We start from the raw sequence: 72089 nt of genomic DNA, 5'->3' as shown, positions 1-72089 counted from the left end.
GTGTCTGTCCTCCCCTTCTCCATTTCCCTAAATAAGATTTGTAATAAACTGGTGGGACCAACATTTGAACTGTTGTTTCTTAATCTCACTCTGGGTATATAGATAATAAAAGAACTGCCTCTCCCTCCTATAAATTGGAGTGAGACAAGGGTCAGTATTGGGACTGGCCCTGTTTCATGTCTTTACTGATGATTGGACTATTGGAATTGAATGCATCATCAGTAAGTTTGCAGATGACACCAAGTTGGAGGAACTGTTCATCTGTCTTAGTGTAGGAAGGCTCTATAGAGGGAGCTGAATAGGTTGATTTGATCGGTTGAGGCTAATTGCATGAGTTTCAACAAGACCAAGTGCCAGGTCGTACACTTTGATCACAGCAACCCCATACAACACTATAGGCTTGAGGTAGATTGGCTGTAAAGCTGCATAGAGGAAAAGAATCTGGGGATATTTGTCAACATCCAGTTTAACATGAGACAGTAGTTGCCCAGGTGGACAAGAAGGCCAAAGCATCCTGACTTGTATTAGAAAGAGTGCAGTCAGCAGGACAAGGGAGGTGATTATCCCCCTGTACTCAGCACTGGTGAGGCTGCACCTCAAGTATTGTTTTCAGTTTTGAGCACCTCACTACAAGAAAGACACTGGTGCTCTGGAGTGTTTTCAGAGAAGGGCAAAAATGCTGCTGAAGTCTGAAGCACAAGTCTTATGAGAAACAGCTGAGGGAACTGGGATTGTTTAACATTGGGAAGAGCAAGCTAGGAGGAAACCTTCCTGTCCTCTATAACTCCCTGAAAAATGGTTGTGGCAATGTGGGTGTCAGCTTCTTCTCCTAGGAAACAGTGATAGGAAGAGAGGTAAGGCTTCGTGTAGTGCCAAGGGAGATTCAGGTGAGATATTCGAAATAATATCTTCTCAGAAAGACTGGTCAGACATTGGAATATGCTGCCCAGAGAAGTGGTGGTATTTAAGAAACGAGTATATATGGCTCTAAGGGTGCCACATCTGATGGCAGATCTGATTTAGTGGACATGGTGGGAATATGTTGGCAGTTGCATTAAGTGATCTTAGAGGTTTATTCCAACCTTAATGATTCTCTTATTCTATGATATTTACTGTACTGTTGGTTGTATTTGCTAAGGGTATAGGCCAGTCACCCAAACCCAGGAAACTGAGTCTGTTTAAAAAGCTTTTACATGCCCTACCTCACTTGCAGCTGGTGTTCCAGGAGAGTATTTTTGGACTTGTCATGCCTGTCATTCCCTCGTGAGCACTCTGCACTCTCTAGGGAATCACATTTTATTTCATAAACAACTATAAAGGTAGCTGACATACATCACATATGAACACCTATACGTGAAGGCTGAATCTTATCTCTGGTAATAGTCTCCAAATATGCACACTGAAAACACTGAAACTAATTGATGTTCTATGCCTGTAGTAGATAATGCAAGAAGCATGCTAGTGCTCAAATTGTAGAAAACCAAATTCAGATTTAGACACTAAGAAAAAATTTCTTGAAAAACTGGTAGTTAACAACTGGAATAGATTGCCTGAGGAGTTTAAGGAGCCTGCTTCCTTGGAGTCCTTTAAGAACAGGTGAGACAAACACTTGGCAGGAATGACGGATGTAAAGCCAATCTAGTCTTATGGTAGATTTAGACTAGATGATTTCTTAAATGGGCATGGACAAGATGGAATAGATACTGATTCAAATGGAATGAATGTTTCACAATAATTTTTCTCCTTTCCTGCTCAGTTATAATTCCCTGTTGCTCTACAATCAGCCTAAAATCCTCTACATTTAACCTTTGGATATATGTTCTATATTATATTTCTCTCCCTCAAATTCATTATTTAGAGGAACATTCTATGTCATATACCTCTCAAATGTAGCTATCTAAAAGTTATTTGTCTATAATAATAATGCAGTCATTAATAATCTATTAGCTCTCCTACTTTTTTAGGTGTATCTCATAACCATTCTTTAAATATGCTTTGAAAAAGCACAGTCCTTAAAAAATTACTACAGGTTGTGCAGTACTCCAAGATGGAGCTTGCCTTTTTTGGAAAATCTGTATGCAAAAGTTCTCTAAACAAATGATGCTTAAGAAATGCCATATAAGGGAGACCTAGGCATTTATTTTCTGATTGGAAACAATATCTAAATTTGTTTCAGAATTGTGAATTCAAATGGTTTAAAATTCATAATTTCATTTAGAATATCTCCATATAATTGTGAATAAGCTGACAGATACAAGCTTTGTTTTAGTCTCCCTTCTGTAACCATCAGCAGCGAGCATTGCCTGCTGTGCAGCATTGGCTGATTGTTGGTAGGCCATAATATCAGAACTGAAAGTTGCTCAGAAAATGAGAATTTAAATATCCTATCTAGATGTCTGGAAGGCAGTGTAAAATTTAAGCAAACTCTGAGTAATGCTGAGAAGCTTATGAAAGAAAGACACTTCTCTTTTCTGATGTTTTCTGGTGTTTTCTAATGCTGACGTTTTCTGATGTGAAAAAAAAATCCTTTTTCTTTTTTCTTTTTTAATGAGCCCCAAGTATTTATTACAGAGCATTAGTACCATATTTTATGATTCACTATAATCATAAAATGTATATTCGGTCACAGTTGTCCGTAGTTTTCCTTCAGTGGATTTTTCCATGCTTCCATTTTAAGATTAGAACAGAGGAAACAATGGGATAATTTGAAATAATTTATACATAGAGGATGTTAGATACTATCAGTAATTTATCTCCACCATTTCACGAGAGAGAAAGGCTCATAGTCTTCACCTACATCAACCTAAATTCATTTACAACAAAAAAAGAGCACTGTATAAATGTTCTAGGATGAAAGAATTACTTTCAGGGGAGAAGATAACATAAAAGAACATTTCAATAGCCTGGACAAGGATGTCCTTTCATTTATGATCCATAGATTGTCAAGTATCATCCACAGGGATGGAAGAAGCTGTCTGATGTTAGTTTAAGACCACTTTCAATTATCTTTGAAAACTCAAATTAGTGGACAGTGAAGTGAACTGAAAACTGCCTGAACTACCGGGTTTAGAGGGTAGTGACCAGTGGCTTTACGTCCAACTAGAGGCCAGGCATTAACAGAATCACCCAAGGGTCAATACTGGGGCCAATATTGTTTAACATCTTCATTAATGACTTAGGTGATGGAAATGAATGTATACTCCATATGTTTGCAGATGACACCAAAGTGAAAGACTGGCTGATACACCAGATGGCTGTACTGTTTTTCTGAGGAACATTAACAGGACTCGAATGAAGTTCAGGAAAGGTAAATACAAAAATCTTGCATGTGAGGAAAAGTAACTCTATGTACCAGGACAACTTATGGGCTGACTGGCTGGAAAAAAAAGATTCTCAGTAATAGACCTGGGGTTTCTGATAGACAACAGCACCTTTCTAAACATTTTTAAAAAACCTTCTCATTTAAGCATGGTCAAACCTTCAAACAAGTATCCCAGAGATGTTCTGGAGTTTCTACCCTTGGATATATTTTAAAACTAATTAGAAAAGGCTCTAGCAACCTGCTGTAGATGGCCTTTCTTTGAGCAGAGGATTGGAGAGGATGGCCTCCAGAGATCCTTTCCAACTCAAGTCGTTTTCTGTGAAATCGTATGAAAATCTGATCAAGTAATTTAAGTTAGCATTGTAGTAGAGTGAAAGAGAACTGTAACCACCACCTTGACAACTAATAATTTTGGACAATACATGAATAGTCATACAATGGAGAGGCTCTTTTCATTTTTATTCTTTCTTTTCCCATCTTATTCAAAGAATATGAAACAGAAATTTGAAGTACTCCTTTAAAAATAGGTAACTGTAAAGCAGGGAAAAGACTAAGCAGTAATGGTTTTTGTTAACAGGAAAGGACAAAATACTCCAGACTAACATTCCCTGGTAATAAACACAAAGATTATTTTTTCTGTTCAGACAAAATTTTTGAATACATTGCTTAGTGTTGAATTTCTGATCTTTAAACAGTTCAGGACAAAGTGTCCAAATTCACTTCTGCAACGTTATCCTTTTCAGAGATGCTAGAGAATTGCCATGGTAACAGGAATAATCATAAATACAACATTAGCTCACAGATGTTTATAAGGGAACTGATACACAGTGGGTAATAGCGATTTCATCAAAAACAGAATTCATCATTGCTTGCACAAGGAAGTTGTGTAAGACTCTCACTGTCATTGATCACATAGGCTGACCCTTTCTTAGTGATAGACTCATCCCAGATTTGTATTCTGTTGCTTCATATAATTAACTAGATGTGGGCAAACTTCATTCAATTATTTTCTTGAGAACTGTGAGCAGGAACACTACATGTGACTGCACACAGTATATTGTGACTCCATAAATAACATAGGGGTACAAGAATGTGTTTTCCTTCTGTGATAAGTAAGAAGAAAATCACATGTCTGGAACACTACATTGGGGGACTGAATAACAAAACTATAATGATCAATCAGACGAGTCTGACATGTGACTTTCCTACACAGAAAGGATAAAAGACTCATTTACTTCATAATTTCAGCATGAATCGGTCTGAGAAACAATGCAATTATCATTGCTTTTGAAATTAGACCATTTGTGCTGAACCTATTTTATCAAAATATTAATTCAGGAAATTTTGTGTGGCTTACTGTGAATGAACTAAGTGACTGTATTGATAAAAGTGTGATGCTGATCATTGCTCTACAAAGAAGGAAACAACAAAGCTAGGTATCATAGGCCAAATTCAAAATAGTTGATGATTAATTAATCTAACTATAAATATACTAATATAAACTTCAAAGAAGCTGGCAGGCTTTCTGTGTCTTGCATACAAAGATAAAGAGAAGATACTAATATCAATGAAAGTGCTAAAAGACAATTTAAAATATTCTATGGTATATAAAAAGTTATTCTGGAACATCTAATGGACCCTTCTTTCAGGCTCTGTGAATCTCCGGTATTTCTACTTGTTTTTCACCTGAGCACTGACAATATGATTAATTTTTCCCTTCATTTTAATGATGTCAGAAACTGCAGATGTCTTACATGTTGGAGAAGACTACTGATCATCCTTTCTAGGTCAGATTAAGACTGCTATGTGGTTGTCATATATTTATATTTTTTTCATGTGGACACCACAATTTACATCAAGCTTCAGAAGCCTGGAGTGTTTTGAGGGAAAAAAAAATACATTACTTCAGCATATTTTTTGCAGTGCAGTTGGTCTTTAATAACTAGTTAGTTAGATAAAACATCGTTGAAGGAATGTTTTCAGGAAAAGTGAAGTCAAAGTTAGGAAGCTCCCTAATCTTTAAATAAGATATTCAGAAATATTTTAGTTGTCTATTGTACAGAAAATAATATAATAGTAATTATTATATGCAGTAGTAGTAATTGTTATATGCAAACATATAGTAATTTAGTACCCATTTTTAAAGCTGAGTGACAAAGGGGGGTGAATATTCATTTACAAATCAGTAGAACTATATATACTTACAAACAAAAACCAACAGTATGTAAAGATAAAACTCAAAGTGAGTGTCATTACTGTCTTAACTCTGTCTCTGAGAGATACAAGGCAATTCAGTGAATGCTACCTTCTGTAAACATAAAATTCATCTATTTGCTTAAGCAACTCTTTTTTCTTAATGAAGTTTTTTTCTCTTATCCTTCAGTGATCAAAATTATAGACAAATAAAACAAGATTTATGCTATGAGATTACCAGTGGTAAATAGTATTCTGTATTTTTCTACACGAGATTTTTCTTTTTTCAAGGAGAATAGTATGCAATTGGTCACTATGTAAGCATGCCCCACAGGACTGAAGCCTTAGTTTGCTAATCATTTTTGTTCCTTTGTATCTTCTTGCTAGCATTTACAGCTAAACAAGCGTGTACGTTTAAGAAGTAGCACTTCTTTCTTTTTTAAAGCCACTTACGCTTCACACTTTAAAAATTGTAAATAGCTTTATTTCCTGTTAATGGAGTAATTTATATAGTATCTACTATCTACATTGACAGCACTTTTTATCCACTAGCAAATGTGCAGCATTTACCGAATCAATTACTTGAGTTATGAAGAGGAGCACAAAGCCTCATTGCCACTCCATTCTTCTCAATAACAAAGGAGAAAACACATTAAAAACTAGCATTGATGGGTTGTTGTGAGATTCAGTCAATGAGCACTCCCAGAGTTGAAATTAAAAGGCAGTTAGGAGAAAATTGTTTTCTCTGGTCATCAGTCACAATGTGAAAGGCCTTTTTCACAATGATTAATTAAAAGCTGAAAAAAGACTGAGCTTTAATAAAGTGTCTGGATGGGTTTTTGGTAGCATCATGAGTTAATGGACAGTAGCTTGCCTTGACTAAGTGTTATTGCTCTACTCCATAATTTCATCTTGAAAATGGGCAAGGGAGTGAATCTTCCTCTTAGTAATTGAGTATTGATTTGAAAATAAATGGCACTGAAACTCCCACTGAACTGTCAGGATATATTCTGGACAGCACTGACAAGAAATGGCTTTTCGTAGGTGTGAAAGTTATGGATCAGCTTGATACTTAAATACATAGAGCTCCACTGCAATCTCTCTTCTGATTTATCAGGTTTAAGCTGGTCAATATATGACACTGTAGAGGAAATAACATTCATGTGCCAGAAGCAAGAATAGAGAAACATTACGGTTTCATTTTTGAAATGTTTCCTTCAATTCTTGAAGCTATTTAAAACAAAAACTGAAACAAACAACAACAAAAAAAAAAGCAGCACAACTTTTGTTGATGCCTCAAATACCTATTCCCATTTATAGACACCAAGTTTGGAACTATTTTAAATGGACTTACAGTGAAATTAATTTATTTACTATGGCCATTTTATCTTACAGTAACTTGCTGGCATGCAGCAGCAGTAGTATGAACTGTGTGATCTGAGAGATCATAACATTGGCAGTCATCACCTTTCAAATTTTAAGTGCTTTATCTGTTCTCTGCATTAAAAATAATATAACCTACACTATAGAAAGTCTTAAAACTTTCACTAGTGGTATTAAATCAACATTGAATGTAATGCTAAACTGCTACAATGAAAAGTTATAGAGAGAAAGCAAGATTCAGTGAGACCTTTTTAACCTTGTAAAAAAAATGCATAGTTTTAAAGTCACTGAAGTACCAAACTGCCAATGAAATTAATAGGTGTTAAGCACTTCAGGCACGAATCACAGGGATTCTACGCCCCTTCCTGTAAGCTTAAAACTATAGATGGCAGCACCTTTGTATTAGGCATGAGGTCACCAAAATGTATTAAAGATTTAGGCCTTAAGTTCCTCCAAAAAACAAGGAAAAGAAGAGGCACCTATACTGCATGGGGAACAAGATAGATTAAGTGCAGAACTATAATTTTTAGAGCTTTCAGCTGAGTGGACTGTTTTCTTTCTTTAAAAAACAAAACAGAACAGAACAAACAAAAAAAAAAAAGGTATTTTATTGATTTTGTTGAAAACTTGCTGATACTTGTCATTATGTGAATAATTTATATGAAACATTGTACAACTGAAATGCATGTTAGCTACAGACAAGGTGGATAGCATGGGTAGCAGTGTTCAAATTCCCAAGTCCTTCAAGACCTCTTGACCCAACTTAGTTCTACAAAAACAAGATTCAACATTCATTTATGCACACCAGAATGTTCAAATTGACAGCTGGATAAAAGAGTTAGGAAGCCAGGGGAGAATATATCTCCAAAGGACATTGTTTATTAATCTCTCATTAAACACAAACACTTACAGTTTATGGAATAAATCAAAACAGTCTAACAATATGGAACAAATTAAGTGTTCATGCCTGTTTTTTTTAATTGTTGATTGGGATTTGGTCTTATTTTTACTGATCTTAATTATATCAAGCTAATATATTTGGAAGATACTTGGCTAGAGCTGACACAAAAAAAGGCAATAAATTCTGTGTTGATCTCTTTTGTCTATGACTGTTCCTATCCATCAAGCAATGAACCTACACTTCACCTGTCATCACTTTATTGTTAATTTAGAATCAGTCCCTCATACATCACTTTAGAAATTTCTGGCTTTGTACTGATGAGAAAAAAATGAAGTTTATTATTTATACTCTTTATAAATTCTAGCCTGAGAATATGTTGTACATTTACCCCCACCAAACTCATAACCAAGCTGCCCAGGTGACAAAGTTAAATGATATGGAGTGCAATTCCTCCAATGAAGATGGCTTGAAGTTTCTTATGCAAGCCACTGAATTAATAGAAGAATTGTTACATTGATTTTACAATAAAATAAATTAACAATACTACTTACTTACAAATGTGTTCGGTAAATTATAAATTCTGTGATTATCTATTATCTTTTGAGAATATAAATTAGTTTGTCAAAGTTATGAGGATATTTTGTTTTGAAATATGTTGAGAAATTTTCCAGTGCATTTAACCAAATGTAGTGCTCCAAAGCAACAAAAGAAAAATGCAAATTTTAATTAGAATCATGATGGCTTTTAACTATATTTTGCTTATCCATTGTATCTTGCAAAGAACTACAAAGTCAGAAAGAGAAAAGCAGAAATCATCGATTTAATTATATAGAGATGAAGTAAGTATTTCAGGTCTTGTTTGAAAAGTCTGGCTATACATCAGATTCAACCAAATCACTGATATTTGTTAGTCACGTAAAGTGTACTGGTGCTTCTCTCTTGTGTGAATTTGTCTTAAATGTACCTTCACTAGTCACACAATTTCTTTTATTCCTATTTCACTTATTGCAAAGCATGACAGAGCAAAATTCAAGCCCAGATTTTAGGAAATATTTCTTAGATAAAAGCAATGGTTGTTAGCTGCTTCTTCTGAAAGAAGGCTGATGTAATTTGGTGTCAATATCATAGATAAGGCTTGTTGTCAGCAATTTGACCAATGACACATGAAATGCACAGCAAAATCTTCCAAGGATTCAGCTGCTAGTTTGTCAGTAAGCTGTAAGAGGCATGAATTCAAACACAGGATTCCTGAGAAGAAAATTTGGAAAATGAGAATTTTGAAAACTCAGATGAACCCTATTAGCAGGCACTCCAACTTTATCATTATTATTATTATTACTATTATTATCATTATCATTAGATTCTTCATTGGATTTAGAACAGATACAGTTGAAGACTGAAGTTGGATGAACGCAGACCTCTCCTCTCCTCTTTTTTCCTTTTTTTTCAGGAGTGAGAGGACTGTTCTCTGACTTCAGTGCAGCAGACCATGAAGGATAGTGGTGCGGAAAACAGTAATAGGAGTCTGAAGGTTGGTAGAGAAGGAGAAAAATTGGAACATGTAGTGGGAAAAGGTCAAAAAGGAATTCTTAGTTGTAAGAAAGGCATGTGTGGAAAGCTTACAACTACATTCAGCATCTCTGGACATACACATTAGGAGACAGATCAGTGAGTAAATCCTGATGACCCATAGAAGAGATACAAGTTAGAGGGAATGATTGTTGTCAGTTTCTAAAGTATACTGTAAAGACATATCCAAAAGAGTTCATGCATAGTGACCAACCAAAGAAGAAGTCAGAAGATGCAGTGAAAACTAGCTATCTAGAGTTATGTGTCTTCTGTGTAACCGCATGGAATTCAACCATGACAATAGGACACATATCCCAGTGACTGAATGCTGGATAGACATCCAGGACATATATGTGTCCAGGGTTGTGAAAGCCTTTGAGTGTGCAATTAAGTGCATTTAGTTTTCATTTTCCAGCAAGGTTCCACACTGAGACATTTTTGCTACTTTCCAGCATTGTTAGTTTCTACTGTAGCAGAAAATCCTACATGTCAAAGAAGTCACAAGCTAGATACCACTACAGGATCAGCTGTTGAAAAAACAGCCAAAGGAGCAGCAGGAATCACACTCAGCACAAAAAACAGATGGTAGTGATTTTTTTCAGGGCTTCAAATTCTATACTATTATGCACCAGAATCTAGAACAGGAATGAACTCTTCTCTCAGGAATATAAGAAAACATTCTTTTTTTTTTCAAGACTCACAGCCCTGAGATCTTGCACATTCATATCTCACCTGTTCATGAATTCAAATCAATACCTCTGACTTATCAGAAATGTATCTTACACATAGAGCTACTGTTTTGTCATTTGTATGGAAGGAAGGGAAAGAAGACAGGACACTTTAAAGTTGCTAAACTACTGTACTGTTATTGAAAAAAAGAATTCAGAATACATTTGGAAAGAGAGTACACAAGAAAGATTGATCCTTTTACAGATCAAGGTACTGTTTTCCATCAGTGTTGAAATTATGTGCTTGTGTGAAGAATAGAGAAATATATTTTCCAGTATGTTCATATCAGAATGCAGAATGTCAAAAAGAGAAAAAATCTCCTTTATTTTTGACACTGCTTTTATGTTGTTCTGCTTTTGTTTAAAAGGCTAAAAAACATTCTTCTATTTCTTTTAGAGACAGTTTCCTTGGAATTGCAGAAATAGAAAATATATACTTGTTTGGAAACATGGTTCCATGACTATAGCTACAGACTGAATCCTAGCTTGTGTGAGTGGATCTGTACTACTCATGTAAATTCTGCAATCTTAAACTGATTTCTGAAAGCTTAGATATTTTTGGTGACAATAAAATGATCAAATAGTGACAATAGTGATCAAAATGCAAATGGATGAACAGTAGAGCAACCTTCAAAATCCCATGTCTAGAGATGATGAATTTTTGCCAGAATATCTGCCCAAATTTTTATTTATCATGTGGGTGGCCAGATGCTTCAAAAGAAAACCTGCTGGTGGTATGAGTGTCTGGAATATCAAACCCTCCAGTGAGAAATACTTCTAATCCACAATGTTATGTATTCATTTAAGTTTTCTTCATAAAAATTCCACTTCCACAAGACAGACTTAACCAAATACCAGTAAAAAATTTTGAGTTCATATATCTTAAGTTTTCTAGAAGTATAAGACAGCAAAGAAGTTCAGCGCGCTTTAGTTCAGCACTAACTGAAAAATGATTGGAGTGCTACTTTTCTAGGAGTCACTGCATAACATTATACTGTTTCACCTACCAGTTTGGAGAAGCAAACTACTTTCTGATGTAGTATGCAGCCTACAGCCATCCCTTCTAGGCATCTGAATATCTCAGGAAGTAAGAGGACTTGCGCAGATAAATTAAAAAATAATAATAAAAGTCTGCAAATTGTTTTTGGTACTAATCAGCTTCTTAATGAATGGCTGTCATACATAATTTTGCTTTAGCTCACAGTCAATGACAAAAGTTATTAGTATGTAAACAAACAAACAAACAAACAATAACAACAAAAACAAGAAATAAAATGCTCTGTTAAATATTCACCAGGAATATCAGTTAAAAAAAAATAAATTCACAGAGAAATGTCTTTATTTTTTCTTAATCCATTTCCACACTTAGAAAGCTCATATTCAAGCAAATTGAATTATTATATTCTTAGACTAAGTCTGATAATACAATTAAAAAAGAAAAAATCCTCTGGTATGTGAACCAATGCCTTTTGTAAATCTTCTCTCCTTTGCTTAAAACTATTTGTTTCAATATATATATTTTCATGTAAAGACAAATTGCTTTTACTATTGTTTTATGACTGCTTTTATGGAGCTTCTTTTTCTGAAAGACTGAATATTGACAGTAAAACTTTCAGGCTTTGTGACAGAAACATCCTGACTATATGCAATACACATTTTGTCAGTCATAAAAGCCTCTGAATAAAACTTCAGCTAAATTTTTAAGCAGCATAGTTCTTGAAACCAGAGGTGAATTAATGCATGTATTTTGTGAAGCAGAAAAGAGTATCACTGCTTCATCAATACCACTCATACTAGTTATCATTTTGAAATTTTTTATGTTAGCAAAAGACTAGAAACCCAAAGGTCAAGTTGCTTCCAAAGAGATGTCTAAGCAAAATGCAAGGATATCTGAACTGTTACTTCCTTAAAATTCTTCTTGATAATGTCACAAAAGGACAAAACAGTGTAATCTTATACACCATAGGAGAGACTGGACACCAGGGGAGGCCACAGGCAAGAAAGACCACCGTGTATTATGGTCATCCCCAAACCTCAAACTGGGTGTGCCTGTTCCTCAGCCATGGCCTGATAAGATTTTTCCTTCCTTCTGTATTCACAAACATGAAGGGGTCACACAAGTACTGTATCTCAGGCAGCTGTGCAATTGGCTGTCAGGACCAGCCACCTCTTCCTGTTTATATCAGAATGAGGTCAGGGCAGGAAGCCCTCTCAATCCCTACACTAAACACAGAGAGCCCATTGTTCCAGCACTGGTTCTGGTCCTGATCCTGAAGCAAGCATAACTGGGCCAATTGTATGGTTGTGGACTATGCTCTTACAAAGGAATTAAAACCTCTGAAGTGTAAAGCCTATGTAGTAGAAGAATCATTGTCCTGCTCCCATCCCACTGTTAAGTAATATAGCATTAGAGTGTAAGGGCAATAGGATCCCTGTCACTGGAATAGGAAAAATTCAGTCCAGACAAGGTAAATTAATACCTTTTGTTATAGAAGAGATTTTTTGAAACTCCTTTTAGAAGATGTTCTCCATATAATGGTTTCAGGAGATACAAATTTTCCAAGTTCAAAATATCACTTACTGATGAAAAACCAAATATAAGCCAGCGAAGTGTGCCTGCAGCCTAGAAAACCGATCATAGAGTGAGCTGTATAAAAGGAATTGTGGCCACTGAGTCAAGGGATGTGATTCTCCTCCTCTATTCTGCTCTCATGATACCCCTCTGGAGCAATATATACATCTGTGGGAACACCAGTATAAGGATATGGAGATTTTGGAGTGTGTCCAAAGGGGCACCAAAAAGATGATCAGAGGGCTGGATCATCTCTTCTATGAAGAAGAGCTTTCCATATAATGACAAAATCACTAAATCAACTGGTCTATTTTCCATTTCCTTTCCATTTCCTTTTATTACTATGAAGAAATCTAGTTATCCTGTTTCCCTGATGCTCTTTCCTATACTGTTGTTTTCAGAGGTAAGCAGAACTGTCATAACCATTGTCTGTTCCCAAGGATACCTAAAGGAAATTTTTGATACCTGCAGGACTCTGGTCGCATTGTTTTGACCTCTGGCTTCCTGATAAGACAAATGCATTGCATTTTCAGGCCTTGAGGAAATTTGGATTTTTTTCTCTATATAAAATGGCATTTTTCACATACAAACACAACATTTATTTCTATCAATTATACAGCTTCTTTTTGGCCTTAATTTTTACAAGGTGAGGTAGGATATTTAAAATATTAAATATTTCAAAGTGACAATTGTGATGGTGTGTCAGCGGGATTTTAGTCTACTACCTTATTATTATTCTCACCTCCTAGCCAAACTCTAAGTGGACAACATACTTCTTATTATGGACCATGAATATTAAGTCTTGAACTACAACCAACATTTTTTTTTTAACTGCAAAAAGGGAGACTTGACTTACAATCTCTGATAGTGATCCATGGGCCAGACTTCTACAGTAAGATTGATATAATTGAATTTTGCTGGAAAGTAGTAAGTTGAGGACAGTGCAAATATGAGGTAATTAAGTTAAATTGAGGTACCCCACCCTTTCCAAATTAAAAGGAAAAAAAAATACTAGATTTTCTGTATAAGGAAGAAAGGTAACAAAGCTGATTTCAAGAGTCTTTGCTTGGAAAATTGCATCAGCTGAGGTATTGTCCATGCCAGTTTTTCTCTCTGTCCTGTTGGATCAAGTTTCAGTGTAAATAACTAAACAGAATTAAGGCATAGTGGACAGGGGACATAGTGGGCAAAGCCTCACTTCCAGGTCTGATGACTAAATTGAAGGAATAAATAATCTTTCCCTCATGCATTTTATCCCCTGCAAGCCATTATTAATTTCAGTTTCCTCCTGTGTATGAAAATAAAACGTACCAAGTATATTTCAGTTAATGACACTGAATGATCAGTTTTGATAATATAAATAAGGTAGTAAGGAGTTTAGAGCTGGGTTAATTTTACTGCCTCTGATACTGCGCAAATCTGAACATAATAGCACCCTTGGTCGTGACAGGTGATGAAGGTGTATTTGATCTGTAAACATATTTATAATGGGAATATTAATTCTTGTGATGATATTTTTTTATAGTTTTATATTTCTATAAACTACTGTAACTTTTCACATTCCTGTGCAAAAAAATGTTACAGATTTTATGGTCTTGGAAGGTAACTATTCCTGAAAAGATTGAGCTAGTTTAAATGATGTACTGAGTGCTTAGAAGGTACTACTGGCTGTGTTTCCCTAATTCCTTTGCCAGGTGTAAAGCATGCTCTCAAGGGACATATTAGATGAGTATTTATCTGATCATTCATTCCTCTACATAGATAACACGTCTTGAAAGAAATGACCAGGCCTCTTTTACTTTCATATCCATTAAGCAGTTTCTAATACAGAATTCTGCTCATTGGCAGATGCCCTTATGTTAATTCTTTAAATTGAGCAGGAATGTTCACCTCCTGAATCCATCCCTTACAAAATAAATTTAGTGAGAAGTTACTTAACAAGTGCTCACAATCCAATTTTGCCTGTAATACTGAAGAAGGAAAAACAAATAAAAAACAAGTAAACAAACAAACTAACTAAAAGATGAGTAATATTCTTTTAAAATTTTCATTTTTGGGATAAGTGTTCATATAATTTGATACATGTAAGAAAATATATGCATATATGTTTTGTCCTGAAATCAAAGACTTTGATTTGTGTAGCTGTTCTCCCAGAAGATTAGCCTGGGCTCATGGTCCTTTCTACAGATTGATTCGTCTCTTTATGAGATGTTACCATATTTAGGAATACATAAGAACTTATGGGAATAGAAAGTACTGTGTCAACTAATTATATGTGGCATTTCTCAGCAGTAAAAAAGCAAATATGACAATGAAGAAAATATTTTCTTAAGTAGAACATAGTACACACACAAATTATTCCTCTATGTAAGATAAGGAAATGACTGTGTAAAAATAGAACAATAAGCAGTCTTTAATGTTTGACACTGGTAGGACAATAATATAGATTTCCTATACAAAAGCGATGACAGTAACACTTAAAGCAAACTTGGTTCAAATAGTTACTGTTATTCTGTTTGTGTGTATATATTATACATGTTGATTGAAATCAAGTACCAGTGGGAAAACAAAGTGCGTTATTGACTGATGAAGTTCAGTTTTCCAATCAACTGGGTCATAGTTTTGTGTTACCCAAATTCTGTCTTTTCCAGATAAAAAGATTGCTTGCTATACTTTTGGGGATTCTTCCTTAATATTTTTTTCACCCTGTTTTTGTTGATAACAATATTTCCTCTTATTATAATTGGTATTCTTAACAATGCAAAGAATTTTGCAAGAAACAAAATTCAAAATCATTAGTAGAACATGCTAAAAATTCTGAAACTTTCTGCAATTTCAATTTCAGCTTCTACTTGTTTATATATATATATATATATATTTTTTTTTTTTTTTTCTTAAAGTTTCATTAGAAGAAATCCTTATATATTGGCCTCTACTTTAGAAAGGCCTTTGAAGTATATACATCTGAAAAATTATAGCGCAGCAAACCAGATTCAAACAATAGCTAATATCACCTTAATTGAGGAGATGCAAGCTAATCATCCAGCTGTATGCATCCAGCTCTAACACAGATCTGTCTGAAATGGCTTCTGCACTATATCTGATTGACAAAATTCTCTACTGAGTCCTATCCGTTTGCGGGGATCTGGACTCTATGCATTGTGATATCAGAAATATCAGACTTAAAATTATCAGTAGGAGTAAACATGGAGTATTTTTCAGGGTTTAGAGACTGCATTCGTACACTTACAAAATCATGACTTTTGATACAGTCAGACACATTGGAAAGAATATTTGCAGAATTATAATGGATATCTTTGATTAGTATTGTTCTCTGCAAATAATCTAGATTTGTAGAACTACTAAGAATCCACTATTTTGAAAGCACACTCTTAAGATGCATAACTTGTTTAAGGCAAAACAACATAAGATACCAGTGTTTCCTTTAAAACATATGAAGATTACTAGAGTGCAAAGGCGTAGTCTAATGTATATTTTAAAAGAGAGATTAATTTATTATTTTCATGACTTCTTCCTTATATTTTTTCCCTTTGATAGCTTAGATAGTGCAGTGAAGTACCACATATTAAAGTTGTTTTATAGCACTTGGCATATTGGAAGTGTCTATAATGGGTCTTAGAAGGATTTAAAATATGCTTGCTTAAATTAAGATTGCATCAGGATATGCGAGTTAGTATGTATTAGAAGTATTTACTTCAAAGTAAATAAAGTTGAAATTACAATGAATAAAACACAAATATTTACATTTTTACCTAGCCTATGGACCAAGTTCTAAATAGTCCATAAAGTAGATGGCTATTGTGTATAGCATACAGTTATATTTCTTAAGACTTTTTTTCCTTGTATCTGATAGACTCTGAAAAGAATACATAAATTGTAACGTTTAATGCAGATAAAATGAACAAATCAATGCATATAGTAGTCTCAATACATTTAGAATAATATTTTAGTTTTACTCTGCTTAGTACATCCGAAGTATATTAACTTATAAGGTTTTGCCATAGTCTTTGATTAAAAAATTAAAAATTGCCAGAAACTCATTACTTCTATAAAAATATAGCTGTTAATAATTTTGTGGAACCATCTCTAAAATATTTTGACAGATGAAAAATTTGTGCTTTGTGTATGTTCTACATTGTGTTGCAGCTCATTAAGTTATCTAAGGTTGCTTCTGTTCCTTATTAAAAAAATTGAATGATTTTAACCAGTGAAAAATAAATGACCAAGAGATCCATTTTCTCAGAAGTTGTTGAAAAATAATTAATCTGTTATGCTGATCTATTTTATGATTTCGAAACTAACATGCATTTCCTCAAATGCCGTGCTTCAAGCCGAAGAATGAAAAGAGGGCCTCAGAATCATAATTACTCAATTTTAGTGGTTTTATTTTCAAAAGTATAACTGGATGCTTTTGAGTTTTGGTCAGTAAGGATCTTTTCACTCGTTGAATTATTGGTCTGTGTAGCTTATCTGTCAGGATTTTTTGTTTTTGCTTTGGTTTTATTATCCTTTGCTTCTAGTTTGCTAGGTTTGTGCTGGTTGTTCACATATTCTATTTTGGTTTTGCTCATTTTTACAATGTTTATAAGATTTGCTGTCTCCATATGGAAAGAATTTGTTTACATGACATTTACAGCTTAGCTCTATGAGCACATCTAAAAGCGTCCTAAGATAAATTTCTGCAATCCTGATGCATTTTCAGTTAGCTACTGAAATGTTATAGGAATTTAATCACCAACTTCTACAAAGTGAGGCTATTATCCTGTATCTTTTGTCCATTAGCACTATTTCAAATAAGAATGTTAAATATCCTTCTTTTTTTAAGGAGACAATCTTCTATTAAAATGTTATTCCAGGACAACTCAAAACCATTAAAATCATCATTTCTTGATACCCACTTATAGAATCATGCTTTCTCAATAATTAATTTCCAAGAGCATTCCATAGAAGTAGTTGCAGAAGAGGAAGTAATTTACATTTTCATGATTTGCACGAGTATCTTTGGTTTGTATTTTCAGCTTCTGTAGCATACTTCAGTTCCTCAATTCAAATACAGCAATTAGAAATTACAAGTGCAGTCTGAAGAAAAAGTGCCAAAAAATAAGGGGGATCAACCTTCTTGAGTTTTCCTAATATTTGCATTTTTCCTAATTCTAGATAGGCTTCCAAACTCCGTATATGTTGGTCACATCAGCTCTAGCACCTTGTCAAAATCTGACTATGATTGTCATCTGGATTTAATATAATTGACAACAAGATCAAATACAGTCTATTATTCTTCCTCCTGCTTCATCCAGTGACAGTTAATGAGGAATTATGAAAATTATTATGCAAAAATGCAGAGATCACTATTATAGTAGTTTTTGATCACTTTTTTTTTTTTTTTTAGGCTCAGAAAGTTCTTATTCTAATCAGTTCTTATAAATAAAATATTTTTTTTTTTATTTTAAATAATAATGCTGTTATCTTTCCTTAAATAAAAAACTTACTGTTGTGAGAAAGAACTCATAACCTCCTTTTGGATGATATTAAACAGAAACAATTTGTTTTCTGTTTGCTGCGATTTATTGTAACTGATTCAGTTAAAAGCTCTAGCAATTCCAGATGAGATAAATGGCAAGAAAAGGAGTGAATAGGAAAGTGTCTTTTGTTTTTCATGTGACAATTCAACTCAGTTTAGTAGATTTATGAGAGAACGTTATCTGTGTTAACTATCCTTCATCTGCACCTGATTTCTGTGTATTAATAGGCTCTATTCCCATATTACTTTTTCTCACAGCTGTGGTACCAGGCAACTAAAATGGGAGATGTTTTTTGTTTGTTTGTTTGTTTGTTTCTCAAAGTTTCAGAGCACTTTCCATGCAGGAACAGTTGTGTGATGTTAAAAGAGAAAGAATAATAGCATAAAATCTTGGGATCGGGGACAGAAACAGCAGCTGAGTTACATGTAAGAACAGCAGAGAGGATGAGCCAGCTAAATATTCTCCAGTAAACAGAGTGTCTGTATTCAAATATCAAGAACTAAAGGTTTATCCAAGATAACACAGAACCTTAAATTACATTAAATTCTGTACTTGAGTAGTTGCTTTCATTTTGTGTTTTTTGTTCCAACATTTTACCCTGCTGTTATTAAAAAGACAATTTATCAATTAATTCTGAATTTGGGGTTCTTTATATACAATCATATATTCATATATATTTCTGCCTACTCACAAAATAGAATTAAAAATTTTACCTGAGCCACACAAAGCTTGTTTATATCACCCTGGCAATTTCTCAGCCATTTCACCTCTCAGGTGGTGGGAAATCTGCTTCACCATCTAGGCAATCAAACAATATAAATTCAAAGAGATGATTCCAAGGGCTTGAAGGACTTATTTGACAATACTGCAGAAGGCAATATCTCTTATCCCATTTTAGCACACCTGGAAAGGTTATAATCTCTGTAAAATTGAGTTGCATTACCTGGAAATTTTTACCTCATGAGTGGCCTTTCCTGGCTATGGCATTTACATTTGCAATTACAGAAAATTGTCTCATCTATTTGATTTATATTTGTTTCAGTTTGCTTTTTGTTTGTTTGTTTTGTTTGTTTGTTTGTTTTAATGAACTAACAACCAATTATTTTCTAGAACACTTATAGTTTTAAGCTTTTAAAAGAGAAAAGGGAATTAGGTATTGAATCTGAGGGTTAGTAAGGTCCAGCACTGAATCTAAGGCCTGAAAACATTCCATTAGGAAGACTTTTATTTATCATTTCTGTTAGAGGGATATGGGCACATGAATTCCTTATTTACCATTATTTACCCCACACATTCACCTCTTACAGTGGAGGATCAAGGCTTTCTTTTGTAAATCTCTTAAAATGATTTTCCTGATATTTTTTGCCAGTTCAGTTTTTAGTTTAATATTATCTCCAGTTTATCATCTGAGTTTATTTGAGGTACTCTTTTTAGATCTGTATCAAAACTGCCTAAAAATCAGCCCCCTAGCAAAACTTGCAATCAGGTTAGCTAAAACAGAGATTTGAATATGAAGACTCTGTTCTGAAGAAAAGATATTTCAAAGTGCTTCATAATGACTCTTCACCTTTCTCTTTCTTAAATGTTCAAATATATATTATTAAAAAGATCTTCTGAATGGTACTCTATTTTACCCTGCCTTACCTTAATCTGTAAGAGATAAGAATCTCTTCCTGATGAAGTATTTAATAAATATTGGCTTTGCAGAAAAATGCTTTAACTCTTTCTCTCAGAACAAATCTAAAAATCTTGCAAAAAATGATAACAATCTGGTCATCCTCCCAGACAATTTTTGAGCTCTTATAATCCTTAGCTTTGGAGTCTTTTCCTTGGCTTCCATTGTAAGACTGGGAATGATAAAAACCAAACATGATGGACAGGAACTGCATTAATCCTCACATAAGCTTTTATCAACCTTCTTAATCTCAAGCCTTTACAAACATTGAGAGATTTTTAAATGGCACTAGAATTGTACCAATTCGTGTTGAAGGGAATTAAGTTCTGTTTTATTTATTTGTTTGTTTGTTTGTGAATGAATTTGATTTTTATAGAGCATTACTTTTATCACTGTTTTAACATTTTAAATGGAAACATGCGCGCAGAGTAAAACTAGAAAATGCTTATTTAACTTGTCAAACCTACCCAAAGAGCTTTCAGACAAAGGTGGCCATGATTTAAACATCATTATACATGCTTACAGATTTTTTTTTTTTTTTTTTTTTTTGTAGAGAGGAGGACCAGAAAGATTTTGTATACTTCTGGTTTTTATTTCTTGGCAGTATTTACTGGAATGTAAACATTAAATTGTATCAGAGAGGGTGACATATTTATTCAGCCTAAGCAAAATGAAGACCACTGTGACACTTCCAATTTTTTTTCTGATGAAATGGGTAGTTCTGATGGAACTGATGGTGACCTAGAGACAGCAGTGCAACAGTTTTCTGAAAAAGGTTTCTCCATGCCTTTGCATTCAGTTTCAGCTGTTAATGTAGTGAATGGAGTTTTGAGAATTCGGGAAAGACTTGGCCCAATACGTGAACAATCTTTACCCAAACTTTATTTATCCCCTTCATTTGATTGTCTTCAAAGTGAATGCTGTGACACATTTCTGCTGTTGTGAAACAAGCAGGATGGAAGATTCTGGCCAAGAATTTCAAGGCAAGACAGTATCAGTACGGCACAATGGATTTTGCTATTCTTTTACTGTTTTTCTGATTCTCAAATGTAACTCATTTACACAGAATCACAGAATCGTAGGGGTTGGAGGATACCTCCAGAGATCATCGAGTCCAACCCCCCCTGCCAAAGCAGGTTCCCTACACCAGGTCTCACAAGTAGGTGTCCAGGCAGGTCTTGAATGTGTTGACATTCTGAACTTCCTTTCCAATGTTTTTCCTGACTTTAGCTAGAAGTTCCCATCTGTAGCTGAGAAACTCATCTTTATTAAATTTATAATTAAACTTGAACTGTGGAAAGTTTAAATTTCAACAAATTGACATTTTATGTTGAAAAAAGTCCTTCATAAAAGAACTAATTACAGTGTCTAACTACAAAATAGAGTTCATGATTTGACACACACTTGCAGCATATCATAGGGGTTTCTTTATTTAAAGAAAATAACATTTAGTGTTTGAATATTCATATGAAATTTAAGATAAGTCAAAACGAAATATCACGGTGATAAATACCAATCTAGAAAGAAATGGCAATAGGAATGAGTGACAGGAAGAGGTTAAATGCTAGGCTGACACTAATTCTCTACCATATCCTTCATGTGATATAAAAAGAAAATTCATCATCAAGATAGTATCATAACAAAAAGGATCAGGCAGGTAATAGTAAGGGTGAATCAAAAGCCATTGACAAGATTCAGATATCTTCTCACTTCAGCAAAAATTTCTTGTGAAATCCAAAAATATATCTCTAATTTTTAAGGTTTAAAGAGAGATTTTAGTCATTGAAAAAATCTCCTTGATCATTCACTGAGGACAGAATTCTTCACTGACCACACTTGGATTTTCAGGTAATCTAAATTGAGTTTCAAGGCAGTCATTGCATAAATTCTCAGTCCCAAAGGCTGACAAAGTGCCAGGAAAGTGCACTTGGTCTAATTCTGTTTTCATTTAACCTTGCAAAAAAGTACATTTTGTGATACTTATCCTATGTTTAGCAGTCATTCTCCTTGTGATGAGAATTCCTCGCGGCTGTCACATTGAAGAAAACATAAGAACAAATACAAACCATTTGAATCTCAGATACAATTATTCAGGCTTGTAATTAATTGCCAGTAATGAGACCTGCCTCACTTGGTGACTCATGGAAACTGTTCTTCACTTTATTTTATGCAGCTCTGTACAAACTAGCTGCTTGTCTTGCTTCTGCCTTTCCTTTTCAACCATGAGCAAAATTCTTCACATTTATACGTTTCTTCCCTTTGTGGAAGCAGAAAGAATGTAAGAATAGAAGGAAAGGGAGTATTTTGTAAAGATTAGTATGAAAAGTAGGCAGTTACTATGATGATGTAAGGCAACATCAGATTCATTATAAGGCCAAACAAATGCACTTATGGACAGATGGATGATATACATATGATAAAATAGATGTCAGAGGGTCTGCCTTCTTCCTTTGAAGAACCTGCCTTCTTAGCACAGCCTGTCCTCTCAGGAGAGATGCTTTACTCCTCAAGGGCTGGACACCTTTAAAAATTCATCAGTGCCTTTCTTCATCAAGTCTGTTAAAACAATGTCTTTCAGATTGGTATTCTCTGAATTGAAAAAAAAAAGAAAAAGAAAAAGAAAAAGAAAAGAAGTGAAAAATCTTTGAATAACATTATTCAATCTATCTTTATGAGATAAACTGCCCTTTATTGTTTTCGCCTCCCATCCATTTAATTTTTTATTTGAACCTGGTGAGTATGAGTGCTGTAAATAAACTTAAGTAATGATCTTTCCTGAATGTATGCAACTTTAGAAAATAATACTGCATACACTAAAGCTTTCTTTGGCTTTCCTATAGTATATATTGAAGGTGATCATACAAAAAGAAACTAAATGTATTTGGGAAGTCCAGTGATTATAATGCCGAAAATCTGATGCAGTTGGATTAAAGTACTTTAAGTATACATATTGCCTGAAATTCTGGTTTCTCTCTGTAGGGCTTAAGCTTCATGGCTGTGACGGTGACATTCCTGGAAGTTTTTAATTTCCCTTGGTATCAAATTTCATTTGCTAAATATATTCCATCCAGTGATGCCTTCCTTTTCCATCAGGATTCTGATGTCTTCTGACATTGGTAATAGAGGCAGAGTAAATTTTTGGGGTTGCCTTCTTGATTTATTGCTTCAATATCATCTCATATTTTTAATTTTCACAGTTCTCCTCTAGGAAAAGATTCTTGCATCCTGATCTGCATATTCTTATTTATGGACAAGAAAACTGCTTAAAATGAAATAATAATGTAATTATTGCTTATTCCTACCCTATAAAAATCTAGATTTTCATTTTGTCCTTACATGTATGGTTTTAATATGTCTATTTCTTAGCTCTAACTTCGCAAAAGCAGGAAAAGTAAAAGCTTTGTGTCTGTAGATGTATGGGCCTTTTTCAAAGTAAAAACCTGAGATTGCATTGTTCTTGTATGTTCTTCCTAAGCCAGTTCTCCACGTGTCAAGGACATTTCTGGAGACAATACAGAAAACGAAGAGGGCAAGAACTCCGAGACGAATGAAGAGGAAATAAAGAAAATTCTGGAGGATGGAAAACATCAAGGATAAAATAAGGACATAGAAAGACTGACTCGGACAAATCGCAGTTCAGAGTAGGACAGCAAAATCATCTAATCATCGCTACTTGTCTTTCTCTTTTCCCAAGCAACCTACAGGCCTTCAGAACTGACCCACTTGATGAAAAAAACAGCAACTATCATCAATCATGCTGTTACAAAGTCAAATTTGGTAAAGTAGAAGCCTTCCCAGCATCATATGGACACTGCATCAAAAGCTACAATACACATGTTCATGGACACAAGTAATTCATCATTTACAACAGCAATGGTACCTGTGATATAGGAAGGTAACTAAAACAAAGATCTGCAATATATTAATTGAATATACAACAATAGATTTGTGTACTTTTAAATGAGAAATATAACTATTCCCACTTGTATCTTTCTTGTTAGTTAGACTTTATCTAGTTTGTGGTTATAGTTGCTACAGTAAAAATAATATCCAAGTTGTCACCAGGTAGTGAAAAATCTAACATAATACCATATAAATTACAGTCACATATCATGATTTCCCTAAATATTTACAGAATGCCAGTGATACATTCGAGAAAAGTATTATCTGTGGCAATAAATTCTGGAAGAATACTTTAAATTACAAATTATATCACATTTTAATGCATTTTTCTGGAGTTTAAATCTTTTTAACGGGAGGGTTTTTAATAGTATAGCCTACCTATTTATTTTTCCTTTTTGTCTGATAGTTAAGAAAAAATTATACACAAATATTTCATGCCAGTTGTCCACTGATTTTGGGAAACCATACTCTATATAAGAGTTTTTGAACTGTAATCTAGAATATTTACTCACATGAAGACTGAAATTATTCAATGCATGCTCTTATGTAATCACAAAACAATCAGGTTCCTTTCTCAGGTTTTTAGTAGCTCTCTCCAATAGAAAGCTTCAGAAAAACTAGAGAAAATGAAGAATATGGATATGGAGCAAAGCCAAAAGTGATCTAAAAACCAGACATGCTGTTTAATTAAATATTTTAGGTCATAACTTCTGGCAGACAGCTGTGTGTGGCTTTGTAACCAGCTGATTACTGCTTTATTTGAGTGAACCGCACTGCAATGAAATAAGAAATTAAATGGAGTTTGAAAAAAAAATACACACAGAAAAAAAAGAAAAACGAGAAAGAAGGAAAAAGTAGTGTAGCAACATTTGTGTAGCAACCAGAAACACTGATAATTCACCTATTTGTTATTATAAATGGCTAAAAAAAGATATTTTTGTTTCGTGGTTTTTTTTTTTTTTTTTTTTTTAAATTTGTTATTTGTTTTCTATTAAGTGAAAAGCTACACAGAAACAAATGTTTCCACAGAGTTAAATTTTTTACTGAAATTATTCCTAGTCAGAAACACTGCTTTACTTAGTGGGAAATGTTCACATTTTTACTGAAATTATTTCCTAGACAACTGAAGAAGGGAAAAAAGATGAAAATAAAAATAGGAAAAAATATACACCCTTACTTATAACACAGACAGGAAAAGAAGAATTGAATGCACAAAATGTTCTTTCTCGTTCTCTTGAATATTTTCTGCCAAATTCCTTCTGAAAATGCGAAGTGAAATTGTTTTTCTTTCCTTTTTTTTTTTGTTAAAAACTGCAGTTGTAATCCCATTTACGTGATGAAGTGAACATTTTCTTTTTGTCATGCCTTTATGTCCATTCATTTTGTTAAAGTAGCTGGAGGAGTCTAAGGGCATACCTACAGACATATAAATAATACTATAAACCTGCTTTAACGGTAAAATATGTGCGTACTTTTAGCCTGAAGGATGTCGGAACTAAGAGTAGAAACAAGAATATAAGTAGTCACATGTACGTGCACTCATTTTTACTGGATGGCACTCCCTTTGCTGATATATATGATGCCCTGATGGCTTTAAGTCATGAAAATGACAAGCTTGAATAATCTTTGAGCTTCCATCTTTATCTGATGTCGCATGCTTCTAAGCCAATCTACTTACTTTGTAGCCAGAATCGTAAGGCCTAGATATACTTGAGAACAAATCACAGATTTCAGCACATAAATTAATTTTGACTTTAATGGCATTAAACATGAGGCTGAAATGGCAGAAAGACTATGTGATGCAGGGAGGGCAGTGAGAGGTAGGATTTTTCTCTTACTATTTTCATTTTAAGGAAACAAAATCACAGCACAGAACAATTACATGATTGCCTGATGAACGGAAAGCAAACTATTATGACTATGCATCATTTGTAAGACACGTATACGGAAAATGCACTAAAAACCTTATCCTACTTTCATGTAGCTCTCTTTGGTTGTACATATATTTCTAATGCTAGGATAGTTGTCCCTTTATTCCTTCTTGGAACCTTAATTTACTGACCATTTACAGTGCCTGTATGCTAATGTTCCTGGAGAGGGCTGTGTTCCTGGTTTAAGGAAGTTTTACTGCTGCACACTGTTCTTCTGATACAGAACAAGAGATTTTTCAAAAATGACTTTTCAATCTTGTATTCAAATAAAAATTTTAGATGTAAAAGTTTATATCTAAATGCTTAAATGTTACAGCTGCATTTTTTTTAAATTAAAAATAGTTAATTTTTATAAAAATGACTGAAATCCATCCTTTTGAGAAATTTGCTAGTAGAAGAAATAGCCAGAAGACCTATCCTCATCTCCAGTTTTGACATCAGTATGGCCTTGGCTTTCTGAACTCCCTTGTATCTTGACTTAGTACAGATTTATTTTTTTCACTGTTTTTATTCTAAAAGCTCTCTAACAAGAAAACCTGTGATATCCACTTCTTACCAAATGAAAATATCAGGATAAAGGAGGTGCTGAGAGAAGCTCTGAGCTGCATACATCCACCTGCTGAAAGGAAAGCTGATCTTCCCTTACATGTATCACTATAGAAACACACAGATGAAATTCAGTACTCCAAGCCTGTTAAATGAATATACTGTTAGGTACAATTACCCATCTAGATTTCTGTGAACCTGATCCTATATATTAAAATACCATCAGGACAGATAAAACTAAATGCTATGCAATGTTTTTGTGCAACAGAATACTTTGTTATTTGATAAAATACAGAATATATAGGAAAATGACTGTGGGAATGGAGTTCTCTCAGAAAAAAAAAAAAAAAAAAGAAAAAAGAAAAGAAAAAAAAAAAGAGAGAATGTAAAATGATATCTGAAAGAAAGTACAGATATTAAGAAACAGACAAAAATGTTGGTATGGTAAGGTCCATGCTATCTTCTTATTAGCTTGCCCACCTAATCTACAGGCTCACTGTTAGCCACTTTACCTTGCTGAAATAAGATTTCAGAGTTGGTTTGGTAATGTGTGCATGACACTGTGGGATTTAATCGGTGGGTTTCAGTACAGTAAATGCAGCAGTCTGTATTTGTGAAAGGGAATAATCAAAAAGGAATTTGGAAACTTAAGTAGTAAATAAAAAATATTGGGAGGGGAAGATGTCTTCACAATAGTGCTCCAGGAATTCTCCAATGAGAGAGGGAGACTGCTCTGTTTGAGATGGGCAACATCAGCAGTGGAGAGAAAAAGAAATATTGACAAAGACGCTAAGCTGTTACCAGTCATTGACTCAGGACAGCTGTAGTGACAAAGCCAGAGGAAAAAAAATTGTAACAGGTGCTCCCAGTCGGAGTAGTGAACCCAACATTACCAGTACAAGAGAGAGAATGTCTCTTTAATGGCATCTTTGGATTTGTTAGCATGAAATAGCAGAGGCAAACTTCGGTTCATCTCCTGGCAGTATTTTTACTTCATAACCCTGCCAGTAAAGTTTATCAAAGATTCTGCCTCCTGGCAGAATCTGATCAATGGAACATATTTTTTAAGTGACTGGTTAATACAGGAAGAAAAGTACCATTTGGTGTTTCTGTATCACATTACGTTTATGTTGTTGCACACACACTCACTAATTAATAAACAAAAAAATAAAAAATAAAAGATTGCTTTCTCCATAACTGCTATTCCACAGCATTAACAGTAGTTTTTATAGCAATTTTATTTAATAATCTGAAGATCTCTCCACTAATGTAGCTTGCCTTGTTCTTCCTGCCACCTATATGTCTTATGCATCAGTAACAGTACTCTGATTGCACAGTATTCTGAATATTAATTTAACAATTGTATCACTTAGAAAGCTATCAGCCTTGTCTCAAAGCACTCAGAGAAGTGTGCAGTTATGCCTTAGTGACGAAATGTCTCAGACATAATGAAAAGCAAAGAAATCATTCACAAAATGAAAAAACTGATTGAAAGGGAACAGGATTTTCTGTAAGGGATGAGCATTTAGCAACGAAATAACATTTTAAAAATTAAAATAACTCCCTCAAAGTTCAGGACAATGTCTTCAATACTGTAAAAAAGTAGAGGAGAAGGAAAAGAAGTACCTAACAGGAGGGAGTAAATGCTGCCACCCTGGAGAAATGACTGCCTGTTGCCTTACACTGTCTCCCATGAATCTGCAGATGACAGAGTGCAATTAACTGTCACTAGCACACTTTCAAGTTTGGCCAAGGCCTGTGCTGTAAAACTGCGAAGACCAGATAGATGATGAAGGACTACTCATTTAAATAGAATATTCAGGTTCTTTTAATTTAAGGATTGATCCCACAGGCCTCTATCCCTGGAGTAAATCTTTGCAAGTGTCTTACTGAATCTCTGTCACTAGCCCTTACCTTGGTGCCAAGAATTGATCTTATGAGTATTTCAAACAGAAGACAGTGGTTACTCACATAGTGTGATGAAAAGCCATGTAGATAGGGAAGGAGGATAGCTACATAAATATGAAGTATGAAAGGTTGAACAAAGGCAGCAAAACAAACTTGCTTGTTTGAGTGCTTAAACAAGAAAGGAAATAGTGGTGAATAAGAGTTTCAGGTAAGGAGGGAGAATATAGGACAGTAAAATTAATGAGTGGCTAGAAGGTTAGATTAAGTGAAATTAATTATTTTTCATCATCATGAAGTTTTCATCGATATCAATATGGTAATTGATGATTCTGATTCAAAACAAAATTTCAGACTTCTGAGGCTCACCTGCTACCAGTATTACAATACAGTATGTTCAGAAAGTATTTGTCAAAACTAAAACTGAAACATTAAAAGATACAGAGGTTTTCACAATTTTGGTTGTTTTTGTTACTGTTTTTAAGTGTATTACTATTATAAAGAAGCACAATGTCTGAATTTTTAAAAGTTCTAAGTTTTCACTCAGCATTACCCATTAATTTGTAGTGAAAATGTATACTGCTTCAAATACCCCTAATGGAGATCATTGCTTGTTAACTCTGTGTAGTAAGTTCCCCAAACTTGTGGTTTTAGCATAGTTAATATCTTTGCATTCAGAAAAATTCATTGAAGCTGGAGACAAAAATACTGAATATAAAAAAAAAAACATATGAAATTTACAGTCCCCCATGATTAGTTTGAAAAATATCATGTGGATGTCAAAGCAATTGAAGATTTTTACCAAGTAGCTTTACTGTAAAACCATTTGTTTTTAATTAATCTCATGACAATGGAAGATGAGAACAGAGAAGGAAGGAGCAGTGAGGGAACTGGTAATGCTGGAGGCTAGAAAATTACTTATGAAAAGCCAGGTTATGGGGAAGACTGAAGATCCACTTAATGTACAATTAAATATGCCTTTCAACAAATAAGGCAGATATAATGCCAGCAAAAAGAAGCAGGACTTGTTTAGTAGAAAATATGCAGAATGAAATAGAAACTTCTTTGATGTGAAGGAATGAGACAGATTTCTGAAATCGCGTTATCTCAGTCTAAAAAGAAAAGTCCTCCTCCCCAACACAATGAAATGTAAGAATTTTAAAGAGAGGATAACAACAGACTAGATTGAACTTAAAGTCTATCTATGGATATAACTGTGAAGGATTATAACATAAAGAGACTGTCCAGAGTGGCAGACAGTAATACATCTGAAAAGAACTGAAGCTTTTGGTTTTTGCTTTCTTATTAATTAAAGTTCATGTAATATATAAGATAAATAAAGCTGAAAGAATAAAAATGTAGCTATGATGCAGGGAGAGACATTGCTGTGAAATGATTGGAGGATGAGAGGGCAATGCAGACTATTTAAATGCTTCATTTTGTTTTAAACCCTTAATGAAATTGTATACATACATCTACACAAAAATGTATAAACTTATACATGTATATATTAATAATAAGTTCAATGCCAACTTTCCCAGCAGCACATGCTGAGTGATATGCATTTGCCAGGAAATACTCTTTTGAAATTCCTTGAAAGCATTCTAGTATAACTACCTTTTTCTGACCCTAATGTCACTATGAAATGAACTTCAGGGTATGCTTGGAGGTGTATTTATTTTTTGAGACATTTGAAAAGGATAAAAGTTCTAGACTGCTGCTTCTACTTCAAGCGTATGTGTACAATCTGTGATCTAAAACTGGATCTCCATTCCCTGAGATCAACAGAGAGCCTTCTGATTTATCTAAGCTCTTACAGAAGCTATTTTCTGGAAATATGTTCTCCAATGGATACAAAAGGTAGGCGCTTTGTTTGTTTTAGTGTCAAATCATCCAAATACTGTGTGAAAAGACAGAATAACTGACCACTGAAAAAATTTACTTAGCAGTGTTGTTAAAAATTTATACAACACACACACACAAACAAAAAAATTCCCAACAAAAAAAATTCTAAAGCCATTATAGAATAGTAACAGAGATTCATAATTTGAAACTTTTTAGAGATGAACAATTCAAAGACATCCTTCTTAAAAATTTTTTAAAATTATTCTACAATTTTTACAAAATTATTATTTTATCACTATATAGATCAAAATCAAGGCACAAATCTACACAAGCATCTGGGTGCCTGACTGATATTAACTTAGATGCTATTTAAATACCTTATTTTGGATTACTTGTCCAAATATCTTTGCAAGACTCAGCTAAAGAGCTTGCCAGAAAATGTGAGTTCGATCTTGTCACAAGTTCAAAAAATGTACTCTGCGCACTGTGGTCCATCTTTGCTATTTAAAGCTGAAACAAGACACTTCCTCTTGATGTATTTAGAATGCAGTAGAATTACTGGATCATTCAATTGTGGTTTTAGTTCCTGGATACACTATGATAATTATTTAAAGTGCCTTTTTTAACATGTTTAGGATTGCAGGATTTGGAGTCAAGTTGTAAACACTGACATAGTGAAGAGAGAACATATTAATGAACCAAGGCTATAGAAGGAGAATTGCACAGGAATTAAAGATGTACTGCAGGTACCAATGATGTAGCCATTAAAATGGAGTTAACAAACAAACAAACAAACAAACAAACATCTCTGTTACTATTTTGACGTTTTTGAAATATAACTTAAATGAATATATTTCACTTTTTGTCTCTCTCTATTCTGAGATATTTATGACTTTCCGTTAGGATATGTCATGCAATTTTACACTAACCCATCAATCAAAAGTATTTATTTAAGCAAAACGCCTATGCACTAAATTATACTTGGCTGAGAATACTTCAATTATCTTGTATATTCAATTATCTATGAATATTATCATGATCATAACAACCTTTGTGAATTTTGATCCAGATTTTAGGGATTCTATTGAAATTCTCAATTGTTTCTGATTTTCAGTATTTTAATTCCTTTTCACAATAAGAAAGCAGTGAAGACAAAGTTAGCATATTAAGTTAGAACTGTACCTATGCAATAGTTTAAAAAGGAAGAACTTCAGTGAAAGATTGAAACATAAACTTTGTTGACTAAGCTTTTCTCAAAGATTATATAATGTTAACTGGTAGCACTTTTTGGATTGCCAAATAAGCATGAGCTTATAATACCTAAGTTTATTACAGAAAAATAAGTATAGAAAACTGGCATGTCAGGTGAAAAGAAAAGAAAAAAAAATCAGAAAACTTATAATTAGTTTGCAGTTTTAGTCATCATACTTTTATGGAAAGACAAGACTCTTTAGGAGTTGCAACAGTAGCAGGAGTGTAATAACGACCGAATAAAATACAGTGGTGGTTATTTGGCGTTAATAGGATTCTACTTTTGTGAAACATGCTGGGAGATTTAGAATAGGCTACAAAGTGAGACAGAATGACACAAATTGGATTTAGCTACTGGTTTCATATGAATTTATGGGAACAATAAAGCAGGTAGAGTCACACTTGACAGTTTTAGGGGATTAAAACAAGGGAGTTCCAAGGCAGAAGCTATATAAAACATATACTTAGAGGAACAAAGTTCACAAAACAACAATAAAAATCTGTGCACTTTGAAAAAGAAACTGCAGATATTTAGTATCGCATTTTTCTTAAAGGCATGTACAGGCTTTTTTTTTTTTTTTTTTTTTTTTTTCCCTAAACAACATTTTATTTTCAGTGTAAACAGATTGTCCTCAAAACTCTGTCATTTCTCTGAAAACTGCTTGCTTTTTTATCATTCACTTTTGTTAATTGATATTTTGTAATAGTGATATATTATTACATCGTTATCAGTTTGTGTTTTCTACTGTAATAATGATGGTAAAATAATTGGGAATTTTGTCATGCAGTGTAAATTAAGGGATGAACAATGAACAATACAAAGAAAAAAAGTAACATATTTTTGTCATATATTTATCTGTAAAACAAATTAATATGTTTCACTACTTTTTGTCACAAGGTATCCAGAACAGTGTGGTAACTGGCAATGTAGAAAAAAAAAAAGTACAGAAATCCAAAATTTTATGCCAGACTATCTATTGTCCATCTTTTAAAAGTTAATAATGATTTACTAAATTTCTGGGCAGGATAACTATCAAAGTATACATTTTCTGCAATAAATATTGAATAATAAATGTAAAGTAGGAAATTACCAGTGCTTGTGTAGACATCACAGAATCACTGTATCATAGATGTTGGAAGGGACTGGGACTTCACTGTCTTAGCAGAAAATACAGAAGCAAAAGTGTTCTGCTTCTCCACCTGCTCAGTTTGCAGCTTTTTTTTGCTGCATTCTTTGGGACTTCTAGCTAGTACTTTTTTTATATGGGGACAGGTGAAAGGAGTTCATACACATAAGTGTGTATGTGGCTGTATAAGAGAAGATTTTAAAAAATCTCTTTTTCTTCCAGAGCAGGTGTTTATGACCATTTTATAATTATCAAATCCATTCACACTAGAAATTCATAGCATTCTATAACCATCCTTCTCCTAACTTGTATTCAGATTGCTTCTGAGAATGATATATTTTTGAATGTAGACAGTAATATGAAATGGAAAATCAGAAGTGTATTATGTATATAAAATTATGTTCTTTGAGTATTTTAAGATGGATAAGGTCTACTTCTCCTGAATTTCTTATAACTGTCACAAAATCTTTCCTAATTCTGATGCATTCAAACACTGGTATTAATGGTGAGAAACATAAAATCTGATATTTTTATTTTTTGATTTTAAATTAGACATTGATTTTAATCAGTTTGCACTCAAAATTACAAGGTTCATAGCCACTTCTCTTTCAACAAAAAATTTCTCAGTGAAGGATTTTTTCTGTCTCTCACAGTTTTACCAGAGGTATCCATACAGGTGTTTATCTGAAGAAATACAAGATTGAGCCAAGATAGGAGATCTTGGTCCTGTTGCTTGGCAGGTGAGAGGGTCCAAACATTCACAGCGAAGAAAACTGTTATTCTTTGTAAACGAAGAATGCTCAAAGAGGACTCAAAAATGTCATCTCCATAGGAGGAACAACTCTGGAAGTCAGAACAACTCAGATCTCAGCATGAAACCTCAGTAAAAAATTATTTAATTTCATATAAATGAAAGAATAACAAGTATGACTATAGACATACATAGTCTATTTACCACTCATAACTGAACTTTTTGTACTTCTTAAGTTCAAAAATCAGGACAGACTGAAATGTTTGTGACATAAAGGAAATTTGTCTAACATAAGCTAAAAGGGCAATGGATAGATTTTTAAAATGAACTCACCAGCTGTCTGAGGAGAAGATAGGTATGAGGAATTTCTGACTACAGAATGATTATTTTTCTACAACTCTATTCTTAACTCAAGAAGGATGTTAATAAACTGAACAGGCTCATAGGAGAGCAATGATTAAAAAACTATACACTGACTCTGATCTAAAATAATAAGGATCTCAGGCTGTTTACCTCAAAAAAAAAAAAAGGGGGGGGAGAGGGGGGGAGGGAGTTGAAGGTCATGCTTCTTCCTATGCTTTTCCTGCTTTCCATACAGGAAAAGAAATTTGATAGAAAAGGACTCTTCAATCTACTGTGCAAAGCCAAAGACAAAATAAAACCCAGAATGAAGACTGGAATGATAATTTAGTTTTTAGCAGTGAAAATAGTATACCACAGGAAATACTCTTGAAGAATTAAGGTGAGCTTCCTGATAGCAGCAGTTGAAACAGGATATTCCTCGTGAGTATGTACTTTACTTTCATATGTAAGCATTTCAGAGATCTGTGTGACTTGTCATTTGAAATTTCAAATTAGATAAACACTCTGAACTCTACTAAATTATGGCTGTAGAGTGGATAAGGCATTGTTTTTTAATAGTACTGAGGTTGGTTTTACTGAGTCAAGGTTGACGTTGTAAATTATCTTAATTTTTCAGTGTTGGTCTTTAATGAATGAGCTGCATGAAAATAAATAAATAAATAAATAAATAAATAAATAAATAAATAAATAAATACAAGGAGCTCAATTTGAACCAAGTAAAGCTTTACCATTCCAGAGTCAAGAGCTGATCAATTATACAGGCTGAATTTTTTTTTTCTTGGATGTTATTCTAAAGTAAATAGGATGTCATAAATGCTAAAATTAATACGTATTTTCTTTCAGTAGCAGAATAAAGAAAAAAACCACTCTGTGAACTGAGCTTGCCTGGAGTGAATTAACTATTGATCAAGGGTGTTCAAGTTTTTAGTGAACTTAGAAAATAGGTTTTGAAGGTTTCATGGAAATAATCTTTTCGGTGAGCATTTCATGAAAACAAATGAATCTTGGGAGCCCCTCCCAGGCTTCATGACCCACAAAGTAGGCCGTGTCATGAGTACAGTTTCTAATACTGTTACACAAGTTTTAGCAAAATGTAATGCGACAACATATAGCATAACTGTAGCTGAGATGAGCATGAAATATTTTGAAGCTCCTCACTCCTACTTTCCAAACACAAGAATGTATCCTTGTGGCTTCTATGCTTGATAAAAAAATACACACTCGGTACAATTTGCCTTTTCTTAATTGTTGGAAGAAACTTTGAGCATGCAACTCAGGAGTATAACATAAATTTGCGTATTAATTTTATAATTTAGTTTCCCAAATATTTAAAAAGGTATAACTCTTGAATTTCCAATCATCTTTTTCCAAACTTTTTTGTGTTCAGATAATAATAAGATAATCTAAACTTTCAATAGTAACACAGAAATTGCTTTTAGAACTCTTAGACTTCATTTAAAGAACAAGAGCTTAATATACATTGGCACCCACATACACATATACATAGGTGAAGACATGTACAGATACGAAATATCTTGCTTACAGTCTGGCATTTAGCTCTGAGTTACATGCAGTGTATCTTAATAGTTATAGGAACATGGTATGGCTGAGACATTCTGTAATGTCTGCTCTGTTACAGACTTAGTGTCTGAGTGGGTATCTCCATATTTCTTCTTCCCATTTTACCACGCTTAGTTAATGACCCCTAAGGAAAATCTCTGCTGAAAGACAAAAACAGTATTTTAATACATCGCTAATAGGATATTTAGGATTAATAATAAGAATAATAGGATATTTAAAATGTCCTGACAGTAGTTTGTCCTTGTTCTAGATGCTATTGAATCTAACACTTTCTGTCATCCAATTCTTTCTAATAAACCCCTACTTCTGGATAAATTACTGATGCACTGTAATCACTGTCTGTGATATTAACTCTCAGTATCTTTGTGTTTGACCCTTGAAATACATTTATATTTTGATCTTAAGTAAGTGTTTTGCATTTAGTCCTATTTAATGTAATGTAGTATAATGTCTTTAAGATAATGTTAAAAATAAGTATTCTTAGTAAGTGTACTAATTACTCTAATTAGTATTAATTAATTTTTTACATGCAATTGCAGATTAGCTTTGTCTTTTCTGTACTAAGACTCCACAAAGAAACCTGTAATCTGGAAGATACTCTTGCCAGAAGATCTAACTTCATTTGGGGAATATTCAAATCAAAGATCAATTCTAACTCTTTGTTTTTGTTTGCTGTTCTTTGGATGTTTTTTGTTGTTGTTTGTTTTGTTTTTTTTGTTTGTGTTGGTGTTTGTTTTCTTTTTACTACTGGACTGCAAGACTGAATATAGAAAAATAAACTGGTGGTGTATTTTCTTTTGGCTGCCAATTGAAGGTTTTTTGGTATTTTCAGGTCATATTTGAGCTAGCTGCTGAAGATGTGATTTGACCTTTGATGTGTTTAGCTACCAGTGTAGGAGTCAAATAAATGGGAGTGGACTTTTTTTGGTGGCAATCAACAACAGGACAAGGAACAATGGGTAGAAAATGGAACAGGGGAAGTTCCTACTAACATAAGAAAGAACTTCACTATGAGAGTGACAGAGCACTGTAACAGACTGCCCAGAGAGGTTGTGGAGTCTCCTTCTCTGCAGATATTCAAAACCTGCCTCCATGCCTTGCTGTGCAATTTCTGTAGAGAATTGTTTTAGGAGAGTATTGGACTCTGTGATCTCTGGAGTTAACTTCCAATCTCTACAATTCTGTGATTCTATGATTCTGTGTCCTTGAAGGAGCTGAAGATACTTTTCCCAAATACAATCAGCAAATTATCTTCCCATCTCCCCTATGCTATTTTTGTACAAATACTTACAGTACAGTTTTTTATTATTTTTTATGTAGATTGATGTGCAAATAAAATCCCCACCTCAGCAAGAAATTCAAGTGATCCAGAAATCTCTACACAAAAAGAGAATGTGGCTGAAGTCATTTTTATTTTCTGGCTAACATTTGTTGAAATGTTCCTCGCTGTTCGACCAACTCCACTCATCAGGAGCCAATATCCTCGTGTTGTCAGTAGCATGCACAACTAATCAAATCTTTCTCTGCACTGCAATTCCTTTTTTGCTTACTCTAGTTGAGGTCTCCATCAATACAGCTGATTGCTAAGGTCACAGACTACCTACTGTACTTCAGGCTTAAGAGGTTGTAAAAGAAAGTATTTTACTCCACTTAAGTAAATATTCTTATGTGAATATTATATGTATTTCCTTAATCCGAAGTTACTGATTACTTTTCATCCTACAAAAGTCATTATGCACAACTGCATGGGCATTTAACAAATAAAACATAAGATGGCTTATAGACAAACAGCAGGAAATAGGCAGCATGAAATATCTTTTTTTCCCCTTGTTCTCTATGTTGATCTGAAGAGAATTTCCTAAAGAAGGGTAGATTGTGGTATTTTTGTCATTTTCTTTTAGATTTTCAAAATTGTTTTTTTCATGCAAATTATTATTTGTGTCAGGATGTCATGGTTCTGACTTCTGTAATGTACAGGCATAGGTACCTGGAATTAGGACATTAACAGTTCAGTGCCCCATACACTACATGATGTTTTGAGGTGGAATACTGAAACCCAAAATAAAAATAAAATAAAATAAAATAAAAAAAATAAAAAAATAAAAAAACAAACAAACAAACAAAAAAAAAAAAAAAAAAAAAAAAGCAAAAAAAAGAACATAGAACCATGACACAGGAGCAGGTAACAAGAATGAAAGAAGCCATCCACAATTCCCACTCTTGGCAGAACAAAGACTGTCATTATTCGTTGAGTATCATTGCCAAATACATCTATTGCATTTAACAAACTTGTTTGTTGAATCTCACACATGTAAAACTTTTAGCAATGCAATTTAGTTCATTTCCAGGGACGGGAGGATTAGAGAAAGTTGGTTGAAACGAAATGCTTCGGTCTTGTCAGCATTCTCTAGTTACTCATAGCCAAGATAATGTATCAAACCTGTCCTCTTTTCCACCCAAGCAACTTATTTTGTATCTACAACATAAGAACCATGAAGACAGTTTTTAAAACATTTGAGACCTCTTTTATCAGGTCAATATCTGGCCACAAGAAACAACAATAAAATATCAAACATATTCACATTTATCCCCAAGTGCACTATTCTAGTTCATTTGCAAACTGTCACGATTTATGCACAATTCAAATAACTTTCAAATAATATTTCATTTTAGTAAATATATTAATAGCCACAGAACAATTTCTGCTTGCAAACTGTATCACCCATTTGTTAGGCTATTAAACTGAAGCAAGAAATTTGAAGATTTAACTCAAATACTGAAATATGGAGGGATTCTTTGAAATACTTTACAGCAAGAGATACACTGTCTCTTCAAGCTTCCTTGTTGTAAATGTAACTAGAACTTTGTTTTCAGTGAACTTACCTCAAGAAAACCAGCTATGACGTCAGCAGAACTAAAGGATGAAAGACACCATTGCTGGAATTCTCATAAGGTTTCACATATCAATGGCTTCCATGTTCCTGAAGATACTTGAAAGCACCATGACAGCCCTAGAAGTTGTATAAAAAAATATTTGTGCATTTATCTAGATCAATAAACCCAATGTTTTACCTCACATTTCTGTTGCAGAATGCATTTTTTTTCTATCTGGCACTAGAAAGCAATGTCCAGAATTATGCAGTGAAATGCAGCAATCTGTTATTAAGTACTGCAATCTGAAAGTAGTTCCAAAGATGAAAGCTGACACATTTTTGTCAGACATGCATTGTTCAGGTTATTCAAAATCAGACATACATAATGAATTATTACTTTTGTTTTCTTTGACTGAAGCAAAACCTCCTTCACAGGTAAAATATGATAATCTTAATGGCAATTCAGACAAGATCATGGATGTCTAAAATAAGAATAAAACCAGACAACCATATTTCATGGAGTGGAATAGCTCTTCTATTCCAATTGGTATAGTGTGGAAAAGCTTTTACCTACTATGTTATTGGTGTGTCCAGTTTTTATCTTATGATGGTGATGTATAGGAAGAAACTACATCCCAGCCAGCTTCCTAATCAAAGATCTCAATTTCTTGTGAACTGAAAAATAATTAAAACACACCATAGAAGCCTACAAATTAAGGATCTCACCTACAGCCACAAATCCTTGCAATGTAGTAACAGGTGGATATGCTGAATGAGAGAAAAGGAAACAGATGGTGGTGCTTCTGAATCCTTTTGAACATAAATATCTGTAAATGCGTGAGTACTTTATAGAAAACTTGCATGTCCAATCACTGTATGCCTCTTACTGAACCCTAAAAACACTTGTGGTAGTTATATTTCAATATCATCAATATTCAACCATGTAGTTATTATAGTAGTATGACAGAATTATTATATTAAACATAATGCAATTGTTGTATATTTATAGTACTATGTACTACATAACAAACTCTTGCATAAATCCATCACATTTTAAAAGTCAAGCCATCAAGATTGTGATTGCCCACTTAGTTTCAAGACAGCTTATGAAAAGGAAAATTGAAATAACATGAAATTATGACATGGAAATATACTGAATATTTAATCTGCTTGCCTGAAAGCTCTGTTTGCGTAATGTATTCAGCAGTGTATTGCACACCATACTTATTTATGTTGTATAACTCTTAGAGTCAAATTAGATCATTTTATTTTAGTAGATTTTGACAGCTTTTATAAGATCAGTAGAAATATCATGTTTCATTGAAACTGAATGCAGTAAACGATTTTTCTGTTCTTGTTGTTCCTCCTTTCTTTTAAAAAAATTATAACCTTCAAATGAAGATCCTCGAACTATTGAATTCTATTTATAAATACAAAATTCATAATATTGTTCATCTTTACTCTCAGTAAGTTCTCCTCAACTGTACATCACTGTATCACCATACAGAAATATACTCATCAGCAGATGGAATCATCTTTGTGATGCACTTTTAAAACACCAAATGGCTTCTGTAGCAAAAGTTCTTTTAAACATTCTCAAAAGAGCACATGCAAAAAAACTTAACCAAATAAACAAGAAAAATACCCACAGCAATAAAACATAGGAGTTGGAGGCAACAGCTAAATAATACTTTTTAAATACTACTGGAAGCAAGCCAGTATAATGGCTATTCTTGTACAGAATTCATAATCTGTTTTATCTAGTGCTGAATGACACCAACTACCTATGTAACCATGCTCAGATTTCCTGAAAGCTTATTCAGGAATATAACTTGCCTAACTATCAGTATTATGGCATTCTTTAAAATTCTCCAAAAGATGCACTACATTTTTGCTGCACAAAAATACAGATAGTAAAGATACAGAATGCACAGACTTCCTTCTGTCGTGGTAGAATGGATACCATATATAACAAGCAGTGATAATAAAAGATTATAAGTCTTCAAATCCTATGGCAAACTAGCCTGTGGTGTGTCCCGTATGTCATAGTGTTTGGAGTTAGTGGGAAAAAGAATGCTACATCTACTGTCATAGATGTTGTAATCTTGTTTTATAGACTATCTTCAGAGGTGGATTAATGTTTATGGCATCATTGTACAGGCTGAACAGTAACTCTGGAGTCCAAAGTCTCAAGCAGGACAAGCTTCAAAGTTAGACCAAATTGTTCAGGAAAATGAAGAAAAGAAAATCTTCCAGGCTGGAGAGTGCACATAATCTGGGACCAATTCATTTCAGTTCTTATCCATTTAATTGCTTTAATTTTTCTGTTATATCTGATTGGAATTTCCCTCACTATAAATTCTGTCATTATGCCCCTTTCTATATTTCCTTTGTCCCCTTCTTTTTCCTTTTTTTCCCAAAAAGTTTTATTCCTTCTCTATAAGAAGGTTATCAAGAGTAATCAACATGGATTCATCAAGGGAAATGACGCTAGTATTCAATGTAGTCATCACTGGCTGGGTAGATGAGCTGTGTGTGCTGTGTACCTTGATTTCAGCAAGGAGTTTCCATACCATCTCCCCACGTCCCTGCTATGATACTTAGAAAGTATGGGGCAGATACTGAGTGGTGAGGTGGACTGACAACTGGCTGACTGGTAGAGCTCATAGGATTGTTATCAGCAGAAACCTGGGTCAGTTCAGCCAGGGGAAAAGATGACTGAGAATGGATCTGATAATGTTTATAAATATCTAAAGGGAGGTGGGAGGCAAATGGATGAGGCCAGGGTCTTCTCAGTGGTGCATAGTGATAGGACAAGAATTAGTGTTCTAAAACTTGCACATAGGCAGTTCCATAATAACATGCGGATGAACTTCTTTACAGTAAGGGAGATGGAAGTGGAACATATTGCCCAGAGAGGTTCTGGAGTCTCCTTCCGTGCAAATATTCAAGATCCATATGGATGCCTATCAGTGCAACCTACTGCAGGGTACCCGCTTTAGCAGGAGGGTTGGATTTGACGATTTTTTGAGATCCCTTCCAACCTCAGTGGTTTTGTGATTTTGTGATTATAGGCAACTGTTTAAGATTAAAGAATAGCAATTAATTTTCTCCCATTAGTCTTATCTTCTACAAGTTTACCTATAGCTTCTCTCCATACCCTAAATAGGCTTGAACCCATGCTCAGAGAATGCCCAAGGAAAAATCCTTTATCTATACTAGTGTGAATAGAGATTTAAATCTCTACCTATAGTGAGGACAGGAGTGTTCATTCAGCATAAATCTTAACTGTTTCTATTTCCCCCTTTGTCCAGATGGCATTATCCTGTTATCACACCATCTCTCATGAGAAGGACCACACCTGTACCTACCAAAATCTCACACTGTCAGAACTACATTAAATTAGGTTATGGAACGAAATACATTTTTTTGTAGCTCACAGACCTACTCAGTGCATGCCAAGTACATAAGGCAAGAGTTGTGACATGACATTTCCATATATCATGAAAAAATAGTGGTCACAAGAAACTACTGTATCTATAAAAGTCTTGGATGGTAGTCAGATTTTTTGTCTGTCTACAGAGATATGGGCTGTGAACATACGTGTACATACTACTCAGAAGGTATTTTTCTCTAATGGTCTGTCTTCTGCACAAGACCCTGTTGGAAAATAGGTGCTTTTACCCACATTTGTGTGTCTAAAGTTTGAAGAAAGCTTTATACAGGGTTATTTTCAAAGAGAATGAATCAAGTGAGCAGAAGTTTCATGTCCTGTAGGCAAGAACAACCATTTGCCATATGAAGTCATCAAGGGTTAAAACTGCGTGAGAAATACTATTTTTTTGTAACAGCTACTCAATTTTTTTAAGTACGTCATTCCAATTACAGAAAGACGAGGCTTTATATTTTGCAAATTATTCATGGAAAGACTGCATTTAATATTGAGATAGTAGTCAGAATCTGCATTTGAATAGAGAACTTTTAAAGTGCTTATAATAGGGAGGAAAAAAGAAGGAGGGTAATGAAACAATGTACAATTATTAGTTAAAAAAATATCCTATATTTTCTCCCATATTTATTCTTTTGCCAAGTGAGTCTGATTAAAAGCAGCATTACTGACTCAAATATGTGGTAACTTCTGAGAGTGCTGACTTGATTGAGCCACAGATTATAACCAACCTTTTAGGTAATGAACAAAGGACATTAAATTTTTATCCAATTACACATTTTTCCTTTTTGCAGTGGTTTAGTGAATAGTTTTTGCAAAAAGATTTTTTTTCCTAGCAGTGAAAAATTAAGGCCATGTCTTCTCTGAGATGTTACATTGATCTAGTTTGTTCTCTCTAATTGCATTGATTTAATGCTATTGAACTAAAAACACTTACTAGCATTATTATGCTGTCTTAAGGTAGGCTGTTTATAACTGGTACATCCACATGCCTCTGTTCTCTTGTTGTTGTCATTTTTTAAATTCAGCCATCACTGTGTCCTATATTGCAATAAACTATAAGCCCAGGGATTCTGCAACTAAAAGTAAAAAGTCACAAACTACAATAGTCCTTTCCAAGTACCCATTAGCTTGGGCACATAGTGTGTGTGGTATAGTATATTGAAAACATAAAGCAGATAATACTCCTGTATGGAGTACTAAAAGGCCAGAGAAAGAGTATTGTAAGATGACAAAGGAGCACATACATGAAAACAAGAAGAAAAACACACTTTGCTAGTTTTAATCCCCTTCCCATATAGTGGACACCAACCATGACACATTCCTCAAAAGACTGTGCCATTTCCATGAGAAAGTCCTGTAAAATGATAACTAATAGACTTCTTCTGGAGGACTCAGATCATACCAAGCTTAGCAAAAAGGCTTCCTTGCTACTTCCATCTTTGACTTGGGAATCTTTGTATTTTATTTAGTTAAGCAGTAAATTCTGGTAACATCCTAGTTTTCTTACATATTACATGTATAAGATTGGTTAATTAGTTCTGAAAGAAGATGCAATACAGGCAGGAAAAATCTTATGCTGGTAAAATATGGCCTTCTTGCCCTGTATGTCGTACTTCTTGGTACAAGAGAGGTCTAAGCTGACTACTGTCTTTTCAGGCTTTGGTCCCACTTTAAGTGATGAAATGCTGCCAAGCATTATATTTCAACATCAATTAAATATTTGGAATTAGTATTTAATGATTGTTTTGCTTCTGCATTTGAGGTCAACTGTTAGAAATCCTGACAGTAACTTCTGTGATACTCTGAAGGTCATGCTACCTTGTCAGAGGGTAGAGGTTAATGGGAGCAGCCATAAAGGTGAGCTGGCTACAATGAGAAAAACACTGCCAAGAAATGTTTGCAGACATACTGACAGGAAAAAAATAAAATAAAAAATAAAATAAAATAAAACATCTGCCATACATCTCTATTTCTATCTCTAGAGACAAAATTTCTTTCCTGGTAATAATATCATAATAGCTTGGTGTACACTTGCTTTATCTTATATATCGTAGATATACTTGAGTAGTGATCTATAGTTATCTGTAATAAAACAAGAAATTTGAATACATAGCCTTCAAGTCCTTATTATCACAGAATCTTGCAAGCGCAATTTCGTGATCTGGGTCATCCTTCAGTCTTGACAAGGATGCAGAGATCATTACTATAAATGTAGCCCCACTTTCATATGGGGGTTATTAATTAAACACGTTTGTGTTTCCTGCTTTTCACAAGATGCCAAAGACCAACACAGGAATGTGTTCTGAAATATTTTGAGCAGTCAGTGGGGTAGCTGTGATGATGGGATGTATAAAAAATATGCAGTATTCTACAAGCGAAGAAAGATTTTTAATAATAAGAATGCATTCCAGGCAGAGATTTGCAGTGTCACATTACTGTCTAGATATGATACAGACTACATATTCAATTAGTATGGAAGGATTAGTTCTACCACTGATCTTTACATTGAAAATAGCTGTATATGATCAGATGAGTCACACATTTGTGTGAACTCTAGGATGAGAAAAGTAACAATTTTGTTTTCCAGACACAAAGGCACAAATAGGGTTGTGAGGCTGTCAATCAGTTTTAAAGATCGAGTTTACTCCCTGACCCCTTGCATTTTGGAGCCTTTCACTGTGCTGATGTCAAAGAGAAAGGATACATTTAACTTCACCCTGAGGACTTCCAAATGTGTCACTGATGCGTGCCATAGAAGAGCAACACAGAAGTGGTGATGCCAAATGACAAGATTCATCAACATACACTTCATGTACCATCTGCTTCATTTAAGTCAAAATTTCTCAAACACATCTTCTCAAAGATCTTGTTGGCTAAATGTATATGAAAGGCTTTGTAGATTGAATATGGCTAGAAGGATGTACTGCAAAATGCCTGACAAGATCATGCCAGTGAAGTGTGTTGTGTTTGGAAGAAAGGAGAGTGAGCATGGGTACTGAACAGGGCGCAATCAAGAAAATGTTAAGTGCAGGCAGCAGGCTGGACGCTATTTTGTTTCTCCACAGAAACAATAAAAAAGTTCAAACTTGAGAGTGGCATAAGTATGGTAATTAACGGATGATTGTTATTTCCTTCATTTTGTAGTACTGTGGAATTCACTGTCAACACTCAATCTCAGATGAGAAATACGGCAAAGTAGAGGTAAAACTCGTCTTGTTTCAGCCAAGATTTTTCATTTCATTGTTGCTGAAGACTCAAACTGTATAAATGTAAAAGCATGATACATATAGCACAAAACATAGTACAGTTATCTTCATACTGTAACTTAAAGATTTCTGTAGATAGATTCTCAAGTGCTTTAATTCTTCTTGTAACTGTGAGAAGGCTAAAGTCTCCACAAAACTAGCAATTGCAATGTTTTTTAACTTTTTATAATCATAAGGAATTTTTAATTTTTTTTAATTATTTTTTATTTTATTTTTGGAAGGTAGACATTAACAAAGTTAAATTGCATCTAGGAATAATGTTATTCCAGCAGAAGAATTCTCTCATTTTGCTAAGGCAGTCATCAATGTTGTTGCTCCAGTGCTACCTGGTGTTGTTTGCTCATGTGCTACATGTTGCTCTAACATGACTAGACATCACCTAGAAACAGGCACAACCTCTGCTAGTTTGCTCTTAAAGGGTGAGCATATATCAGCCTTCTTTGTATTCTCGAAGCACTGCTAAAGGTTTTCATACCAATAATAATACTACACCCTTGGAAAAGTTAATGGTTTCCAGCTGGTTTGGCTTTTACTCATCTGCAGAAGGAAGAGGAGCAGGGAATTAATGGTAACATACACTGCATCGTGCTGCAGGAATAGCCCAGGTTTATCGAGCAGGCTCCAATTACCTGTTTGGAAAGATGCAGACACTGTGAAGGCCCCAAAACACGTGTTAATGCACAATAAATCAAGATTTGTGTTACACATCTAATTAGGATAAAAGAGGCAAAGAGCCTCTATGATCATTCTGTGAACACTATTTGTGTAAAGCGCATCCTACACATCTAATTGTGAAAGAGGCTTTTGTGGCCTGTGGAAACACTCACTGTGGTGTATACATGGCGCATTCCCAATCTCAGCACAAGATCAGATATTTTACAGACAACTATTCTAGCAAAGATTAACAAACAAGCTGTAGAATTTCATTCTTTTCCCTGTAGGCAATAATAAACAAGTGACATAAATCTCAATGCAGCATTACTGTCTTTAAGTGGCAGATAAGCAAATGAGCATTAGCTAGTTAAATAAATACTCTAAACAGCTATATTTTGTTTCAACTAAGTATTTTGTACACCATTGCCCTTTAGGGGTTATATAAAGTGGAACTAAACTACTAAAAATGTAAATTTATTCCTCAACATATTGCTATTCAAACTGGGAATATTCTGATGTCTCAAAGGCCTTTCTGGATAATTTTATCAGTTTACAACTGCAATACTTCAGGGCTAAATAATAATGTTATTTTCTTGAAATGAAGTCCGAGTAAGGCAATTTTTTTCCTATTTGACAGTTCTGGAAGTCTCAAAGTCCTCATCTCCTTGTCACTTTAATTCACCTGATATTAGCCTGTTTAAAGTCACACATGGTGTCAGAAAATACACAGAAATGGGACCTAAAGTGAAACAACCGAAAGACTTGTTTTTTAGTATTTTTTTGTTTTATTTGAGGAACAAAATCTGGTACTAGATTGAGATATTTTTGCAGAGCAAGGTGAGAGAAGCATTGAAGTTAATGAGAGTTTTACTATTTGCAGCGTCAGAAAAAAGACCTGAATTGGATATAATAAAATTGGAATTCATTCATTCATTCACTCAGTGACAGAATTCTCACTGAGTTCCTTGGAAGCAATGGTGCACGCTTTAAAGAACTATAATAAGGATGGAAGAAAGTATAACATAGTTGAAGTTTGATAGGTTTTATGTTCTCCATAGCATGTGCTGTTTTGTTAAATTCATATCTGATTTGTAGAGAAATATTTCTTGATGGCAGGTGTAATCTTCAAAATAATACTGCCAGGGAATCTAGTTCCACTCGTTCTGAATGCCAGATTGACATTACTAATAGAGAAGTAAAATAAAGTTATGCCTCTGTACATTGTTAAATGCTTTTTCTTCCACTGACCTTAAGGCAGATAGTGAAAAGATCTGTCACTGCCATGCAAGAAAAGAAAGAAATGTTCCACCAATATCCACTTTCTGCACACACATTTACATGCAGATGAAATTAGATGATCTTAGTATGTGAATCAAAGATTTTGTTTTCTTCACATTTTTGAAGTCTGCTTTCAGCAATAGTGCCTAAATGTAATGCTAATTGCTATGAAAGAAAATAGTACAACCTCCTACAATCCTATTGTGTGACATTACTGGAGTTAGCACACAAAAAGGTTCAAATAATTTTGCCAAGTTTAGCATTTGTTTATCCAATAGTATAACTAATATAAAAAAAGTATATATAATTATCTATAACTGATGCCAGGAGTTGTTAGAGATAAGTGAAATATTCCTAGTGTCTTATTCTCTATTTTGTACATATCTATTTTTGCTCCAAACTAAGAATATTGAATAAGATATTTAGGTATGACTGATGGAAAATGAATAGAAAATTATGTTCCTAGATCCACAGGGAAACATGCAAGTAGTTTACAAGCAGTTCTTAATTTGACAACCCCTTTGGTGTTTCAAATATGACCTATAGATTAAAAATAAGATTTTAAAAAAGAAGGAAAACATTTAGGGACAAACTTCTTAGTGGATTTATTACTGTTGTGAGGTGAAAAATTATCTACGCTTTTATTCAAAAGAAAAAAAAAAAAAAACAACCACAAAACATTTCTCTTGGTAAACAAATATATGTTAAGTATCTGACCCTTTTTGCTTTTGGCATAGATATATAAAAGCAAGGGCAAATATTTTTGCTTTTTTTTTTTTTTTTTTTTTTTTTCCTGCCATATATGACTTTCTCCTGAAAAACTGTTTTTAGCCTTCACTGTTTCCATCCCTCAATGAAAAACAAGGGACAGGTAATTTATTTCTCCTCTGTATGAAATCTTTCTCTGTGGTAAGCTTACTGTCAGAAAAATATTCAAAGGCACAAAAATCTTGCAATTACTAATGATTCTAAGGGTTCATTCTTGTTCCACATTGTAAGACAACAGATTTATATCCAAGTCTGTGTTGAAAAATCCTAAACCATGGTAACCTAGTAGTGACTTAAACTTTGGTTTAGTTCTCAGCCAGAATGTCACAATTATTTGTTTATTTTTAAATGTATACTGTATCCATACCCATAGTATCTTAACAACTCCCATTCATTAAGCTGTCAGTTGTCAGTCCTCTTTTCAGAGAGTCAAAGAACCATTTAAGTTGGAAGTGACCTTTAATGGTCATCTAGTGCAACTCTGCTGCAATGAATAGGGATCCAAAATTTCTGGATTCAGATCTTCAGAAACAATGTTGACAAATAGGAATGCATTCAGGAAATGACCTACAGGAACACTTAAGGTCTGCTATAATGAAAAGAAACTCTCCTTTGGTTTAATTTATCTAAGAGATTAAGAGCTGTCTTGATTCTACTCTACAAAGGGAAGATATTTCTGATAGTAGATGAATTTTTAATTTATTAGAAAAAGACAGAAGAGGTTGGAAGCTGATATATGATGCATTCAGCCTAGAAATGAGGTTAAGATAATATAACAATGAAATAATTTAACCTTCTGAACAACTTACCTTGGGATGTTGCATAGAATTCATCACTTGAAGTCTTTCAAATTTGACTTTGTAATAATGATCTGCTGTTAAAACAGAAGTAATGGAATTGGTTCAGAAATGATTGCTTGTGCTTCTATGTTACACATTATGCCGGAGTCCAAAAAATAATCTTCATTCCACTTCCACTTTCAAAATTTATGATATTTCCTATCTGGGAATGATATTCCCTCTTTTTTAACTCCTCTCCTTAGGAAGTAGATATTTTTAAAATGGCAATTTTAATAATTCCTATTATTCCTATTCCTATTGATATGCCCTTGGCTATTTATTAGTATAATTAATAAGGAAATCTTGTTAAGCCAATCAGCTGAAAGTAGAAAACACAATTTTCTTAAGGTATGCTGAAATAAAAGATTTTCCATGCTGATATCTAATATGGAAAAGTATAATAAAGCTGACTACAGTTACAAGGAGCTCTAATAAACCAGGAACGATTTCATAACCCATTAATCTCTGGGTCTCTAAGGACTGTCCCCTGACAGCAAATATAGATCACAGCTGTGTACCCTATCCCAGGGAGAAAGGCAATGGTTTACTGCCTTCTGATCTTGTCTTTTCAAGGGAGTGGTTATTGGTTACGTTTGGCTGACCAGTATGATTTTGCTTGAAAGCCATTTGGCCAGTCTTAATGAAAGTAAAAGCTGACCTTCTTTAGTAATTTTATTGTGTGCAATTTATCAAGGAATTATGTGTGATCTGTGAGTTGAATCCTATTCTCCTTACTCAATCTGAAGAAGCATTTAAAATCAGCTTAAGTTTAATACAAAAATTGAATAAGTCTGCTTTCCAGGGCTGCTAATTATGTATAAATACCCATACATATATAACAGAATATAATTTAGAGATTTTTTTTTTTAGGGAAATGACTATCAAGAAGTTCAGATCTGAGGACATGTGTCTTACGAGGAGCAGCCAAGATACTAATGAAAAATACGGAATAATTACACCCTGTAGCTACATAAATTTAAGCTAGAAAGATGATGGATTCAATCTCCTCTCAGGAGTGAGAGTGGTAAAACAAGGGCCAGTAGTCACACATTGATGCTTAGAAGGTTTAGGCTGGATATTAGGAAAAACATTCTCACTTGGCTGGTCTTTCAGTAGTACATCTATTTACTCAGAACTGTGGAGCAATCTCTATTAATTGACTTTTTCAATATTTGATAAGTCAAAATCACTGATGAGTGCTGCAAGTAGAGCTTCTTTTAGATGTGGTAGGAGAAGATAACCGCCCAGTGATCCCCTTCAGCCAAGATTTCTCTGATTCCACAAGCTGCCTTACTGAACATCCAGTTTTATGACAGGGTATTTGGATCCTTTCCTTCACGTACATGAAAAAAAACCACACCTCCTCACTAGACTGCTGTAGAGGAACTGTTAGGTAACAGCTTGAACTGATGATTGAGCACTCAGTGACGGAGTGTGACTAGCCTAGGGAGCATAGGCAGACTGTTTGCACCTGTGCTTCCCATGTGACCTGAAGGGACAGTCCCAGGACTCATACAAAGGACTCTGGGCTCAAAATAAGTGCCAGGCTCTGAAGGGAGAGCATCTCTCAGACCTAGGTTGCTTTCTGAGAAGGGGTGCTGTATAGGTGGAGAACCCCTTTGCTAGTTAAATGAGTTTCATTTTTCTTTCTGTGTATGATTGCTGGCTTATCTGCAAATACTTTGGTATTACCAAGAATGTGTCAGAAGTAATTTTGCTTCCTTGTAAGAACAACAAGCATTTGCTCAACTTTATCATGCATAGACTATAGACTCAACAATTGCTTGATAGCCCTCCTAATATTCTACTTGCACATGAGGTATGTGAGCCTGAACATTCTGTGAGCCGAAATGAATAATGGAATACAGAATCAGATGCTGCTTTCTGGGGTGTTATGAAACATAGAAGCAATGTCATTTTTTTTTTTTTTTGAGATCTGCTCCTTCTCCAACAGTCTTGTAAAAGATATAGCCACTGCAATTAGTTTGCAGTGTAACTTGAATCTACAGGAGATTGTGATAGGAGGCTCTGAGCTGAAATCATGGACTGAATCCTGGGAGGACTTTGTAAAATAAATGTCTGATTTCTGTAGCCACGTTAAGCTTCTGCCATGATAAGATTTTTCAATCCTTTCAAGAGACAATTTTAGGTATAGAAAATGACTCTGAGCACTCGGGAAATTTTTATATGTGAAATAGATGCTAACAAGTTCACATGACTAAACCGCCATTAGGTTATAGTTGAACGCAGGAGGTCAGAGGGTTAATATTACATTTAGTACTATAAATTAATTCTCACTTTACAAATACAGATACTCTTACTTATCTGGACCTTAAAGTTAGGATCTTAAAGAGTTCAGCACCCTGAAGCTCCCAGCTGAATCTTGGTTACTCCCCTGGATGTTAGCCATGTCTGTGCTACACTGCACAGAGATAACCTATTTGACAAGAAGTAACACTGACTGATTCCACCCTGATGACACACTAGTACTTCAATGCTATTATTCCTCATACCTGTCTATAGCACAGTCCTCTTTCTTCTCATTTCCTCACGTCCTACATACAGTATTCTTATATACACCCATATGCTGTATTCCTATATTCTTTTCTTTTTGATTGAGGCTTTTTCTATTTCCTAGCTTTTTCTTCTTGTCCACAGCCATTTTTTTGGGGACCTAAACACATTAACAGCACAATGCTTTTCTTTCCTCACTATTCCTGAACCAGTTACATACACATTTTGTGGTTCAGACTCTAGATTTAGATTATATCTAAAATGAGTCCCTATAGTCACATAGCCAAACTACAGCTAGTACATTTGATTGGTAACTGCTTCATTTTAACAAGTAAAAAAGATGAAAATTAAACCTGTCTTGTCTTTGTATGATTTTTTTTCCACCAACAAACTAGTTATGCCAGTTATTTCCTTTCAGTGAATATTCAGTCATTACAATGCTGTTTACTATTAAAGGTGGCATTGTTAATTTTATATATGTTTAGTGAATGGTTAAATTGATTTTTTAGTTTTAACATAAAAGGCTCTGGTTGTAACACAAGTCATGGAAAAGGTGCTTTTTTAATAATGTGTTTCTCTCTCTTTTATGAAACCCTGAATCTATGTGCAGAGATGCAATTTATTAAATGTCATGGATGGGTCATCTGACCAGTATTTTGAGCAAGAAATTCATATCCCATGATTCTGAAGGCTGAAAGGTTAATACATAACAGATGCTGCTTTGGAGGAAAGCATTACAGGCAATGTTTCTCAATCAATGAAATGCTATTACAAGCAATAGAGCCAATTTCTTTTAATCAATGAACCTTTATTATGACATTTACTAAGAGAAGCTCTATGCAATTCTTATAAACCATTCTGCAATCTTCTAAGAAAATATCTTTTGTTTTTTGAAGCCTTTTAATGGTTTTTCTTATTTTGTTCATTTTGAGGTAGCACATTGAATTTAAAGTCTGGTTCCGTGATTAAACAGAGCAAATAAACATAGTGCACAAAACATGTATTTTAACCAAGCTGCAATTTAGAGTGTACATAGGTCCTGTTAGGGAGTGAGTTGCAATGTGCACTATCATTTAGCTGTGAAAACCAGTCCGAAGCAGCTTGGCCCACACTCTTCTGCAAACTTTTCATTTTGGAGAAGAGCAGCTGAACTACTTCTGATGCTTTTTCAAGCCTGAGAAAACACATGAAACAGTAGAAGGATGAGCTGTTCCTCATCAAATGATGTTGTTCATACAAATCTAAACTGCTTATCAGCTTTGACTTTTCTAACATCATTTCTACATGCCAAGGAAGCATTTGTATTTCCTTATATCTTGTCTCTGCTTCCTTCTTCTGTGTTTTACCACCTTGCATTGAAAATCGCTCATGAATTTCCTGCTTAGTCAAGCTGGTCTCACACCTTCCTTTTCCAGTGCTCCATTCCCCTTACTGTGAAGAACTTCTTCCACATGTTAGCATGGAACTTCCTATATTCATTCAAGTTTTAGATCATTGCTCCTTGTCCTATCACTACACACCACCAGGAGGAGCCTGAACTTATCCATGTGCCTCCCACTTCTCTTAAGATATTTATAAACATTATAAACATTCTCCCCTCAATTTTCTATTCCCCAGTTTACTCAGCCTTTCCTCATATGGGAGATCCTTAATCATCTTTGTGGCCTTCTGCTGGACTCCTTCTAGGAGATCCCTGTCTTTTTTGAACTTGGGAGTCCAGAACTGGACACAGTAGTCTAAATGTGGCCTCACCAGGACAGGGTAGATGGGGAGGATCCCCTTCTTCAACCTGCTGTCCACGCTCTTTTTAATGCACCACAGGATTCCATTGGCATTTTTGATCACAAGGGCTCACTGCTGGCTCATGCCTGCCATGTTGTCCATCATCTTTTATAAGAAAAGAAAAACTATCTATCTAAGATGTTAGCAAGATGCCCCAGGTAGTATATATTTAAAAAATAAAATGGAGCAATATGGAAGCAACAAAATTAAACCTCTACATAGCTCTGAAAGCTAGCAAGAAACCTACCCTCAGGCTGATAGTGAAACTTTTCATTGTGCCTTATTGAACAAAGTGCACTGTACCAAACCCCATTTTTCACATCAGTGCTAAATTGCACTGAAGGATACATCCTGCTCTCCTTGCTATTCTCCTATGTGTATGAAATGATTTTCCAGAGAAAGGAATTCAACTCAAAATGTTGCACATGTACTGTATATATAGCTGCTGTGTAATTTCTATAACAAATAATATCTGAATATGTTTTGTTAAGATTGATAATAAACGTATAATGGGAATACTTCAATCCTGTATTCTATTAAATTTTAAATGCATAAATATTTGTCCTTTCCTGTTCCCAGAATGACCTGAGCACAGACAAATTAATCCATTGCTTCCATTTCCCCTGTTATTTTCTTGTAAAAAGCATTATTCTTATAAACAAAATAGCCAGGCCCCATATGCTATTTTCATAACGAAAGATCACTTTATTTAATGTGGAAGAAGTATCCTTGCCCCAAGCTTAAAATAAGGGAGCTGGGCAATTTTAAATTACAAATTAGAGAACAATCTCTACATCTGCATGTGATACTGAGGTGTTGTTTCTTACTACAAGAAAAAGCCATGCTGTCATGTTCCCTGTTGTTTTTAATATTTCATTCATATGATGGTGAGACCTTGAGGTTTATGTAGAATTTTTGAGTGATAGCTTATAAAATTCCTAATTGCTTTTGCTAAAACATGACTTGCTGTTTTTGAAGGATGGTACAGCTACAGAAGCATGCAGATGATCTGACAGCGCAGCATTCAACCTTTCTGTCACTTCTGCTGGGAATAGGGAAATCATCAAAGCTGCACCTTTTACCTTTTCATATGACAAGACAGCAAGACTGAAGTTGTTCATGAGTAAATGAAGTCACCATCAAATAAAGTGAGCTTGTGCCCACAGTTAAGTCCTTTTTGAGGAGTCATGCTGCAAGATTATTCAATCTGACTTCCAGAGGTTTTCTTTTAATTTACTCTTCACATATCTCTAGGATTGGTGACAGGTAGGCATGTGACAACTAATTTTTTCATATTCAGAGCACAGCAGTAGTTAAGCCTCTGTTCTCTCTAAATCATTGTTACAGCTGAAGAGAATTTCAGCTGCAGGTCTATCCAAAACCACGTGCTGCTTCAGACTTGTTCATTAGCTGCTCACAAGTTAGCTGCTCACCAGTAGCTGCTCACAAGTTACATGATGCTCTGTGGACACCTACACGTGTGCTCTCTCCCATGCCAAACCGTAAATCTCTAGGCCTTGAGTTTGATTTGTTTTGACCTTGTTGTTTCTGACGATGGCAGCCTCCAGAAATAGAAGAAAATATTCAGAATTCCAAGAAATAAAGAAAAATACAAAAACCTTAAACATTTAGTTTTAAAATATGCCTCTTTCCATAACTTCTAGCAGTCGATAGATGAAATCTGTAGGTCAAGACTGCCTGTGGCTAGTCATTATCTCCCTGGGTATGAATAAAGAATAGTTAGAGATGTCAGTACATTTTCTGGCTTCCTTCCAAACCATCCAGTTCCCTTCCTTCTAGCTGTTAGAATTTTATGTTCTAAGTAAATAATCACAATGCAGCATTGAGGCTACAATGTAAAGACATTCAAGACATTCCGTCTCTATTCATCTAAATATTCTTCCTTTTATAAAAAACTCTCATTTATAAAAAAGAAAAAAATAATAATAATAAAGTAGATGATGTTGTTTAGCTTTGCTTTTGCATTGAACGTGTGGTGTTGGAGCAACTACATGCCCGAGTCAGATAAGCTGAGAGTGCTGAACACCAATAACTATGTGCCAGTGTATTGGTTCCCTTTTCTCCTTTTCCCATATATCTCAGGGTGGCTGTCCAACACAATGCACGACCTGTTATCAGCAATGTTTCACATTTTATTCATCTAGACATGTTTTTACATTCCTTTTTCATTCAGCATCTGTTGACTGATTGTGGAAGGCAGGCTGCTGAATCAGATTATGAGAAATGTCCTTTTCCCCATCTCTCCCTGTGTCAACTGTATGCCAGTCAGTCACCTACCAAGGAGCGATGGGGTTTAAAACCTAAGGGTTGGTAGGGAGTAGCTTATTATAAGTTTGCATTCAGTAAAGAAAAAAAGTAAATTTGGACACATCTATGGAATTGAACTTCTCGCAGAACTCTGTCGTCACTAGTGCCTAAAAGCTTCATTAAATCTCCATTTATCGTGGCACTTACCATCTTTTCTGTCAAATGTAGCCATCAAAGGATTTCTCCGAGCATTAGGGGTGCTATACTACTGCATGGTGACTGCACGGTGCTTAATTTACCATGCAGACTGTAAGAACACTGTAACTCTTAACACACTGACCAATCTAGAAAGCATCAGTTTCATTTAGCCAGCATCTGCACCTTTTTCAATTTCTTTCCAGATGAAGTTCGAAGTGTTGCCTCTGATCGGTTAAACTCTACACGATTTGTTTCCTGCCCTAACCAAGGCAGCCAGTGTCAAGACTGTCACTTTGTGTTAACAGCCTTTCCAAATTACTGGTCGCTGCTTCTTGTCAGAATAAGTCACTTACAGAGGGAAATTCAGTTACAATTAGGTTAGAAGGTTAGCTAACTTCCAGGGTTGCAGGTCTGGACATGGAAGTAGAAATGCAACAGTATTACTGGAAATTTGGACACTGGCACTGAAGAGTTTTTGTTTGTTTTCCAAGAGTGCATGAAATGGCCTCGAAGGAAACCTATCCTCCAGTGCAAAACGTCTGCTTAAGTTTCCTCAGTGGAGCAGCCCTGCAGGTGGAAAGAACAGAACTAACATCTCACATCCCCCTTTATGCCCCCATCCCTCACCCTGGCCTTCTGTTCAAACAGAACATTTTATTATTTGTACTTATACCCACAGAATTTTTTTCTTCATAAACACAAATTCAATAAATGAAAAATGGGATAGATTCTTGCTATTGAAGAAACATGAGAGAAAAAATAGTGTAAGGTTCTCCTAGCATTTCTGCTTGTGTTTCAGCTTGTGTTTCATCGTCACTAAGAGTATGCATAAGCATCCAGCAGAGCATTTATAAACACTGCCTACAAAGCCCTTTCCTGTACAGTGCACACAGTTACAAACAGGTGCCTGCTCATCGATGAACTGCAGTAGTACTTGAATATCTTAAGAGGAACAAGTAAAAGCTGGTGAAACATTGTTACACATTAGTTTAACCCATATACAGATTATGAGAAATGAGAGACTACTACTATGGGAAAAACAAAACCCAAATTGAAATCCGTAAGTCAAAAACTACATCTGATGGTGATGGAAGACTAGGCATACATGAAAGAGGATCAGATGTTTGTTTTCTCACCTAGAACTTTTTTTTTTTCCCCACAGCCAAAATTATTTTTATAACAAGCAAACAAACAGCAGCAACTACAATACCTCACAACATTATGGGGAATTTATTTGCTACCTGAAGCCTTTAAAATGATTCCCTCTTGAGGACATGTTACAGGTTATAAAGCAGGAGAAAATAGCCTTTCCTGCTGCAGTAACTTAGAGACAAAGGTTATAGAGGGGAAAAAAAAAAAAAAAAAAAAAAAAAAAAAAAAAAAAAGAGGAAACAAGTGTAAGCTGTATGTTGAAATGTTTTTAGCCACATGGAATAACAGGACTATGCAAAAACATTGTGCTTAAGAGATGAATGACAGAACTGGAAGAAAACCAGACAGAAGGAAATCTATGGCACCTTCTAGGCTGGAAAGCAACTGGGTAATTAGCATGGCTATGTATCATGATGCAAATTTATTGCACCAATTTTATAAATTGCTGGAAACTTATTACAAAGCAAGCAAACCAGAAACAAACATGTTAGCGGTGTCTGTGACTCAGCACAGTCAGAGCCAGCCAACTCTGGCTGTTGACATTAAAAGGATCGGGATAAAATTCACAACATCTAGAAATATCTTGCTGAAAGATAATAGAAAAGATTACTCAGCCCAGGTGAGTATATCTGGTATTCTGGTATTTACACTGACAACTGAAATTTACCAGAAAGTGTGGTTCCCTCTTCTGGTGCATCAGCTTAAAACCACACGGTCCTGCTGCTTAAGTCAATGGAGTTAGGCTGATGTAATGGATGGAGGATTATGAACAAGCTGGTGTCTTCTAAGGATTGCCTTAACTGGGCATTTTTTAAGTAGAAATTCTAATATTCTTCTGTGGTTGTGAAGTCAGCCTTTTGAAACATTAGCTTTATGGCAATTTGAATAACTATTCTGGTTTCAGCTGAGACAGTGTTAATATCACACTAATGTTTTGTCTGTTGGATAGGAGCATGCCCTGGGCCAGGCCACTCAGCAGGGGAGGGCCACTGACTTCATGGTTCTCCGTGAAGGGCTGGAGCAGATCCAGGACAGGTGGGCCAGAATAAGGCATGGAGTTATTCCATACCAGATGATGTTTAAAAGGCCATAAAGCTGTTGGGAGCTGGCCATGGAATGGCAGTTTACATGTAGGAACTTTCCTGAAAGACACTAGTCATCACTATAGGCAACGCATTTCCTAAAATTTGAGGGTTTTTTAATTTGTCTTGTTCAAAATGTCATAACTGGACAAAAAAGGAAAATAGAAAATGGACTTTGGACTTCGTCTGATTATTGTATATTTAAAATATTTTTCCACAAAGTGGAATATTTTCCTGGGAAGTTTGTTGCAGTCGCCTAATACAGAAGTTTTAAACATCTAGAAAATTTATGTGCAGGTGAAACCAAGGAGATATGAAGGTATAGTATTTCCTTGCATTTACTGTCATGATTATTTTTCATATAGTGTGATAATAATAGTAAATTAATGTACATGCATTAATATAGTACTTACTGTATAAGTATAGTATAGCTTGCTCTAGCAATAGCAACTGAAAAGAACTTGATCATTCTAAGATAAGCATGCAAAACATGGTTTATTGAAGGAAGGAGATAGGTCAGTTGATATGAGGGAAAGGAGAAGATTTATGGGCACTGCCACACAACTATCTTGAATATCACTCATGATAGGTTTGACTACAGGTATACTGTGGTTATAAGGTAGCACTGTCAGTTTTCCACCTACACCACAGCTGCATGTTTGTGCTATGGTATCTACAAGAGGTACTGCTGATATTCAGTTATTTAAGAGAAGCACAGGTCTCAAGGGACTCTTCCTCCCTTTAACTTAACAACAACAAAAGCAAATATACTTTGGAAAAAAAGAAGTTTTATTCTAAAACAAAAAGAACCAAAATCATTTTCAAAACCAGATATATAAGTAAAGCTAGAAAAATGCTTGAATTCCCTTTGATCAAAATTATAATTTTCCAGTGTTACATGTTATCCTGTCATGCTTCCAATTTGAGGAAGTCTAGTTATTTACAAACATTTGAGGGATGATTTTTTGTTAGGTACTTTAGAAACAAAAATATAAATTAAATTTTCTCCTATGGAAATGTAAAGTAGTTTTTATCAGTCTTTTATTAACATTTATTTTGCATGGCAGTTCTCTACACTGCTAATGATGAACAAGGTTGCAGAAGACCTGATTGTTTCAGTAAAGTAAAATTTAAAGCAAAGAAAGAAGAAAGCAGTGAAGAGATGATTGCAATCTCAAGTATGAGAGCTGTCTGGATTTTCACTGGAAACTTTGTCTACATATATTGCATGAGTGTTTTTGAAAAGGATTTCTAACAGCCAGATATCCAAATCAGAGAATGAAACTCTGTAAAGGGAACAACTGCCATGCAGAAGGAGGGATTAAGGTCATTTAAGTACTTTACTTATGTTGTTAGAGATTACATATTTCTAATTTAAGATACAGTGTTCATTTCATTCTGAGTCTCTGAGGCAGACAAGTAGGGATATCTAGTTAATGCAAATTGCTAGGAATAAAATGGGGGGTAAGAGGGGAAGAGAAGAAAGCAAGGGGGAACATTCCCAGTGTCTTTATCCTAATTTGCGTCTGCACTTAATATGAGAAAGAGTGAATATAATTGCTTTAGAGGAGTGCAAGTGAAAGAAGTTAAATTAATACCAGTTACGAAGCAAGATTAAAGGAGTTCAGCATTTTTTCTCATTTAAGAAGAGGAGACTTCAGAGTGGCATAGCTAAAGTTTCTAAAATTATGAAGAGTAGAGATTAGCAGAAGCGAAGAACAAAACTTTAAGAGAAAAGTGAATTCACAAAGTTGACAGCAGAATATATGAAGTGAAATTTGCAGAGAAATACTGCTGTTCCTACGGAACCTGCTACCAGAAGAGAAACAGATATGCAAACTCAGAAGAGAGACACTCAAACAAGCAAACAAGTTTAACATATTTTAATAATTTAACATAAAGAGAGAAACTGAAATTCATTTTTGAGAAATGAATCTGGACGAACAGATAACCAAGAGGTGTTTTCAAAACTCAAAAAAACTTCCTCAACAGTCTGAAAAAACTGAGTTTTTCTCCTCTTTACTCCTTTTTCCCCAGACAAACATAACTGTGGTTGTATTCAATAAAATATTATTCCCATAGCAGGTTTGCTGTAGTCATTCCTGAGCCAGAAAGTCAGAAGTATCCACTCGCATCTGCAATAGCATGTAGACAATAGCTTGAAACAGAGGCTTTCTGTGGCTGGCAGATTGTGAACATAATGGGGAGCAGTAGGAGAGAAAATTAATTATTTACAATATTTTTGTGTGACTTGAATTAGACATGCAGCCAATTTTTGCATCCTGTCAGTTTTTGTACACAAGAATAAGAAGCTGGATTTAAAAAAAAAAAAAAAAAAAAAAAAAAAAGACCCTTGAAATTTTGATTTATCGTTTGACTTTAACATTCAGTGCATAGCAAAAGCTATTAATGTGCTCCTGCATGACCTTTCTGCACTGCCAGAGAGCAGTTTCCCAGTGGAAGTTCACCACTGTTTTAAAGATAACAGGTAATTCTGTGGTAACCTGACATCTCATGAATACCTGTGCTTTCCACATCTTAAATAATGATGTAGAAGAGTTGAAAAAGACAAAGTGAAAGGCAGAGAAGATGACCGAGGTCATATTTTTGTACCAGGGAATGGTAAAATGAATCTGGAAATTCTCAGTTTTCCAGCCTCTTCAGTCTGGGAAGAGATAACTTTCAGTATGAAATGAATAGAGGAAATAAATAAGGGACAGGGAAAGTCTGTTTAAGAAATGATTTAGGCATTCTTCCAACAGAGATGGAGTTGAACAAGGATGGAGTTGAATAGCATAAAATTGTCAGGTGGCCATTAAGTGCAATGTGCTTTTTGTTTCATTACCATTCGATTACACTGTGGAACACTTTCTCACAGCATATTCTCAACATCATAGTTTAGATAGTTTCGAAAAGTAATTGTGCAAATTCTGGAAAGAAAAATCCATGAAATTCCTGTAAGGAGATATGTTAGGAATTCTTTCACACAGAAATTTGCTGAGAACAAGGATAACTTCTGGGAAGAAAATGCATTGCTCTATATTTACCTGCTTTTTATTTGCTAATTTCAAACAGTCATCTTGACCATCACAAAATTCAAGATCCTGAGCCGGGAGGACCTATGTTTGATATATTACAGCCATTTCTTTACAAGGTTACTAGGATACAAACATACCCATTGGGCACTGCGTAAGACAAATATTTACCTTTTAGCTGAGTAGAGGGAAAAAAAAATCACATACAGAAATAGCAAAACTAATAGCTATTTGTGCATGCTGACATTTTAATTATATTACAAACAAGTGACATTTTAGATTTTCTTTCATTAATTTGACAAATCAAAGCTATTTTGAAAATGTGATTCATTTCAAACTCTTTCTGACATGGTGTGAGGTCTGAATATACTGATATTATTTACATAACAATTCACAATACAGATCTCTGTGAGACTCACTTGACAGTGCATGGGTTTTTGGTTATTTTTATGTTTGCTTGCTTGTTTGTTTCGGCCTTCATTATTTTTTATTTCTTGCTAGACTTTTATATTTTGCTGAAGTTACTTTTTTTTATGATAGCTTCCTTTAATCACTTTTGGTACCAGAGCTAAGAACCATATTACTACCTACACATTTTGTATTATGGATAATCCTGCCACAAATCTTCTCTTGATCCTTGCAGTTATCTGCTGCTAGCTCTGTGGAAGCAATTTTCATTTCCAGAATTTCAAGGGTATATAAAGCAACGCAGCAGGTAAGACAGGCATATTATGTTCTGTGCTCAAACAGTGCCACAGTATTCTCAGTTGTCGTGTAGACATAATTGAATATATCTGTTGTTCTAATTACATTCCGTTGTTTTAACAGAAAATGGAGTAAATGTCTACCTATTTTGTGTTCACAGAATCAAATAAAGGCAACCTGCAGAAAATCTTTTTCCCCACAGGGAAGATCAAATACACAAAATCTTTTCTGTCACGTGTCTTATTAAAACCTTCCTGGAGTAAAGATTGTGGATCCTCCCAAGATCCTCTCTGTGGTTCTGCTTGCTCGATGTTTTTCTTTCTAATTTCCAATGTAAATCTCCCTTGCTGTGATTTAAAATCCTTACCTCTTATTTTTGCCTACTGAGAAATAAGACAAATCTTTCCCCTTTCCCTTGATGCAGTCTGACACTTTTGAACAGCGTTGTCATATTTGTCCTGTGTGCCCTATCTAAAAAAAAAAAATAAAATAAAATAAAGAAACCTCTAGATCATTAATTTTTGGGGAAATACAAAAGAAAATGAAAATAAATAAAAGGATTACTGTTTTTAGTCTTCACTTAAATTTTCTGATTTTTTAAGAGAAGCTCCTTAAGAAACATTTTGATACAAAGACAAAGTACCTAAAAAAATTCTTGTTCTCTCTCTAGGCTTGAATCTCAATTTAAATTTTCTGTTTCAGAATTTTCTTAGGACCTTGTAGTTGCATCATCATGTGAAGAGGAGACAATCTTGGAGAATATTGCTAAAATTTATTAAATATTTTGTTTTAAAAAGTCATGTTGGTTGAGTAAAATTATATAAGGCCTTTCACTGAATACTAGATATAGACTTTTCCATTTCCTCCTGTACAGGAGAACAGATTTATATTTGAATATTTAAAAGTATAATAGACAGAATATGAATCACAATGAAGCATGTTAAAACATTTTTCTGATCAAAACACTAGTTTATTGGAGACAATGGGAACTCATATGTGCCTTTCGAAAATGACAGTGTTGTCATCTTTTATTTCTCCCTAGTCTCTACTCTTCTGTCATTTAAATTAAAACAAACAAGCAACAACAAATGAAACAACTCAGGAACTAGACAATAACCAAATAGCACTTGTTTATAGATGTTATTATTCCATGTGATAATTGCAACTGTTAAGGTAAGACTGCTTGTTTTAACTATCAGTCTTGCAATTGCTTTGTAGTTCTAAATTTATATCACTATAAAGCATAAACAAGAAGAAAAATTTGGCAGAATATGTATGTGTGGATATATAATAGCTATCACACAGTTGTTTACAGGTGATCTGAGGCATTATCAGAAAGGAAACAAATAATGTTATTAATGTTAGGAAGTCCTAGAAATCTGTGTGAATCCTAGTGAATCTGAAAACAAGTTGTCAGAACTAAAAATAAGGTATATCGAATAAGCAGAGAATTTATGTGCAATGAGGCATTGTTGAGGATAGAGAAGTGCTGAAATCAAGGAAATTTCATACAGTGAAAGTGAATGAATGGAGTGCGGGGACTTTGATTGGGAGATACAATTGATGAGGCAAAGCAAGAAGGATTCATCAATAGAACAGAGCATAGAACAAGGAAGTTAAAAGAAAATCTTTTATATTGTCAAGAAGTATCCTAAATCACTGACCCATCATTGCAAAGTCATCAAAGCAGCAGATGGAAAAGACCTAATGAGACTGGAAAACATCAATAACTGATTTGTGAGAAGATCTGATTATATGAAATAACAAAGGGATATTCCAGATTTAAATAAGAGTGGAATGCCCTCTAAACAGAACAATGCCCATACCTGCGAATAGTAAAGCTAATTGTAATAAATTCTGTGTATACTAATATTTTACATAACCTAGTAATACTAACCCAATCATTACTTGAATTATAAGGATGGAACAGTGGACATTTATCAGACAAGATAATAGTTCTCTTCTGTCCAAAATGCACAGCGCCTTGTGGGTTTGTCTTAACAATAACATCAGGTTAAAAGGATATGAAGATTTAACCAGAATATGAGTGTCTATTTGATACGTGTTTCCACGTATTGAACAGTCAAGAGTAAACTGCTCTCTCTCCTTATCTCTCTGTGCTAATGCTGTATCTCATCTCCTTCTCCTTTAGAGGGTTATGTTTCCCTATGCTGTGGAAATATATTTTCACTATTTCAGACATTGAGAGTTGCTTTATATGCAAGCTTTTCTAATCAAGCCAAAGTAAGAGATCTATGCAAAGTAGTTGCATCTCAGATTATTTTAAAATTGCCATATCTTTTCTTCTCCCTTTCTCTTTCCTTTTCCCACACTATCAATAACTGACGTCAACCTTTTCCTTCTGACTTTTACAGGTTTTAAATCAACTCTGTTTCCAGAGTAGAAATAAAAGGATTGGTCCATATACTCTCTAATCCTCTTAGAATTATCTGCTATGTTTTCACTTTTGTTTTATTAGATATTTTATTACTGCTCAGTTCTTATCTTTAATAATATAGAAGAAACAATCTTTCATTCCTTGATGATTGTTTAATAAATGGATCTCCAAAAATGCAAAACAGATTTCATGAAGAATGCAGAAAAATCCCTAAAGGAGAAAGTTAATGGTGGTGCAAATAATCAGTTCATATCCTTCTAATAGAAAAGGAAGGAAGGGCTAACTGAGTCTGAAACTGCACAGTAATCAATCCCTTGGCAATAAGATTCTACTGCATTTCATTAGAGATGATTTCAAGGGCAAGATGGGTAAGATGAGACTCAGCAACAGTACACAAATCTAGAGAATCATAGAAATCTGGATCACATACATTCCAATGAAACTGCATGACTTAGGAAAGGCATGATTCTCCTTCTTATATGTCATATTCTTCTTCCATTTCTCCACAATGAATACAAAGTAACAATAATAATAATAATAATAACAATAATAAAAAATCAAACATCCTCATGCAATATATGACATTAGAAATGAAAAGACAGGTAGTTGTGTGATTTGAAATTGCATTACAAGAAGACCTTACTCTGATTTTGGACAGCTATGTTACTAAAGGGCAATGATTCATAGGAATAGGAAAATCAAAAAGTTACTTACAATCTCCAATGTATTTAACAAAAAGCACTTTCTTGTTGCTGTAAGAAATCCCAATTGCTCTTTATTTATTATCTTGAGCAACCTCTTAACATAATAATGTTAAGCTAGCAACACATGAAATGTGAATTTTAGACCTACCCACCCAACTTCAGGGAGTACTGGGGAACTGCTGAGACTGGATATGAAACAGTTAAGTCTCCTGTACAAATGTGAAAGTCTTTCAGCTCCTGCCATATGCCTTTTAAGAAAATTAATTTTAGCCTTTCCACAAAGTAACTTGTGCACTTGGAATGAGCAAGGAGATTGATTCACAATTCAATAAAATAGCATGTTCCCATGCTGTCTTTGGCTCACAGTTCCATGTTCAAAATTTCTGCACTCCAGGGTTTTGTTTGGTTGATTTTTCTCCCTCACCCATCTGCAAATAAACAGTCACAATATTTCTGTGGGACCATGCCTGCATCTTGTTCTTGAGTTCATCTTCATTAAGAATATAGCTGCCTTCTAAAACTGGTTGTATAGCTTAAAAGCAGTGAAGAAGAAGAGCTGATGTCAGCGTAGGGGTAGTAGAGCCTCTGAGCTCATCCCCATGTGTTGCCGTAGGCAATGCCCCTGTAGCCTTCAAGCAGAGTCTGGTCTATTGCACTTAACTGTAAGAAAAATGAATAGTAGGAAGACTTTTGGATCACCGAAATGATAGCCTTAAAATGCCATTGAAAGATCTAGGATAGGAATTTCAAAAAGAAGTAAAATTTTTTTTTTTTTGCTAATTTCCGTACTTTAGTACTCAGTACAGCTGAGTACTTTAGACTTATGCTTGCGATGTAGTTGGAATTCCCTTGGCTGAATCTGTTTCTAATTCAAGACAGTTGCTTTCTAGAGAAGTCTTTGCTTATACCAAAAGCCCTTTCAATCTTTCTCCAACAGTTATTTCAATATAATTGGAAATATATATACTTAGGTTTAAAATTTTTTATCCTTTTTATTAAAATGTAAAAATCTAAAAAAAGAAGTAAAATTCCTGTATTGTGTTTAAAAAAAAAGCTTCCTAAATACTTAGAGTATAAAGTATAAAATTTCCTCCCCAAAGTTACCGCAATACTTCTTTTCTCTTTTTTCTTTTTTTAATTTTATTTTTTTGGATTGAAGATAATTCTCTTCTTTATTTAATTTCTGTAAAGATCAACAGAGAGTTGATAAGGTAGACATCTGAAATACGTGCACAATAATTATTGTTATTGTACTGGCATAGTACGATTTGTACTTTAATTAGACTTTTAGTAGTAGCCTAGATCAAATAATAATATTAATATATATGGTGCTACGTAAAATATTTCTGTCTTGGCTTTACCTATCATGCCTAGCTTTTTTTAAAATTTTAGATTTATATTGCATAAATGACTCTCTTAATTTTGGCATAAAGAGATTGTTGGGGTGGAAGACACCAGGAACTGGAATAGTTATTTTCAGAAAATGCTCTTCATAACAATTACTACTGAATCAAAATGTGTAAGATCAGTTTTGGTTATCTGTTTTATTTTATGCAGCTCACTGCATGCTGTTAAGTAATCATATTAGAAAGACAATGTAGCTACACTACTCTGGTACTGCTTTTTCAAATAAAAATTACTAATAGCTGAGAATTATTTTTTAAGTCCTAAAAAATGGAGGAATTAGAACATCTAGCCTTAAGTGAAAATGTCAATGTATGAGACCCTGTGTGAAGGACAGGTAATTTTGGCACTGTAAAAGCATTCTTATATGTCAAAAGGCCTTAAAATCAAAATAAAGTAGCAGATCAAACAGCCTGGTGAGTAACAGAATGTGTATGAATTGAAATTTCAATCCGCAAAAAGGTAAATACAGCTCTTCAGCATTTTTATCTACCTGACCAAAACAGGATCCTCAACTGTGATACGCTGAGAAAAATCAGAAAGATATCAAAGGCACACAATGCAGCTGTATTGGATAAAATGCAGTGTCAGAGACTAAATTTGTAGATATTATCATGGAGCATTACTATGGAGACAGCTGAGCTACAGTCCTGGATTTTACAGAGAGAGACATGCAGGACTGGTTCTGGGCCTCACAGGGGAAGGACTACCCCAGAATGACCACAACTGGCTCATATTGAATGTCCTTAGAAGAGCAACAAAAATAATGGGGGGTTAGTCAGACTTCACCACGAGGAGTAATACAAAAATGCAGAATATAAAGAGGACAGCTAAGATAATTAAATCCATGCAGTTAGCTTTAAGATTACTGAAGGATAGCATAGATTTACCACTGTGCAAAACGGTGCTTAGAAAAGACTTGAGATGGAGCAAAAAAAGGAAGCCAGCATAACTAAATAGCAAATTGAAGCATAGTTAGAATCAGGAAGATGTCATTCAAAAAGGCGAGGTTGCATCTAAATGAGGAAAATAGATATTAATGATTAAATAGAGCGTATGATCCGAATGATCATGCACTCCAAAAATCTGCACGCAGAAATAAAAGTAGGTGGGCCAGAGAAAAATCTTTTTGAGGCTACTAATAGTATCAGTACCAGCACCTAATTTGTTTTGCTTCATTAAAAGTGAAGAACCTGCCCAGAGAGATGCTTATTCTTATGTTGCTTAGCGAGCAAGTTGATTGAAGACGCATAAAAATGACTCAAGACAGTCATACACATAATAAATGTTTTAGATGTGCATGAGAATACTGAGTAGAAAAAAAATAAGTTATATGCTTCAGGAGGAATCATGAAGTTTATTAAAACTACTTTTCAGATCTGCATGCATCTAAACATAAAGTATCTGAACAAAGCATCCCTTCAGAAGAGTGAGCACTATGAGTCATGGCATAGAGCACAACAAACATCCCAACTCTGTATGCTAACATTTTGTAGGGACCTTTTAGTTTGGTTCCTTTTGGCATTGCTAAGGAAGGCATAGTGTTTGTAAACTTTTCTAAAATTATACTAAACTAAAACTTATATTCACACAGTAAAAAATCAAAAGACATCAAATTATTCATTTAAAAAATAAAAAATGAAAGACTATTTTCAAAAGAAACATATACAATTTTGTCCATTTTGCTTAAGGTGCAGAATTTGCTCCACTTTGGAAACGTATGGCTTTCCAAAGACCTCAATTTTGTATTCATTTGACCTTTCAGATCAATCACAGATTTCTTTTAACTTATAGATCTGTAAGTTACTGTTATGTTTTACCAACCATTGGCATTTTCATCCTTTAAAACTGCACCCTTAAGATTTAATGGCTGTGCAGGTGTGTGCTGGTGAAACGTCTTCCATCTCAGCAACTGTTGTTTCTTTGCTACCTCATATGTTAGATTTCTGGCTTTGGGATTTCACTGACCTCCTTGTTAACTTAGCACTCTTTCTCCACAATTAATATTGTGGAAGACGTTTCACTGTTGTACATAGCACATACCTAACGTTAGAGGAGTAGTGATCAGTGTAACTACAGTCTGTAGAAACGAATGCTTTACATGTATATTTTCAAATATGAGTTATGATTGTGCTGTGCCTCTACATGACATCTCATGCTGTTGATGTATAGCACTTCCAGGAAGCATATTCTTTCTTTTTTTCCCAGAAAATCAATATAAGTAGGTATGGTAGACATCTTTGCCTATTCTACCTTAAAATTACATAGCCAGCTGCATGGCCAAACAAATGTGTGCTGTTATTTCATGAAATGATGAACTCCTTCAAAGATAAGAAGTCAGATATGGTTTTAAAGCATATTTCCTCAAAAAGAAGGTCAGTGTCTTAACCAGCGGATTTTTAACGTTTGTTTTACAAGCTGAGAAACTACAGAAATTATACTTAGTAAACAGAATTGTTCCCTCTGGAATAATTTCCTCATTACCAGCCATTGTTTTGCACCTTGTTCTTTTTGTGCTTGTTAACAATACATTGTCAAATAGAATCTTCATACATACTATATTGTTCAAAAGACTTTTTCAGTGCAACGTTGCAAAGTGATGGTTTCAGTAGGATTTTCTTAGCGAAAAAAAAAAAAAAAACAAAGCAAGAAATGTGTCTCCCTAGCCACCAGGAAATCATGGACCACTTACACCTATATGCAAGTCTAGATAGATAAACTTGTTTTCTGGACTGACTGTAATAAATAATAATAATAATAATAATATAAAGAATAAAAAAAAGAGCTGATGAGGTAATAGTATTTTCTCTACTTATGGAGGTGACTATGGCACTCAATGTGAAGGTAGTGAGTAGCATTTACTGTAATATAAGTATTTTAATTAGATGTCCTTCTCCCATATATTTCCACATAAATATCTTTCAAGCTGTCTTCCAGTTGCACAAAGATATATTAGTGTTTCTATGTAATCTCCATTTGTTATGATTACCATGTAGTGAAATCTGAAGTACGTTTTCAGCCTTGATCAGACTAAGTAATCCAGTACAGTGAGTGACTAAAAGTATTTATTTTGTATTAGCATTCTAGTGGCTGAATGTAACCAGTTATTGAAACGTGAAATAAGCAGTTATTATTCAGAGTTCAGTAGAGAATATTTAATAAAAGAAATGAATAGATCATAAGCTATTTAAAGGGAGAATGTAGAAAAAAGGTTCTTGTTGAAGTGGTACTACTTGTAGATTCATGTTTTTTTTCTGTGGAAAAATCATTGCATCTTTCTTTACATCAGTAATTTGATAATTTGACATCATGATCTAGAAATTTCTGTGTTTTTATTTTGCCTGTATGCCTTTGATAAGCATAGCTGAGATTAGGATAATTTTGCATGGCGAGTTTTGATGTGAAAGTCAATTTTAGCATACAAAATTCACTGTTCTCCCTGTACAGAACAACGGGGAAGTAAAGAAATTACAGTACATGAATTGGAATTTGAAAATCCCATCCTCGTCTTCCCATTCCAGATGGAAGAGGAAAATAATTTTTCCTTCCTTCTTTTCTTTTTTTTAATTTCTTCTTCTTTTCTTTTCTTTTTTTTTTTTTTTTCTTTTTTTTTTTCTTTTTTTTTTTCTTTTTTTTTTCCTTAGGACAGAAATACTTTCACCGAGAACTATTTTCACACAAAAGCTTGCAGAGTCAAATGTGATGTCTTGTCTTATCACTTCTGAACAGACTCTGGAGTTTGAAAAGAGCTCTGAAATTTGCTTAACTTGCCATTTCCTAACATAATGAGGAAATCAATGTGTCTTGCTTTTAGAAATGCTGGTGGCTTCAGAATAATTTGAGACATTGCAAGTATAAGCAGAAATGAAACTGCAAGTACTGGCTCATCATTGGAATATCTGAGATGAGTTACAGATTAAAAAAATGTCAGAAAGAATATGTCATTCAGATTTACTCACTAGTTTCAGCATTTTTTGAGTAAGCTAATTTAGAAGTTGGGGGTCGCCTGAGTGAAGCCTATGGGCATCTTAAGCGCTACTGCAGCTAGGCTGGGCTACAAAATGGAATTGCAAGGGGAAATGTCTTAGAATGAAATGCAGCAAGCAAAATTGTGCATTTTTTGTTGTGTAAAACTTATGCCTTCTCCCCTGCTAATCAGCCTTCTCCTGTAAAAACTTAATTCAGCTCTGCTTGTCACTCTGGAGGAAAATGAAAATTGATGGAGAATACAGTACTTTGATGGAGGATGGGCAAATGTATGGACAATACAGTGCAAAAGGAGTTCTGGAAACAAACTAACAATTTGGGGAACTGTATTAACATATGCTTATCTTTACCACCGCATATGTACCTTTGCATTATTGCCAAGAAGTTATGGGAGTGATTTTAGTTTCTGTTTGAAGCTTAAAACCTAAATTTCTGTTTGATATTCAGGCAATTTTCCAGTCAACTGCTATTGTATAGGATTGTTTGAATGAGATCAGGCTAGTTTTAATGAAGCCCAAAGTTTAAATTAGATACAACAAAGTCTAGGTTTAATTCAATTGTTATTTCTAACATCATTGTACATAGAACTATCCAAATGATTGCTTTATGACTGATTTTCTCAACCACAATTTGTGAAAAAAATTATTTCAAGTATTTTAATCAACCTAAAATGAAGTGCTCACTCTTCAAACCTTTTATTTGTGTTTAGTTTCTTTTTTCTTTTTTTTTTCTTTTTATTTTTCAAACAGCAACTTAAAATTTTAAGAGAAGAAAGTAGAACACTGACTTCTTAAATGAGTTTTCTTTATTATTTCAGGAAAATATATTCTGTAACTATTCTGGAGACATTTGGTATATTTTACAGTTCAGGCAAACGTAAAAGAAAATAATATCCTTACCACTAGAGTGAGCTCTCACACTAAAATAATAGAGGATTGCTTTGGTGTCCTTTTTTACAAAGTTGGGGAAAAAAATTATAAGAAGGAAACAAATGTACCATCTGGAGTCATGGTGGGAAGATATGACCTGACAAAAAGAAGAGTCCAGAGGCTGGTTCCAGCTGGACATGGGGAGAGGAGAACATGTTGTGTTCATTCCTCACTGTGGCATATTCTGCCTCAGTCCTGCAAAAGAGAACAAGCAATGTTTGAAAGTAATTCAGTTTATTTTTCCACTTTTAGCAGAACAAACTTGAGTTGGGAAGACATACGGTAGATACTCCTATCTTTTATTCTGTATAGGCATAGTCAAGTTCAGTAAGAACTGTAACATTAATTGCTATTTTCAAAAGCATTCAAAATACGTCCCAGAGGCTAGAAAAGGACAAAAACCTTTAAAATGGTTCGTGCTACTAAAAAACATGAGTGAAAAGTTTGTAATAGCCTTTTTAATTTAGCAGCACTGAATGAAATTCAGTGATACAGAGTATCAAGTATAGAAGCAGTGTCTACTGCACAGTAGGCTGTGACTGCAAACATCAGTATAAGTTAAAGAAAGAATTACAGTTAGATGAGACAAGAGCAATACTATTTTCGAGGATTTTGGAGCAGTATAGTATATTATATACAAGAACCTAGAAGAAAAAGAAAAATGAGAATTTGGAAGTTGTTCCCTGTTATTTAGAACACTATACATATTCTGCACTTGATTAATCTGAAGGAAGTATATATTTTTCCTTCAGTTCTAAGAGGGCTGCTCTGAAAATAACGCTTCCTGTTCTATTATGTTGACCAAAATGTCAGAGGCAGACATTAGTGCTGTAGCAGTAGAGGATGAACCTTTCTGTCAGTATTCCATTATATTTTGTTGTTGTCTGACAGAGAGCAGCACAGAGGTAGTCTGACAAAATGGCATCTGACGTGGAAGTGTGTATGAAGCAAAGGTGTGTCACTGAATTCCTCCATGTGTAAAAAAAAGTGCACTGAGGAATTCAGGATCTTGTTCTTCACTGATGTTGACTATGTTGAACATAAGTGTTTTATAGCTGAGAATTTGTTCTAAGTAGTGTTAGTGTTATTTCACTCTTTGCATCTGTTCTAGTTTCCATGGAAATAAGTAGGAGGCATTACTTTTGGAGCAACCCATGTTGAAAACTTTTCTAGAATCAGAAGTAGAAAACTTCTCCCCTCTTGCCTTCTCCATCTTTCCTTTCTTATAGAAGGAGAACTTGAAATTTGTAACTGCTTGAAATTTCCATTTACGTTGTTTATTTCATTTTCAATAAAGTGGAGATTAAATAATTTGTATTATATTATTCAGGTCATATTCATGATTTAAAAATATAAGTGCATTTTGGCCCCTTTTCAATTAAACAGGTCATTGCTATAAACTTGTGAGAGATTAGATACTTGGTATGGGGGATCAAAGAAGAGTAACGATATAAAAACTCAGAACTCCTTCAAAAAAGCATCTGTGTTCCAACAAATGTGAAACTTTTTACTCATGAAATAAATCTATCATGAAGAAGAGATAGAAGAGTGCAATAATTTTGATTCTAATAAATTTTGAAATTTGGCATTTGTTTACAAACCCACTGGAGTTGTGACTTCAGTCATCTATGCAACCAGAAATGACTATGTAGGTGTATGCGAGACTGGGTTCCTAATTGCTGTGAGATCTGAGGCAATTAAAATAATATAGCG

Source organism: Tympanuchus pallidicinctus, unplaced genomic scaffold, assembly GCF_026119805.1.
Source record: "Tympanuchus pallidicinctus isolate F22 unplaced genomic scaffold, pur_lepc_1.0 scaffold3, whole genome shotgun sequence".
Taxonomy (NCBI): domain Eukaryota; kingdom Metazoa; phylum Chordata; class Aves; order Galliformes; family Phasianidae; genus Tympanuchus; species Tympanuchus pallidicinctus.
Note: the sequence above shows the minus strand (reverse complement) of the source record.